The 72,089-nt window shown below is 41.9% G+C and overlaps 2 protein-coding genes across 2 annotated transcripts; both read right to left on the reverse strand.

Moving 5' to 3' along the window:
- Positions 1–5,602: 5,602 nt before the first annotated feature.
- Positions 5,603–36,584, reverse strand: HMGCS2 (3-hydroxy-3-methylglutaryl-CoA synthase 2; the record flags this gene model as incomplete). The annotated part of the gene is given in 12 exon segments (XM_079941788.1): positions 5,603–5,785; positions 5,789–5,835; positions 7,083–7,230; positions 7,863–7,901; positions 7,903–7,948; positions 8,996–9,169; positions 11,567–11,729; positions 13,089–13,103; positions 13,106–13,252; positions 17,574–17,619; positions 17,622–18,059; positions 36,498–36,584. Coding segments are annotated over 12 exon segments (1,407 nt in total). The 3' UTR covers positions 5,603–5,728.
- Positions 36,585–52,155: 15,571 nt separating this feature from the next.
- REG4 (regenerating family member 4) lies at positions 52,156–62,441 on the reverse strand (the record flags this gene model as incomplete). Its single annotated transcript, XM_079941922.1, is given in 6 exon segments — positions 52,156–52,286; positions 55,282–55,387; positions 57,260–57,397; positions 61,091–61,129; positions 61,133–61,188; positions 62,384–62,441. Coding segments are annotated over 6 exon segments (528 nt in total).
- Positions 62,442–72,089: the final 9,648 nt, after the last annotated feature.

The raw sequence follows: 72,089 nt of genomic DNA on the forward strand, positions 1-72,089 counted from the left end.
GCCTGAGGTTGTTTGATGAGTTCCCAAAGCCAGCTCAGTAGGGGCTGGGCAGTATATTACTTGATTTTTTTTTTTAAAGATGATTTTCACAAAACATGGCAGAATGGTATTCCTGCATCCTAAGGGTTTCACCTTTTGAGGGTTTTTTACTCCATCTGTAGGGGATGACCCATTCCTACCTTATGCCCAGCAGCATCTGTTTCGGAGACAAGGCAGGCTAAGAAGGCCCGGCACCGGGCAGCTCATTGACAGTGGCAGGAGCAAACCCGTCACTGTGGCCTCAGAGCTGCGACTGAACCGAAGGTCGGTAGAAGCTCCACCAGTAACCGCTCACTGTGCTGACCTCAGCTGTGAGCTCATAACATGTATTAGGGCCTTGCCGGAGCAGACCTGGAAGGGGATGGGCCTGAACTCGAACAGCAAGGTGGCTTTGAGCTGCTTTGACCTTGAGCACAGTGCTTAATTCCCCTAAGCCTTTGTTCCCTCATCAGTAAGAGGGATAAGGACGCCTCTCAGGATTGAATGGCTTAAAAAAGTGGTGTATGGGAAGTGCCCGAGGCACTTGGTCTCTTCATCCCTATGTCTTTCTTTAAGAGCAGACGACCAGGTCTCAGTCGCTTACATAGAATCCCTGCTCCAAACGGCCCTCCCTTTGCCCTTGTGGTAATGTTCTACCAGATCTGGACGTGGGGTGTCCTGACATCAGACAGCCCGTTCTCTCTTCCTGGAAAGAGATCAAGAAGCATCTGGTGGGGGTCGGGGGGGGGGGGGGCGGTGGGCGCTGGAGCCCATCGATAGCTAGAAAAATGGGCTGAGATTGGTAAGTTAAAAATTGAGCTCAATCTTCCGCCGCCCAGCCTCTTCTCAGAAGCCCCTAGAAAAACCATATTCTGTGCTCTGAGGTGGTCAAAACAATTCTAGAAACCCCAATTACTTGAGCATCCCCAGATATCTTCCTAGACGTGGGTAGGTTTTGAAGGCATGGGACACATTCACTGTATCAGCCTGTCCTGTGGCTGCCACGTAAACTCTCCTAAATTTAAAAAGGCAAGATTAAGTTTAAGATCCAGCTGGTGCTGTTTACTCCTTCGCATTTCTCTGTGGTTTGTGGCATCTCTGCACCGCCTAACTTTAGAGCGGAATTTCCTTCTTGTGTGTCTTGGCTGGGAAGCAGAAGTTTTGCTGAAAGCTCAGTGAGGGAGGCAGACGAATAGTGGGACAGGAGGGAACTGGCCTCTGAATGCTGGCTCCTGGGACTCTGAGATTCAGAAACGTACGTACGTACGTACATGTGTGTGTGTGTGCGTGTGCGTGTGTGTGTGTGTGTGTGTGTGTGTTTAGTATGTCCCCTGGAGACCAGAAGTTGCCTCGTGGTCAGTGGGCTGGACCACTCTCCACATCTGTGTCAATATACTGTGACATGTTGGTATTCTTGCTTGAGCTGCGTTAACAGGCCTCAATGCCTTTATCAAGTCATCACTCCGTCCTCTCCTGCTGTAGGTTGTCCTGGGTGATTTTTTGCCCACATAGGTAAGTTCTTTATCTGCATGATTGTAGCCTACCTTAGGGTGAAAATGGTGACCGGGCAACTGGAAAATCATTCCCTCATATGCTGACCTTAAACAGGGGGAGAGGGCTCTGTTCAGAGCCAGCAGGAGTCAGTTTTAATGAAGTAGATGCCGGAGGTACCAGAGGAAGTCCTAGGGCTTAGTATCAAGGTCAGTGAAGAGGGGGAGAGGAAGGGGCTGGAAACCTCTGTGCAGTGGTGACAATGACCAGTGCCCTCCTGGGTGCCCTGCAGCTGAACCAGGGCTCATATTCTGCCGGCGTGCACGGTATGGGCAGCGCCTTGATAGTCTCATTAAATATTTTTAATATCACCCCCACATAGTGTCCAAATGACTCGCAAGTGGCAGCAGGCCTGGCTGCGGCATTCAATGACACAGAAGGTCCTGGTTGCTCAGGCCACAAAGACCCCCCAGCAAACTATGTGGATAGAAGGCAAGGTCCGGAGTCTCCTGCCTCAAGAACTCAGGTGATTATTGTACTAAGTGAAGTAAGTCAGACAGAGAAAGACAAATATCATACGACATTTCTTTTATGCAGAATCTGCAAAACAAAAAAATGACACAAATGAACTTACTTACAAAACAGAAACAGACTCAGAGACTAAGAGAATGAACTTACGGTTACCAGGGGGGAAGGATGGGAGGGAGGGATAGATTGGGAGTTTGGGATTGACACGTATACACTGCTGTATTTAAAATAGGTAAACAACAGGGACCTACTGTATAGCCCAGGGAACTCTGCTCAATATTCTGTAATAACCTAAATGGGAAGAGATTTGAAAAAGAATAGGTACATGGATACGTATAACTGAATCACTTTGCTCTACACCTGAAAATAACACAACACTGTTAATCGACTCTGCTCCAATATAAAATAAAAATTAAAAAAAAAAAAGAACTCAGGTGAATAAGAGCTTTGCTCCCACGACTACAGACACTACTCCAGAGATCCTAGGAAAGGCATACATTGTCCTGCCGGGGCTGCCAACTAGACTGAGGGCCCCCAAACAGCTTGCTGAGGAGGAGTAGGCAATGGGGGTCAGCCAAGGGGGGCTGCTGGGTGGCAGCTACAGCTGGTGTAAGAGAACAAGAGTTCAGCGAGCACCTGGAGAGGGCCTGGGAAGGGAGTCAGCTGATGCAAGATTAGCGCTCTCGCAGGGCTTTATCTCGGATTTTCTGGTGCCTGTTGTGAGTCGAACAGCCCGGAGCAAGCAGTGAAGTGGGCAGGCCCAGCACCTCATCTCCCAGTGCCCAGTGTCCTGTTATCCCTAGGGCGGCCTGCCCACGCCTGCCCTCCTCCCCACTGACAGAAGCCATCCTCCCTCCTCCAAAGTGCCCCTTTCCTGCTGGGGTGGCAGAGGAAACTTTCTACAAGTACATAAGTTAATAACTGAAATAACTTCACGCCCCTGAACTATTGCTGTTTTACAAGAAGAGCAGTGCTCTAGCTCAAGAGGGAAAAACCATCCTCTAAGGGAAGAGTTTCCTGCTAGGGATTGAAACAATGTTTTTGGCTGCAGGAGCCCAAAACATAACCTATTCACTTCTGCCCTGTGCTCACTTGTGCCGGCAACACCAACAAGGCACGGGACCAAGGAGCTTTGATCCTCATATCCTGAAGTCATTTCTGGCCCCTGTCTGCTGGCTCTGTCAGGTGTCTGTAAGGTGTCTTACGATCAGGGAAGGAAGCTGGGGGTGGTGGCTGTGTTTCACCCTTTGTTCCCCCTGTACCTGTCAGAGAATGGAATTGGAAGGGAGAGAGGGAGGGTGTGAGGTGAGTGTTCGGCAAGTTCACTGCTGTGGGCGTACATGCGCGTGGGGAGAGTGGGACCTCAGAGCCAGGAGGGCCAGCAGGTTTCTCTGCATGACAGCTGCTGCACTGGTTGTGTTCTGGTTTCCAAGAAATATGGGGGTTATTCCCTCCTTCCCTACTTTTTAATTGTGTTCTATTAGTTTAGTACCAAACCTAAAATTTAGAAATTCACAGAAAACCCTACGAAACAAAGAAAGAACTAACAGCACAGAAATTTAATAATAACAATAACAACAAGGCTATAACAAATGAGAGGCAAGCTATCTGGATCTTGCGGGAGACAACGGATCTGCCCCATTTCCGGTCTGTGATTCAAGGCTGAGCCTTCCCTCCATCCCTCCATCTCCCTTTTCACAAAGGGCTCCTCTAGCACCACAAGCCCATGACAGTGACTACAGCAGGGAAAGGCATGAAGGACCCCCTAAGGATGGCCCCTCACTCTACAGGGCCAGTGCTTTTGGGGGCTGCTGTGTCCAATCCAATCTATTTACCAGCTAAGAGTGGGGGACATTTACACGATCGAGAGAGGGCAGAAATTCTATAGCGTACTTTTTCAAGGAACCTCTCCACAGATAAAGAAACAAAAGAAGGACATTCAATCATGAGTCTCACCCTGGGCATCCCCCCTTTCCCCATACCTGCTCCTTACCCGAGGCAGGCTCTCCTAAAGATACCTCGAGGTCTAGGGCGTTCCACTGCCCTTCCAGCAACAAACTGGACGCCTGAGGGCCCTGAGCCCAACGCCATGGGAGCCAAGGCTGGGAGGTGGGCAGGGTCCCCATGACACATCCTGTCTGTGATGGGAAAACAGGCTGGGCAGTGCAGAGGCAGAGCTCCGCAGAGCACTGCACTGACATACAATCTTTATTTCAGCTAACATCTCAGTGGTGTAGGTTCATTGCTCCTGTGAGACAAGGATAAGGCCCAGCTTTTCTTTTCTTGGTACAATGCTGCTTAAGCATGTGGACCAGGAGAGGGAGGGAACCTGATTTGAAAACTCTCCCTTGAAAAATCCCAATTCTCTCTCTCTCTTTCTCTGTCTCTTCTTTCTCCTCTCTCTCTCTCTCTCTCTCTCTCTGTCTGCTTCTGATGACTGAACTAGCTTGACACATTTAATGGCCCCCTCTTTGCCACTGACTTGCCCTTAACAACCATATTACAAACAGACAACAGATAAGCAAACAAACAGATGACTCCCTGGTAGCGCCAAAGTCCGATGAGTCTGCTTAAGGAGGCTGCCGTTCTCAACCATACCCTGAAGCCTGGCCGGTCGGCCCCCTTTCCAACCTCGCTTACCTCCTAACATCCCAGAGGCACACTTCAGTTGCCCCACAGGGCTGAGAATGCTGGCAGTGGTTAGGAGTGAACAGAGGACACCCCTTATCCTGCAGTTTTCCTGTTTTATCCGGGTATCTGGTTTACCCAGGACTTCTTCCTCATCTTTCCCTGTTCCCTACCCTGCCCTTGGCAAACTTTTTAGTCTTCCCCCTTCGTATACCAAAGTAGGGGGGGAAATTTAAAAACAGGAAAATAGAGATGAAGTATTCGGGCGCAGGGACTGATCTGTTGAGATTTATGGGTTGTAAAAGCAATTGCTTCTCACACTTCCATTCTGCTTATCTTCCCAATTAGGAAGATTAACTGAAGGCAGATATCTGGGTCCATGCACTACAAGATTCTAATTCTGAATCTTTGATTTTCCTTTAAAAAGTACCATAAAGAATTCTCCTATTTCTCTTCCCGATTCCATCCACTTCCATCAAACTCTTCTCTCCTTCTGCCCCTACCCACTTATTTCCCAAATCTCACTTCTTCTACCCAGAAGGAATCGCAACACGGGATGATTGCTCACAGACCCTTAGCCTAAGGTGCCCTCCAGCCAAGGCTTCTGCCTCTCACAGAATCCCCAGCACCCTGTTTCCTTATGAGTCTCTCCAACACACTGGCGTGTCCTTCTCTGATGCTCTTCATCTTTGTTACCAACTCGCCCCATTGGAGTAATGACTTCCATAGTTTCAGGTTTACAGCCTGCCTGCTTCTGTTGTGGATGCTAATTTTGTTTCTATCAGGCTTCTAGGGGAGCTTCCTATCATGAGTAGATCAGGTAAACAAGTTGACTCTTTTTTTCAGATTCAAGATTTAAGAACGTGCCCCTTCCCCCAGCTTTTGCCTTTCATGGGCAAAGAGCCCCAAGAGTTTTACTTGGTCCTCATGGTACAAACTCCCCACCTCTGATCATTTTGGAAGCTACGGACCCTCTCTGGCCTGTTCACACTCTCAGAACTGCATCTGTCACCCAGAGGAGAATCTTTAAGCCACCTACACTCTAAAATTTCACTCATCAACTTTAGACCGGACGCCGGGCATACTTTCGGTGATACAGCTCATCCACTCTCTCCAGGTATCAAGTGCCTAGGAAAAGGCTGTTTTTGTCACCAAGTGGTGAGAAATTCACTGTGGAATGAGAAGAGGCAATACTCACAAAGGGCTGCATGGGGTTGAGGAAGAGAAAATGGTAATAGGGACGCCTAGACCTTCACGTGGAGCTCTCCTGGCTGTGCTGCAAGGGGTGGCGAGTTCACCTAGTCTACACCCAGTAGGGCACTGGGCCATCAGAAGAACCAGAAGCAGCTCTCTTGGAGCTAGTACCTAAGACTTGTCTACTAGAAATTTTGCTATAGGAGTATGCCGTTTTTCTGCAGTAGACATGCCCTTCCTCCATTGAAATCTTCATCATGTCCTTCTGCCAATGGTACCTAGCTTGAGGTGTACCTCAGAGCATGCTGTTTTCTAATAGACACTTCCTTCCTAGGCCTAAGTTTTCCAACTCTGATTCATTGTAGTATTTCAAAGTTTTGTCCATTAACATTCATCTCAGAGGTCCTATTTTTATTTTATTTTGTCTTCTTTTTTGCTCTAACATGTCCCCTGTTCCAGATAAGATCAATGACTACTAGGTCTAGGTTTTCTGGAACATTCTCAATTCCATAAGTTCAGTCTCCTTTTCAGGGCAAGTCATGTGTCCCAAGTTTTGCTTGAAAAAATATGGTTACCCTGATTTTAAAATCACCATCTGGCTTCTCCAGTCCTAACTTTTGCTTTGGTGTACTTTTCCTTTGTTGCTTTTTGGGGGCACTATTTTGTTTTATGTTTGGTAAGGAAAGGGGGTCGCTGAAAGAAGACAGTAATATTTGCCGATAACTTATTTATCATTAATTCATTCATTAATCTCTTTGGCAATCCTGCAAAGTTCGTATGATTTTAGAAATGAGGCAACTGAGAAAACTTCAATAATTTTCTCAAAGATAAAGAGCTGATAAGTTATCACAGCTCAGCTTAGACTTTGATATCCGGCTCCAAAATCTGGGCTTTTTCAACTGTTGCGTAGATAGTGTTTTCAAAGACCATACATCTGGCTTCCAGGGGACTTCATTGTCCAGTATCCTGTTTTGGGTGGTTATCTATGCTCAGTGCTGGGAAACCACATGCTGCCTCCTACCTCTTCCCAACTCTGTCTTCTGCTTCCCCACCCAGTTCTTCCCCTTTCGAACCTAACAAACCTTCTCCCAATCATATCTGATAGAAGTCGTCACTCTCACCCACTATATTCTAGACTTCTGATGAATCCCTGGCTCTCAGCTCCTGGCATAGAATCTGAGAAAAATTGCCTTCTCCTCCTCTCTTTCTGCCTTTTTTCTTACCCTTGTGGTAGAACTGTTCTCTTTGGTCCATTATTTCTGTAAACTTCTCAGGAGACATATGCTTCCGGGAGGTGAGACATTTTGGCAGGTCTGATGTACTGGATACCAGCTTCTCCGGTGGGGGGTGGGGGGTGGGGGGGCGGCGAGACTGGGAAGCAAAAGTAAGACTCTTAAACTTACTTCATTGTCATCACTACTACCAATCGCAAGTCCAATGGAGAGCCAGGCTCTGTGGAAGCTCCCGCCCCAGGGGAAAGTGCTCTATGTATGGCTTAGAATGTCAAGAAATGATAAAGCTCAGCAAACTTAATGTTAGCAAAACATACAGGCAGACCCTCATTTAGTCAAGGTGTATCCCGTTTAGCGCCTAGGTGTATGCCCTTGATCACGTCCATCATAAAATAATGCACAAATGTTTCCTGGATATCTCAAATCCATCCATTTCTCTTTAACCAGTTGCAACCAAACCACCACCATCACCTCTTGTCTAGACTATTTGCTGAAACAATCTGACTGGTTTCCCCATATTCACCTTTGTTTCTCATCAGTCTAGCCTCTAAGTAGTAACCAGGGAAGTGCTTCGAATACATGAACTAGACAAACTTACTCTATTGCTTAAATCCCTTCAGGGTTTTCCTTTGTTCTTAATCACAACATAATTCTGTCAGGGTGGGAGCCTTGGTAGTGGTGAGGCAGAAAGTGGTTTCTTTTACCTGATGAAACTGGCCAGGAGTGCCTGATCAAAAGACTGGACTCACCTGGAGAAGCATCCTGGGGCACCCGAAATGAAAAGAAACTTTCCGCTAAGCCAGAGCCATTAAGAGAAGGCACCAGTCCTGGAGCCAGCCAAGTCCTGGGCAGAGTGACTGCGGTGAAAGAAATCAAAACCTAAAACCACACATCAACATTATGTTCCGCACTGCAAAGAAGCCACCAGTCTAGTCAACCTCTTGCAACTAGCAATGGGTTCTGGGCACTCTACACAAACAGGGGCTTCTGGAAGACCCTGGGGGTAGGCCCAGAAGGAGGAAAACTTACCAAGAGGAGAACAGCTAAAGTGTAAGATACAGAAGCCACAGTGAGCATAACTGAATCTCTGGGATGTAAAAGGAACTTCTCCCCACCCAGGAAGCCAAGATGAATTCAGTGAACTCTGAAGGCACCTCCAAGTGAAGGTCAGACCACTGGACTCATCTCAAGGCTCCCATGTTGACTGGCAATGCTTCAGCAGTTGTAACTTTTTTTATTCTACCCTCATTAGGAATAATTTGAGCAAGTCCAATGATATACATATATATTTTTCTCATGTTGTATGCATGTACTAGTACAAGTGTTTTCTTGTAAAATCCACAAAAGAGAATATCTATAAAAATAAAAACTAACACTTGGGCCCCTGCTGAGCATTACTGTTTTAATTGCTTCAGACATTTAACATTCATCAAAACTTTAGAAGGTAGGTATTGCTATTGTACAAATTTTATAGTTGGGAAAAAGAAGGCGCATAAAGGTTAAATATTTTTCCAAGGTCAAAGCTAATAAATGGTAAAGAGATTTGAACACAGGTTGTGGGCTCTAAAGCTAGAATCTCTTGACCAACATGCTTTACTGAGTACAGAGATTTTAAAGGATGAGATCAAAATATGCATAAAAGTTCTACTATTTTCCTGCTGCACCAGATAGGTCTTGCTCATCCCCTGGCATCATACGTGCACTTCACTTTGGAGACCACTGTTTAATACTGATGGTACATCTGCCTACCCATACACCTTTGAAACCTGTTTCTTTCATTTTCCTTCCTTTCTTCTTTCTTTCCTTTTTGAAAAACTTCTGAACCAGAAGAGGAACAAAACTTGGTTGAACCCTCAGACCAGAGGCCATGGGTGAGAGGAGGTGGGGTCACATGCCGTACTCACTGGAACAGAAGTGAGGCCAGGCATCCCTCGCCCAGGGATGAAGTGTACATATTCCCGTTGTGTGTGGAGAGGTAGAGGGACGCCTTGCGCTTCTTGTTGAACATGTCTAGAGAGGCCTTTTGAAATGCTTTTGCTACGTCCTTATCGGTGTAGGTGTCTTCCAGCTTTAGCTCCCTGTGAGGCAGCCAGAGGAATAGGCCAGGCGAGAAGCCACATGAGGGAAGGAATGCAGCACGGGGAAAAGTGTAACAGCTACTGGAGAGAAGACTTTGGGACACATGTCTTTTATAATAGAATATTTGGAAATACAGAAAACACAGAGGAAAACTGTCACTAATAGTCTTACCATTCAGAGAGAGCACTTAGGTCATAGTTTTCTTATGGAATCCATTCCTAATTTTATACAGTTTTTTGGAAAGTAAAATCATGCGATACATTCTGTTTAGCATGCTTCCTTAACTAATTTTCTCTATGACATTGTCAGCTTCTCTAACATTATTATTATTATTTTTTTTGCGGTACACGGGCCTCTCACTGTTGTGGCCTCTCCCGTTGCGGAGCACAGGCTCCGGACGCGCAGGCTCAGCAGCCATGGCTCACGGGCCCAGCTGCTCCGCGGCATGTGGGATGTGGGATCTTCCCGGACCGGGGCACGAACCCGTGTCCCCTGAAGCGGCAGGCAGACTCTCAACCACTGCGCCACCAGGGAAGCCCTCTAACATTATTTTTAAAGGCTGCCAAATGGACCATGATATGACGTACCCTACTTTAACCAATTGACCCGTTTCTGTCCTCATTAGCTAAAATACTACAGAGAATAGCTACATGTTTGTTTTTTTTTTAGGAAACATTTTTTTTCATTAAAAATTTTTATGCAATTTTAAAAGGTTACTTTCCATTTACAGTTATCACAAAATGTTGGCTATATTCCCCGTGATGTACAATACATCCTTGAGTCTATATTAGACCCAACAGCCTGTACCTCCTACACCCCTATGTTGCTCCTCCCCCTCTCCCCACTGGTACCCACTAGTTTGTTCTATCTATGAGTCTGCTTCTTTTTTGTTATATTCACTTGCATGTTGTATTTTAGATTCCACTTACAAGTGATATCATACAGCATTTGTCTTTCTCTGACTGACTCATTTCACTTAGCATAAGCCCATCCATGTTGTTGCAAATGGCAAAATTTTGTTCTTTTTTATGACTGAGTAGTATTCCATTGTATATGTGTACCACATCTTCTTTATCCATTCATCTGTTGATGGACACTTAGGTTGCTTCCACACCTTGGCAAATGTAAATAATGTTGCTCTGAACGTTGGGGTGCATGTATCTTTTCAAATTAGTGTTTTGGGGGTTTTCTGATGTATACCCAGGAGTAGAATTTCTGGGTCATATGGTAGTTCTATTTTTAGTTTTTTGAGGACTAGCTACATGTTCTTTTAAACATGTGGAATTACCGAGCCAAAGATGCACATCTATTAAGGCTTTTGCTTCATGTTTTCCTATTACTCCCCCAAATCTTTGTATCCGTTTACTATTGCTCATTTTCTCATAGACTCAATTCTGGGTATACAAAAATTTTAAACGCTATCTAAAGAAAACATTAACTTGTTTATATTTGTTACTAATGGGTATGCACATTTAAAAATATGATTATGTGCATTTCTTCCTTGAGGAAGTTTCTTGTCCATATACTTTGTTCAGTTTTCTACTTAGTGTGTTTTTCTTGTTATGGATGAGACTTTCATATATTAGAGATAGTAAGCTATTATCTTTGGTATATGTTAGAATTTTTTTCCATGGGGTAGGTCTTAGAAGCAGTGTTTGTGCTAATTTGGATGTTGGTGGCAGGGTTAGCAGTAGTAGTTAGAAACAGGGGCAGATGTTGGTAAAATACTCCAAAACTTGAACAGATACCAAGAAGAAAGGGAAAGATTCCCTTCCCAGTGAGAACTCTTTGTGTTCTTCTTTTCTGAATGTCTTGGAGTATCGCATCAATAAACAGCGTTCTCCCTGCTTTATCGACAGCAAAGGGGAGTGAGCTGGACTATCTCTATTTCATAGGTGCGGGGATTTGAGGCAACAAGCAAGACATTCATTAAGCCAATGGCTAGTGGGAATGAGACCAGACGCTCCCCAAGTTGCCATCCTGCATTGTGATTATTTGCTTCTAGGTGTTTCTTTCTCTACAGACTGTGAGATCCTCTAGGCAGGTATCATGGAGTCACATCCACTTTTATGTCTCCAGAGTTTAGTATGATGTCTGACACATAGTTGATGTTCATAACATGTTTATTGCCTGAATAATTTAGCCACACTCCCTTTCCCCTTTTTATTACTCTCCGAAGCTTCTTATAGTCACTTGATCTAGAGGTTCTGGCAGTGCCCCTGTGCTCCCTAAGATACAGGGTGAGGTCTCTGAGAAAACAATAACGCACTAACCCACGTGAGGACTTGGTGTCATTTCTACTGTGTTGGAGGATTGTTGTCTTTTCCTACAGGAGTGGCTGGTGGTCCAGACTCAAGGCATGAGGAAGCCTCCTCCTTCTTATGAAGAGGACTCACCTGAAGGCTTCCAGCTTCTTATAGAGGCCAGTCTGTGTGTTGCCACTGGCTAAGACAAAGTCATTGAACATCAGGTGAGCTAGGGATTTCTGGACCCTCTTGCAGAAGGGTGTATGAAAGATCACAAACTGTAAATCAGGAGTGAAATGTCGATCGATGCCAGCTGGAGGAAGAAGTGTGAAAGCAAGGATGTGGCATGATCCACTTAGACATACTCTCCAAGATCTAACTGTGCTGAGGTCTCCCAGAAAACTGGCTCCTACCTCCGGCAAACACACAGAGGTTTGTTCATTCATTTTACAAGCATTTTACTAAGCACTCTACTCATAAAGAAGGTAAAGAAACATTTTCTTCCTATCTGCCATTGCCAACCTCTATGACAAATAATTCCTCAAATCAACCTCGTACTGTATTATTTTCTCTATTCTCCAGGGGAGAAAACAGTCTCCAAAATATGAAGCTGAGTCATGTGTCCAAGGTCACGCAGCTTGAAAAGAGCTGCCTTTGGCTTTGGGTTCTGGTGTCTCTGGATCTACACTCCAGACTCTCTCATATTCCAAAGAGAAGAGCAATGCACCCCCTGCCCTTAGGAAAGTTTACAATTCGGTGCTGAGATCCAAAGCGGCATTGATCAAATTCCATATGAGATTAAGGACTAAAATTAGAATGTCATAAGAATTCAGAGGATGCCAGAGCAATTAGCCAATAACAATTTTACAGTGGATGGGCAGAGGCAGAGATGTCCAAGTCGACTCCTTTCCCATGGAGGCAGCCAGCATCCCACCCAGTGCAGCAGAGAGGGACAAGATGCTTCAGGACACCCCTAAAGCATCCATGCTCTGATGCTTCAGCACATGCCTTTTCCCACACTGAAACCTGCCTTTTTTAGATGCCCATCTGGGCATGGCTAAACAGGTAGGAACCCCCCCCCCCTTTATTTTTTAAGTATACGGGTTTCTCTTTATTTTTAAAAGAAGATTCGTTTCTTTTCTGATTATGGAATTGGTACATATTTTTTAGCAGAGAACTTCAGAAAGTAAGGTGAAAATAAAATCAACTTCCAACACTACCAGGCAAAGAAAAAAATCACTGATAACACTTAAGTATACTGAAAATATAGGTAAGAATTTTCAACATCAACCAGACTTTAAAAGGTGGCAAACTATAAACCAAGAGTCAAATCACTCCTGACTTCAACAGAAATGAATCCTGGCCTCCATAGGATGTGGTCACTCTGATTCACACAGTACCTCCCCAGGTGGCCGGCACCCACTGGCTTCAGCTTTGACCTTGGATTGTCTACTTTCTTTCATTTAACTCAAGTTAGAGGCAATTTCATGCTTGACTTCGGGTGACTTCCAAAGGGACTTTAGCTCAGGCCCAGGAAAGGGTGTCAGAAGAAGGGGACATGAAACAATTCTCTTGTGATCATTTGAAGAGGAGAAAAGGGTCCTTGTCTTAAGAGGTTAGGACGTACTCTTGGCCTCGTGTGAATAGGGTCCCCACCTTCTGAGCCCCATACCTTGCTCCCACTCATCTGGATCTTTTGATGGTATAACATGTAGCATCGGTCCAGGGCCCGTAAGTAGCGCTGGATGGACAGCTTCTTATCCAATTGTGGGCACTCTGAAGTCATATCTGCTTTGTAGAAGTCATATACATTCTCCATGTGGGTTGCTCTAAGCCCTGGCAAGGCACACAGAGGGATTCGGGGACTGTACAAGGCAGCCCACGTTGAGCAGAGAGGATAGGAGAGCCACATACAAGCAGCCCCCTGGTCTTTATCTTTCTCGTGCCCAAGCCTGAGCCCACCGAGCATCCCTCATGTGTTCAAAAGGAGTTGATTGAATTGCCACTTTTATATAAATGAGATTTATATTTCCATTTCCATACCTAGATGGGCTTAAAAAAAATCTGGAATAGACACCAAAAGTCTCAAAGGAAAGCTCTCACTTTATACTCAATTATCTCCTTTCATTTTCAGTTGTCAGTTTAGCTCTCAAAGGGTCCTTGTCAGCAGCATCAGTGCCAGCCATTCCACACATCATTATCCCAAAGTGTGATGGTGCAGGAGAGGCAAGCTTGCGGATCCCTCTCTTCCCCTCCTCCCTGCCCTCTGCTCCCCAGTCCAGTCTTTTGGAGACAGTCAATATCATCATCAGATCCACATTTCAGCCCTGCATAGTGGGTGGGCCAACTTGGAATTAGGAGCTAGGTATCTGGCTACGCCATGCACGGTCTCCCGGCGCCACATAGCCACTGTTTACTACAAACCTCTCTCGAGGGCTAGAGGGCCCTTGGGCCCAACCAGCATTGCCACAGCTCCAGCCCTGCCTGTGGGGTGAATATTGCCACTGGAGTACACTGCGATGTCTCCACAGACCACCAGGGCACAGTGACTTGTAATGAGAGGCAAGAAATAATTATTATCACTACCAAATCTCAAGTAGACTGAAAGCCTCCTGTACGCCAGGCACAATTTTAGGTACTGGTGATAGATCACTGAACCAAAATAAAAATTCTTGCCCCATGGAACTTGTTCTAGTGAAATTCATCATGACACATTTGAAATGCAATGTCAAAACTCAGTGTTCTGTGACTCTAGCTGTAAAATCCTCATTTATTCAGAATTCAGTTTCTGAATTCAATGAAACATTCATAAATGAGCACTTCTGGAGATAATTTAGATTTGTACTCATCACCTTACAGCACTTCATAGTACTACAGTGGAAATTTCTTTCAAATCATAGAAGGCCAAGGGATGGAGAGGGAAACTAATATTTGAAATCCTAGATAGACATGAGCTATCCTCAAACAATCCTTAAAATAATCCAGTGAGGCAGGAATTATCCACATTTACAAAGGAAGACACTGCCTTCTAGAGAATCCAAGTAATCTGTCTAAGGTCACCCACCTCATGAATACGGAATTATATATTCAGACCCGGTTCTGACTGGATCCTGAACCACGTGCTTTGAACAATCTGGTATTACCTTCCTTCTGAGAAGAGTTAGTGTCAAGTAACCACATTTAATGTAGGTGGTCCATAGTAACTACTTCTATAGTAGCCAGATGATTATTCAATAAATAATTGTTGTCTTGAATATTATTTGTTCCTCTCTCATCTGATAGTACTGCCCGCCCTCAAACTTGGGTTTGTGAGAGAAACATGGCGGCAATTTTAGGATTCTACCTAAACTGTGAGGAAGCCCCCAGGGTTTACGCCAGCACTGTGTTGAGAGCCATTATTTCTGTATAATTCAGTCCTCACAATAAGCCTATCTGTCAGATACAGTTATCTCCTCTTTATAGACAAAGGAATTGAGACCCAAAGAACCTGAGTCACTTACCTAAAGCCACGCAGCTAATAGATGGTAGGATAAAGATTCAGAGTCAAGGTTCCAACCCAAATTCATTGAAACCCAAGAACCTTCTCTTAAGATTATATAACAACTCAAACTCCAACCCCAACGAAACAGTATTGTTATTTTTTCTCTGCAATTTTATATACATAAATATACAAAAATATATAATAAACATATAATATATATAAACAAAATTTATATATGTATATAAAATTAGGAAACTATAGAATAGTATTTAGAAGCCATTAAGGAAAAAACCAGTCAATTAGACGGCCTAAAATTAAAACCTTCTATCAGAAACAAACTCAAAAGACAAACTAGAGAAGTATTTACAGTACATAAAGCCAACAAAGGATTATTTTCATTCATATATAAGCGCCTCATAAGAAACATAAGGTATGTAATAGAAAAATGGCTAATAAACATCATTAAAAATATCAAAGTTCTCTTATAATAGCAAAAGAAAATCGATGATACTATTATATTACTTATTAAACTGACAAAGATTAGAAAGTTTGATAATATATATTGTAGGAATGCACTTTAGTACAACATGTTGAAGAACAATTTGGCATATTCTATCAAACCTTTAGATCAAACTATTCTGCAATTCCACTTCTAGGAATCTATTCCTAGAACATATTATCATGAGCGTGCAAAGCTATTGTACAATGTTCATTAAAACAGTATTTATAATTGCAAAAACATACATCAATCTAAATATCCATCTATATGGGACTAAGGTTTGGCATATCTATCAATAGAATATTATGTGGCTTTTAAAAGAATGACTTTAGGTGACCTTTATGTGTATATCTATCTATCTGTCTATCTTATATCTATCTATCTATAGAATGACCTCTAAGACATCATAGAGATGAGGAATAATGTGTACAATGTTAAAAAATGAATAGATAAGGGTATGCTTTCAGGTATATAGAAAATTCCTGGAAGAATACATAGAAACTGTCAGTGTTAAATTATGGGAGTTGGTAATGGGGTGTCAAAGGGAAATTTTCTTTACTTTCTTTACTTTTCACCCTTTTGTTTGTGTGTGTGTGTGTGTATGTACTTAACTGTTGGTTTCAATTACCTTCATTTAAAACAAAAAAAGACAAGAAAAAATGAGGTCTCTCAGGCAATCTGAGCCAGTACCACTCTTTCCTTCCCTCATACCCTGCTGTCTCTCTGGAGTGGTCCAGACCTTCTTGGTGAGTCCCAGAACCACCTTCTCCCATCTGAGGGTCCCCAGGTGGATGGCCAGGTCAGAAGCAGAGATCACATCTATGCTGGCCTTGTCTTGTTTTGGCGTTTGCCATTAGACTCAAGCTTAAATATGCTTTTTGTTTTAGTATAGATTAACAATTCACATCCTAATAGCTTGTTTGAATTTTTCCCCCACAAGACACCACGTTAAAGAAGGATGCATTTGCAGCCCTCTCCTGTGGAATACCCAACCATTCAGCAGAATCTACTCATTTGAAATGACATGTTTGAAGCTGATAATACCCCCAAATATAGGCTCTGATTTTGGGTTAAAGGCTGGTGTGTGTCCCTTGCCCTTCACTTCTACTCTCTAACTAAATTCTGGGCTGGACATATTGGTGGTGACGGTAGTAGGGGTTGCTGGAGAGGTAATAATACAAATGCCAAGCAGGAGAAGCACTGCAAGTACAGGTTTGACGATGTAGAGACTAGAACATGCCAAATCAATGGAATCATTGTTGGCGAGGCTACGCAGGGCAGTTGAAAAAAAACACTGAATGGGTGTAAGGAATTGTACTGCCTTGTTGCATGAACAGAGACAAACCATTAAACTCTTCTTGGCCTCTTTTTAAAGTGAAAAATATTGGATTAGATAGTCTCTAGGGTCACCGCCAACATCAAGGCTTCATAATTAATTTTATAATTAATGTTTATTATGGTTTCTAAAGTTTAAATTCTGGTTTCCAACTTAGTAAATGTAGGGCCTTGTCTGCCCAGGTACTGTTTTTTCACATCTCCATTGATATCTTGTTTAATGCCTGTAAGGCAGGTAGGCAAAGAAAAACTCTGAGTCTCGCAGAGGTTAAGGGACTTGTCATCAATTATTGACAGACCTGGGTTTCTAACTCTCCTAGGAACCAGGCAAGGGAGAGAAAGTAGAAATACTCTGTGTCATAGTCTATCCTGTGATTCTTTGGGTCTATTTTTATCAGGGTGTTTTTCCCTAACACCTAAACTTGTTTAAATCTTTTAACATCACCAATCTCTTTCCCGCTCAGAGACTTGGGAGAAACCTTAGAGAAACAGGAAGAGTGAAATGAGAAATATATCAAATTTGATTTGGTGTCTTGCTTCTGCCATGCACTACGTGTAAGATATTAGATCCTCCATTTTCCCCCCATAAATCAGGTATGACACCCACTTCCTAGGCTGTTGTGAGGACCAAATGAATGACTCTGTGAACATGCTCCCTGATTAACTGTATAAAGCTATACACGTCTCAGTGGTTATTATCATTGTGGTTGTTGGATGATCGCAGCAGCTGTATGAAGAAGGTGTCCTTCCCTCCCTGAATGAAACCACCCAAGGAAAGGAGAAGCTGAGGATTCGGCCTCCAACCCAGCTCCCTTCTTACATAAGCCTCTGGCAGCACGTACCATCCCAGGAGCTGGACTCCACCCAGTTGGCAACACTGAATAGAGAGAGGCAGTGTCACCGTAGCAGGCACTGGTGGTATCTATGCCCTCAATGTCAGTGTTGCCTGAAACCTGGAAGAGCTCCACGAGCACTGTTTTGACACCCTTGGACTTGTTGATGATGGTCTCAGTGCCCACTTCCAGCCGGCCCACAGATTCCCATGGGAGCTGCGTGTGCTCCATCAACTGCTGCACCACTGTCAGGCACAGGGAGTTGATGCCCTCCTGGACTGAGCAGAAGCCCATCTGGGTGTGGCCCATGCCCGCTGTGTACTTCCCTGCCTCCACATTGTTAAACTTCTCCATGTCTGTTTGGTCCACATAATGGGCTGGGAAATAGACCTCCAGGGCAAGGATGCCCACATCCTTTGGCCAAGCATCTCTTTTGGCCAAGGGGATAGCAGGGGCTATAGAAAACGTGTAGTAGAGAAAACAATCAAAATTCCACTAATGGGCTCTAGCTAGTTTCCTCAAAAGACAGTACAGCAATCATTTCATTCATTTTTTAAAAAATGTATTTTAAAGACATCAGATGAATACAAATTTAGGATTGTATTTTCCTGTTGAATTTACCCTTTTATCCTTAGTAAATGTCCCTCTGGCATTTTTATAGCTAAATACATGTGGAACAAGCAACGTCTGTGGGAATACAGAAGACAGAGAGGGCAATTCCAAACTGGAGCAGAGAAAAAGTGGAGAAAGATTCAGTAAAGAGGGAAGAAAACTGTTTCTTTCCTGGACCCACCACCTCTCTTCAACCCTGACTCCTAATCCCTCTGGAGAAGATCTGGAGTTTCTCCTTCTAGCTACAAGTAAAGAACTCACCAAGCCCACCTTCTATTTGTTCCACATAAAAAGTACCTGAAAGCTGGTTACTTTAGAGGTATTCTCAATTTTCCAGATGGTGAAAGCAAGGCACACATTGGTGAAGCGATGTGCTCAGGGTAACTTCTCAGTTTCTCATCTGTTAGAAATATTCTGTCTTTTCACTCATGAGTACCACCAAATTCCTTTGACTTGCATCTGGCTACAGGATTCCTGATCTTGGAAGTGTGACAGGGTGGCTCTGCAGGCTTATGCATTTAGCTCCATGCCACAGGAATTGTAGCCCGGATGGAATGTATCCATCAGTCATCCTCAGGATTCTGGGCTTCTTGTAACCCCGGTTTTCCCATCACAGAGGTCACTTTAAAGGACTGCTGTGAGGCAAAAGTGGATCATGTTATCACAAGATAGTGAGGCAAAGTGATAAATGTTTATTCATATCTGACAAAAGAGAATTGAAGTTTAGTTCTCTGCCCTATTTGGTGACACTCAGATAATTAGAGTTTATACTCTCAAATGTTTGTGGAAGAACTTCCCAGTACCTAGAGCTAATGGCTACCCAGAGCTCAGTCCTGTGCTTGGCTGGGTTTTCTCTCATTCTCATTCTCCCTCTGTCGTCTCTAAGCTCACTCCATGCCTCTCTTCCCAGTTAGAAATCTCAAGTCATAAGGAAAGTTTCCAAGAATTAGTCACATTGTAACTTTTGTAAATGTCTTGGTAGGGGGTTATTACTTGGAAATGGATTCCAGAGCCTTGAAGAAAAGTTAACATGTAGAGGTTTCCAGAAACATCAGGCCACTGGAGTTAAGAGTATCCATCTAATCTTGTACTTTCTCTAAAAAATAATCACTTTATTTAATTTAGAACTGGTTTTGTTCTGGTGTTGCTTGGTTCAAGAACATGCATCAGACTTTTATTTCTTTACTCCATCTCGTCTCCTTCTCTTGTGTTTCAAAATTAGCTATTAGGGCTTCCCTGGTGGTACAGTGGTTAAGAATCCACCTGCCATTGCAAGGGACACGGGTTCGAGCCCTGGCCCGGGAAGATCCCACATGCCGTGGAGCAACTAAGCTGGTGCGCCACAACTACTGAGCCTGTGCTCTAGAGCCCACGAGCCACAACTACTGAGCCTGCGTGCCACAACTACTGAAGCCCACACACCTAGAGCCCGTGCTCTGCAACAAGAGAAACCACGACAATGAGAAACCCATGCACTGCAACAAAGAGTAGACCCTGCTCACCACAACTAGAGAGAGCCCGCACGCAGAAACGAAGACCCAACACAGCCAAAAAACAAACAACAACAAAAAAACAAAATTAGCTATTATATGCCAGGCACTGTGCTATGGAGGGCTGTGGGGGTGAAGGGGACGGGAGGAGAAAGGCGGAGATCAAGGTTCTTGGGGGCCTCCTCCACCAGTAGGAGGAATGAGATAAGCACATACATACTATATAACCCAACCAAGAATATGATAAAGGCCCCAAGAGGGAGATGGGCAAAACCCCACGGGAATTCAAAGGAAGCAGAGATTTCCTGTGTGTGGGAGAATCAGGACTGGCCTCATGAAAGGGGCTAAATTTGAGGTCAACATTGATGGATAAGTGGAGCTTCTTCTGATGAAGAATTGGAGGGTGGCTGCAGGGGCAGTGCCACAGCAGGGGGTGATTGAACAGGTAAGGGCACCTGGAGCAGAGAGTGAAGGGGAGAAGGAGGACAACAAATGAGAAAAGCAGGTGGGGACCATGAAGTGGAGGACAAAGGTCTTCCTTATTTTAAAGGCGGTTGAAGCACATGGGGTGGGAGCCGTCTTTATGGTGGATTTAGAGTGAATGCAAGTTGGATTAGAGGGGATAGACATACAGAGAAAAGGAGAGCCATAAAGAGGACTCTTAATACCCATTCAGGCCATGGAAAATGGGATTAGCTGTGAGTACACCAAAAGGGAGATGTGAATGATAATTCCAAGTGTTGGAACCAAGGACATCAGAAGGAGGGGGCAGGTTAGGGGGACTGAGGTTTATCTCTTGGAGGACAGCCAACGGTTGCTCATTGAGACAAGCAAATCCACTTCAATCCCTTCCTCACAAATGGAAAAACATGTTAAATTCTGAGCTGGGACGTTAGGCCTCTACTCAGGGGGTGGGGAAGAGTGTTGATGATGGTGGGGAGTCATGAAGAAAATAAGAAGGCTGAAGGCATCTCCTCCCACCCGATACATCCATGCACCCAGGTTCCCTGGGCACCAGGCAAGGGAAGACACTGGGCGAAAAGTGTTTTTCTAAATATTCTTGGAACACAGTGTAGACATGGGAAGGAAGGAAGAGCTAGTCCTAAAGTACACTGGATGGTTTAGGGGTGTCCGGGTGCTAGCGGTAGCTGTGTTACCATCAATGCTGGGAGACTGTGAGCCCTTGGGCTGGACTTGGGGAGTGTTTGCAAAAAAAAAAAGGAGTGTGTGTGTGCTTCTGTGCACGAGCACATGGTACACACACACGCACACACATACACTCTTATCTGTACATCTCATGTCCCCCTTTCATGAAATCAGAGAGCAGAGAAACATGCTTCTTATCCTCCGTCCATTTTGAATCTGACTGCAGTGACTTGAGGCAGCTGGTTTTACTGACACTGCAGGTGACACAGAGTCCTGAAGGTCTCAACAGGGGCTGGGGGGAGAGGTGCAAACGGTGGTGGAGAGAATGCCATGGGCCCTGGTACTGATATTTCCTTTGCTTCGTGCTGCTAGGGGTGTAAAACGTGTCTTGCTGACATCGGCAGGTGCCAGAGGTTTGGGATCCTGGAATTCTGTAAACAGACCTGGGCTGTCTCTTTAGAGTTGAGGTGACTGAGACCTTGAGAGGTTAACTTGCTTCTCTAAGGCTGTGCCCAAGCCTTGCCAACTTTTGACTGGGACTCTAGTGACTTCTGCCTCCGGAAACCCTGCCCCTGCTTATCGAGGCTCTGTGGCTTCTAAAACTGGGCAAAACTTCTGACTTAGAACATGGGCAAATCAAAGAAAAACATCATCTCTCCAACATGTACATACCTGCGCTGCTCCTGGGCATATATGGGAAAGGATGGCACTGATCCCTCCTTTCTTGGGCTCTTGTGGCAGCCTTGTTTATGTTCAGCCACCTCAGGAGGCTATGGTGTTCCTTATAATACATCCTAAGGTAATCCAACCTGGTCTTGGACCCTTGTCTGAGTTACTCTCACTTGGTTGTCGAGAAAGCTCTCTGTCGAGTTAGCTGTTATTAATGTATTGTGATGATAAGGAAAATCTCTCAAAACCAAAGGGAATGAATCTTTTCATAGTAGCCCTTTAAGTAGTTGGGAGTGGTACGGGCATACAGGCAAAGGGCTGGAATTACAGAGGATAAAGAGCCTGCTCCATTTCTTCTGTTTTTATTGTCGTACTTGTGTTTGTATAGCGCTATACAATTTCCAAGTGCAATGCAATAAGTGTTGCAATAAAAGTACAGGAGCCCTAAAGAGGTGATCGTCATTTGCAGCTCAAGGTCTCCTGAAGAGGAAAGGTCTGCTTTACTGATGAGGCTAGTGATATGTGGACAGGTGATCCAGCTTTCCCAAAGATCTACAGCTGGTTAATGGCAGGTTGGGCACTCAACCATGTCTTTCGACTCCAGATTCTGCTCTTTCCACTTTGGTCTTCTGCTTCACAATAACATGTTCCTGCCCTCTGATCTTCTAATGAATCTCTCCCTCCATCCCTCTCTCATTGCACCGATCTTCCTCTATCTTTTACAAGAGTCATGCATTCACTCATTAGTTCATTCAATTAACCCCTCTGTCTACTATGACTCTGTGCAGGGCACGGAGAACAGTCAGAGTGGTTCCTGATTTAGGGGAAACAGAGGCAACTTCATTTTCCTGAAGACAGAGAACTTCCAGCTGCCCCCAGAAGTCCAAGTCTCCCAGGTCTTCCATCATCTTTAGATTCTTGCCTCCATACATCTTGGTGCTTACTGCTCTAACCCAATCTCCCACCTTGCTCTGTCACCCCATGCCCTTCCACTGAGCCACTGGCAAAGCTCTGTCATCAGCTGAAAATTCCTTATTTCCAATCCTTTTTCTGAATACGCCTTTTGCTTCTTTCTCTGTCTCAGACTGCAACTCTCACATGGTGGTTGCGCTCTTTGCTTTCCATAATATGGGACCCCTGGCCAAAGGAACCCAATGTACTGCAGTGCTTGGAATAAGGCATATGTCCTCTTTGTTCTTCACTGATATCCCCAGAGTATTTTTCTTTTCCCTCCTCTCAAAAGCCCCATTCTCTGCAAGCACATGCCATCAGTCTGGACCACCCAGTGCCTTTCATTCTTGCAGTCAACATTCAGTCCTGCTCCACTACCCTTGTTCATGAGCATGGAAGCACAGGGATCACTGCCTTCCTTTCCACCCTCAATCCTCAGCATTCTTGGAGATGTGAATCTCCACATAGGTAATTCATCCACGCTGCCCTCTCACGTAAGTTCCCACTTCCATGATTTTTGTCCTCCACTTGACCTCAGCCTCCCATCCCACACGCATACTCTTTTTTTTTTTTAAGTATAGTTGATTTACAATGTTGTGTGAGTTTCAGGTGTACAGCAAAGTGATTCAGTTATATATATATATATATATATATATATATATATATATATATATATATATATATTATTTTTCAGTTTCTTTTCCCTTATAGGTTATTACAAAATATTGAGTATAGTTCCTGTGCTATACAGTAGGTCCTTGCTGGTTATATATTTTAAATATAGTAGTGTGTATGTATTAATCCCAAACTCCTAATTTATCCCCCCCTTCCCCTTCAGCAACTATAAATTGGTTTTCTACGTCTGTGGGTCTATTTCTGTTTTGTATATAAGTTCATTTGTATTATTATTATTATTTTTTTTGGATTCCACATATAAGCAATATCATATGATATTTGTCTTTCTCTGTTCTGGTTTAGTCACATAGTATGATAATCTCTAGTATGAGTTTCCATTCTCATACTCTTGACCTTCTCGCTATACAACCTCCAAAGTTTTAATTTCATGCAGCACAATTCTAATAACCTTTATCTTCCCTGCTTACTTTGTGTGTGTGTGTGTGTGTGTGTGTGTGTGTGTGTGTGTGTTTAATGTCTTTATTGGAGTATAATTGTTTTACATTGTTGTGTTAGTTGCTGCTGTATAACAAAGTGAATCAGCTATACGTATACATATATCCCCATATCCCCCCCCTCTTGCGTCTCCCTCCCATTCTCCCTATCCCAGGCAGTCACAAAGCACTGAGCTGATCTCCCTGTGCTATGCGGCTGCTTCCCACTAGCTATCTATAATACATTTGGTAATGGATATATGTCAATACCACTCTCTCACTTTGTCTCAGCTTACCCTTCCCCCTCCCAGTGTCCTCAAGTCCACTCTCTACATCTGCATCTTTTTTTTTCTTCTTCTTTTTTTTTTTTTGGCGGTACGTGGGCCTCTCACTGTTGTGGCCTCTCCCGTTGCGGAGCACAGGCTCCGGACGCGCAGGCTCAGCGGCCATGGCTCACGGGCCCAGCTGCTCTGCGGCATGTGGGATCTTCCCGGACCGGGGCATGAACCCGTGTCCCCTGCATTGGCAGGTGGACTCTCAATCACTGCGCCACCAGGGAAGCCCTAAACCCACTCTTGGTCTACCCTGTGCCTGTATCTGAGCAGCTAAACAAGGCTGAAGGAAAACACAGTATGGTATTAACTGGTTAGCTTTACATTTACAACCGCATATCTCAAATGGACCCTCAGCATAGTCTGGCAATTCTACTACATTTTCCTAGTTCATTTGCTCTCCCACTCCCAAATGACTAGTCACACTTCCTCTTCTGTCTTCAGCCCATCTCCTCTACTCATTCTCAACTGATTACTTCGACTCCTCTTTCACTGAGAAAATAGAAACCATCAGAAGAGAAGTACTCCATCTCTTATTAACAAATTCAGCAAATTGCCTGCCTTTATACCCCATACTCTACTTTCCTATAGTTCCTATCTAGAGGAAGAATCCCTGCTCTGTTTTAAATCTGATGTCACCACTTGTGCACTGATTGTACTGCCTCTGCTCTGTGTGAGGACTGTGGTCCTGCAATTGTCTCTTCTCTTCTTCCTGATTTTTCCCCTTTCTACTAGGTTGCTCTTATCAGCGTTCAATCCCATCTTTACCCTTTTGCCACATCTTCTTTATCTACTCATCTGTCGATGGACACTTAGGTTTCTTCCATGTCCTGGCTGTTGTAAATAGAGCAGCAATGAACATTGTGGTACATGACTCATTTTGAATTATAGTTTTCTCTGAGTTATTTGTAGTGAGGTGGATGGACCTAGAGTCTGTCATACAGAGTGAAGTAAGTCAGAAAGAGAAAAACAAATACCGTATGCTAACACATATATATGGAATCTAAAAAAATAAAATAAAATAAAATGGTCATGAAGAACCTAGGGTCAAGACAGGAATAAAGACACAGGCCTACTAGAGAATGGACTTGAGGACGTGGGGAGAGGGAAGGGTAAGCTGGGACAAAGTGAGAGAGTGGTAGTGTATATATGGACATATATACAGTACCAAATGTAAAATAGATAGCTAGTGGGAAGCAGCCGCATAGCACAGGGAGATCAGCTCGGTGTTTTGTGACTAGCTAGAAGGGTGGGACAGGGAGGGTGGGAGGGAGGGAGACACAAGAGGGAAGAGATATGAGGATATATGTATATGTATAACTGATTCACTTTGTTATAAAGCAGAAACTAACACACCATTGTAAAGCAATTATACGCCAATAAAAATGTTTAAAAAATGCCCTTTTGACCCTATATGTCCTACCGAGTGTGCCATCGCCTCTCTGCTCCCCTCTATACTGAAAGCCACTAAAGTATTTTCTGTTCTCAGTGTTTCACATCTTTTCTTCTCACTCTGTCTTTAATTGCCCCATTTTGGCTTTTGTCTCCTGCATTCCATTGAAATTCCTTTTGTCAAGGTCATCAGTAACTTCCTTTTTGCCAAACCCAACATTTGGTTCTGAACCTTCCGCTTACTCGACCTCTCAGGAGCACACGGCTCATATTCTCACTCCCTCTTTCTTGAGACACATTTTTCATTTGGCTTACAGGACCTGACAACGGCAGGATTTTCCTCCAAATCACTGGCCACTCCTCACAACTGCTCCTCCTCCCTATGACCTCTAAAATTTGGAGCTCCAGGTCATCCCAAACACTCAATTCACTGAGAAAATAGATGGAACTGAATAGGAACATTAGGCTCTTAGACCAAAACACCCAATAGTCACACAGAATTATGGATACTAATAGATGATTTTGATAAACTTGAAGGCCAAAACCAGCCAATCCGGTAAAAACTTTATTAAGTATAGATAACAGATTAAGCACTGTGCTAAGCATTGGGAAAACATGGGATGGTTCAGCTTCATTTCTTTCTCTCTTTTAAGTTGGCATGTACTAAGAAACTACTGTGTGCCAGGTACTGTGCTAAGCACTTTTTGCACATTATCTCATTTAATTCTCATAACTGAGATGGCTACTATTATTACACCCATTTTACAGATGAGGAAACTGAGGTTTAGAAAAACTGTATAATCATCTGTGGTTTGAGAACTTGCAAGTGACTTAAATGGGCTTTGAATCTAGGCTGTCTGGATCTATGCATGATCTGCACCAATCTTCAACCATTTTTGACCTGAAAAAATGTCAATGCCATGTGGTTAAATCTAATATTAAGTTGTTTCTTTGGAATAAGGGAACCTTGTAGGTTGAGGAAGTACCAGGAATATGTTATTTGAAGTACAAATTGGGGGAAATAATAGCATAACAACATCAGGTGATAGTTTTTCATAGTGGACAGAATTTAGTTGACTTAGTCAAGTAATTATAGTCAAGCACAATAAAGTAATTGGTTTTTCTATGAATTGTCCAAAGTGTTGAAGGAAATATAGTAAAGAAGACACCCCTCAAACACTTACATAAACTCACATTTTGATACTTTCTAAATGAGGACAGACATTTTTATTCTTGCTTTGAGATTTTGGGGTCCTTCAACTCCTGGACTGCAGCTCTTTAGCTGAACTGTTGATGAAAGATAGAGTGTTGATTAATCAAAAATGTGTCAGGATGTATATGTATAGCTGATTCACTTTGTTATAAAGCAGAAACTAACACACCGTTGTGAAGCAATTATGCTCCAATAAAGATGTTAAAAAAAATGCGTCAGGTGCTAGATAAACATTAGGAATCAGAAAAATTGATTATTATGGTTTAAAAAGTTTAGACATCTAGGGTGAATCTTGCAAAAATAATGTTTGTTTTTTAAGCAATTCTGTCAAAAAAGCTGATTTAGGAGAGCAAAATTATAATAAACAACGTTCCCAGGCACCTAGATTTACCATTTTTAGCTACATCTGCCTCTTCTACCTCAGAGACTCACAGTCCTCATTTCAACAAATGCCCTGAAGATGCATTTAGCCAAGGTTTCTATGACTGATCAATTGAAGTAGATCCCCACTCATGCAGATTTATACTTTAGATCTCAATGTAAAGGAAAGGAGTTTTCAGATTTCTAGGCATCGGGAAGTGTGTAGGAAAGTTATTTCTACAGAATGTGTAGACCTAGGGACAAGTCTTTACGTCTGGGGAGACGAACCCTGTTTATTTAATAATAATACTAATTCAATACAAGCATATCTGGTACTTCATCAGTTTTGAAATGCTTTCACACGCAATCTGTACTCACAACAGTTCTAAGTTGATTTGGACATTGAAGCTTCCAGAGGTGAAGTGACCTGGCTTGTGGGTGTGTGACTAGTTCATGGCAATGGCTGGGAGTAGATATCTCTGCTATATCTCCAGATCGAGGACTCTCATCACATCTACGTGTGGATTCTGCTATGGGAGGGGAGGAGTCAGAGCTACTTATGATTTTGTTACTGGTTAACCAATCTCTCCTTTGCCAGGTCTTGCCTTTTGTGATTATCTGGGCTAACATGCAGACCTTTGATTCTAAAGCTTCCAGGGTTTTGTGAGGGAGGACTACTGAGGCCCGCAGGAAGTGTGCATAGATTCCTATCTAATTAGCTGAGAGGTCCTGAGAAAAGTAGGGGAAAGGGCCTGGAGTCTGATGAGATTTCTCAGAAGAGAAACATTGAGCACTGGTGTTCATTGTTTTGTTTGAGTTACATCATTCCAGGAGTTACCTTGCATTTGTTATATAATCTAGGGAGCAAACCCAGCAAGATGATGTCCAGTCTCAAGAGGGAAAGATTCAATATTTGCACAGGGAAGACAGTGTAATGATGGTGGAGTTGCCCGTGAGTCTCAAAGAGAAAACCTTGGCATCATCTGATCACCTGTCACTGCTTCTCTAGCATTTATTGTCCAGCCTTCTTCTTCTCAGACATTTAAACTGTTTGGAGAAAAAAAAAAAAAACTAACTTCCCACAGTCATTTTAGGTCAATAACAAATAATATGTCACAAAATAACCAATTTGCGTAAGTAATCTCCTTTTCTTTTTTTGAGCTTTCAGAATTTCGTTGTTAGATAATTATCATGTATTTGTCTTATTATCATAATTTATATTTGCATAGCATTTTAACAAGTCCAATTTTTTTCTGCTTGGCAACATGGCAAACTGTCATAGGTTGTTGAATTCCTCTTCTTAAATCAAAAAACACTAGAAAAATGACTAAAGCATAAATTTGAAGAACAATTCAGAAAAAAAAAAGCTATGAGAAATCCCTGAGGAGTCTGAAGGATGCCCTGGACCAAGGGATGTGGGATAGACGCAGAGATGAGGTTGGATGAGGGCTGAAGCCTGCAAGGGAAGGATGGTTGCAGGGGGTAGTGGGAGGAGAGACACTGCAAAAGCCCTACCCCGGTGCGTTGTTCACGAAAAGAGTTGCAGATTGACCAATCATACACTGACAATTATTCTAACAAACCTCCATTCTCAAACCCCAAACTGGTGGCCCAGCAATATTTTCTCCAGGTGCTGTTGTTTTCCCAGCAGTTTAATTGTGCAGTCTTGGCCAGGAGAGTCTCCTGGTGAAGCGGCAGCAAACAGGATGGTCATCAGTGGTTCTGCAATGTCTGGGGCTTATCCCCACCACTCATTTGAAATGTGCCTTGAGGAACACAGACTGGGGCCAGATCTTCAGTGCTTCCACAACACACAGCACTAGAGAGTATCCATTACCCCCAGGGGACATGAACTCATATGCCAAAATAAGGATACATTGCGGTCTATAAAAGGAAGACAGCGCACTGAACAGAATTTTTGAAGCAGACAGATCAAGAATTTAAAATAATCATCCTATGTGTCCTTAAGAAGGGAAAGGAATATTTTGTACTACAGGGCACTAATAAGAATCACAACAAAGAATTACATATATAACTAATTCTATATAATGCTGGAATAAAGACTATGTAGATGAGAAATACTACAGGATGGGAACATAGCTTAAAAAAATTAGTGAGTAGGAATATTCAATTGGGGAACTCTCAAGAAAGGCCAACAAGAAAGAACAAAATGAGAAAATATTGTTTTAAAAATCTAAGAGATTGGAAGAATAAATGTAGAAGTATCAATATTTGAATAATGGGAATCCCCAAAGGAGAAACATTGGAAGAAATAATAAAGATACATTTTCCATAGTTAAAGAAAGATGACACATCTCAATCTGGAAAAAACCTTATCAGGGAACAAGCAAGAGAGTTAAGGAGAAAGTGGATCTAGAGCACATACAGAAAAAGAGGAAATTCTAAAAATTTCTAGTAAGAAAGATCACCTGAAAAGGAACAAAAGTCAAGTGGCATTGCACTTCTCAATAATAACACTGGACTCACTAAGACAATGAAGTAATATTTTTAAAGAATTAAGGAAATGGACTTCCCTTGTGGCGCAGTGGTTAAGAATCCACCTGCCAATGCAGGGGACATGGGTTCGATCCCCGGTCCGGGAAGATTCCACTTGCCACGGAGCAACTAAGCCCGTGCACCACAACTACTACATAAAAATTGAAAATGAATGGTTAGAATAAAGTATACTATACAAATATGAATCAAGAGAAAGCTGAGGTAGCAATATTAATATCTGCTAAATTGGGAGAGGATAGATTATTTAATGGTTAATGTACTCTGTGGAGAAAAATAAAACTGAACTCTTCAGAGAGTTGGAGGTAATTTGGGTGTCCATCACTGCAGGCAGAATGGGTAAAATGTGGTTGGAAGTACAACCCAGAGTGCTATGAAATGGTTAGAAACAGCACGTTAAACACACAAATAGCAACGTGGATGTGTCTTAAAGGTAATGCTAATGTAATGTAAAGTAATATTTACTCAAGTTTACTCACAAAACAAAAATACCTATTTTATAAAAACAGATACAAATAGAAGTGGTTGTCAAGGTGGGGTTGAGAGGGAGCTGAGAGTGGGAGAATAAATACTGGTAAAACCACAAATTCCATATCCATGGCTACATGATCTTACAGTACAGAGGTATTAACATAGACTTTGGAACCAGGCAGATCTGGATTTGAATCTTAACTTTTCCGTATCCTACTTGAATAACCTGAAATTGTCGTTTAAAATGTCTTAGAATCAGTTTCCTATTAGTTTCTTCAGTTGCTAGGGGTGGAGAATAATAGTTCTGCATCATTGGGTTGTGGTGATGGTTAACTGGGATAATGCATGCAAGGCGCTGAACACAGTAAGAGTTTAATAAATGAATATTATTATTACCCTTATGTGTCGGGAAAGGATGAGAAAATGAACCACTATCTACAGGCTGAAAAGGATCTGTAGATATCACTGGGCCTTATCTGAAGCTTCCTCTCCCTGCCCACTACCACATTTCTTCCTGCCAAAGAACCTGTGCATCTTATTTGATGCCTGCTAGCTAGACCTGGGAAAATGAAGGGAAATTCTCTTGTGTGAATGTTGTTAACCTTTCAAGAGACGAGAGGAAGAATCATTGGAAGGAACTTGGCAAAGAAGTTTAAAGAAGGAACTTGGCAGCCTGCAACTTTGCTGGGTCTAAAAATCTAGGAAATCAAACTACAATCATTATACCTGCAGGTCATTTTTTATTGTAACTTGAGATAAAGGATTTTCTCTGTATAACAATTGGGTTAGTCTGGCTTTTGGCTGACCTGTAAGCCCAGGATGAGAGGGCAGAATATATTTCCTCTTGTGCCCATTGGAAACTTCTCCCCCTTCATTTTGAAATCAGTTCATGTTTGTTTATGAGGATATAGGATCTAGACAAAAAGTCCAGTACTAAAGCCATTCAATGGAGTAAACAGGCACAGAAAAATGAAATGCTTTGCTCAAGTGGTGGTGCCAAGGACTTAGGACTCCTTCTCTGGTGAAAACTCTGATGCCTGAAAATTGTTGTTAAATATCTGGTATTCTTAGTCAAAACATCTGGACAGCAAATGTGATTTTTTTTCCCACAAAGGAAGTTTCCTTGATTGTTCTCTTCTTAATATGAAGACAAAACTCATTTCTGAAAAATTCTGGTAAGCAAACAGAAAACATACCATGATTCCATCACAAGCATGGTTATCGCCTTCATGTGTATCTTTATGGATGGTTTCTGAACAGATATATTAAAGGTGAAAAAGATATAACATCAATAGAGAAAACTCTAAGCACCTCCAACTGGTAGTGGGTGAGCGAATTCACTTCAAATATCCCCCCATCCCCACACTGGTTTTCTTTTATTCTAATTTAAAAGTCACTTTCCCCCTTCACTTTCTATTTATACACTATTATGTTGTATGGTGTACTCCCCAAAGAAATGTTCTTCTCATATCTTACTTCCCATACCTCTCATCTGTGCAAGGTCACCCATTCTCCAGAGCCTGACTCACCCCCACTAGACACTTCCCAGACCATTCACCACAGCTAATGTTGGTCTCTCTCCACTTCTAGAATTGACTAATTTAGGCAGAACCATAGCCCTCAGTGGCCCCTAGTCCCAGCAGATCCATTCCAGACTCCACGTGACAGCTTTTCAAACAGCACCATCTTGCTCATGCCTCTTGTGGGGATGCTGGCACAGTATGGAATGGGAGAATGATTAGAAACTCTCTCACTTCTTACCTCATGAGAAGCTTTCATTCATCCTTTATTGGGTCAACAGCTACAAATCGAATGCTGTTATGTAGAAATCAACACATAAAGAGCTATTCGCTAATGTGAAGTAAGATCTGCTCATTTCTTGAGGCCATCATTTGTGATGGAAGGAAGAAAGAAAACAGAAAAAGGAAAAGAAGAAAGGAAGGAAAGAAGGAAGGAAGGGAGGGAGGGAAGGAAGGAAAGGAAAACAGAAAGTATAAAATCCTAGATTTTATAATGTGCTATTTATAGTGTGCTATTTACTCACTATGAGACCTCAGTCAATATATTTAACATCTCAACCTTTAATCTCCTCATTTGTAAAATTGGAAGAATAACTTAAAGTATTTTACAGCTTGTGAGGATTAAATGAGATCATTTGTAAGTAATTAATACTTGGAAAGTACTCAATCAATAAATGTTGCTCAATAAATGTTAGTAATTGTGACGGCTGATTTTATGTGTCCACTTGACTGACCCACAGGATGCTGGATAAACATTATTCTGAGTGTTTTTGTGAGGGTATTTTTAAGTGAGTTTAACATTTACATCAATAAACTGAATAAAGCAGATGGTTCTCCCTGATGTGGATGAAACTCATTCCATCAGTTGAAGGTCTGAATAGAACAAAAAGGCCAACCCACCCCTGAATAAGAGGGAATTCCTCCTGCCTGACTACCTTCCAGCCAGGACGTTGTTTTTCTCCCTACCTTCAGGGTTAAAATGAAACATCAGCTCTTCCTGGGTCTTAAGCCTGCTACTCCTCGGACTAGATTGGAACTACACCATCAGCTCTACTGGGTCTCCAGCTTGCTGACTGCAGATCTTGTCAGTCTCCATAGTCATATGAGCCAATTTCTTATAGTAAATCTCTCTCTCTCTGTTTCTCTCCATATATATATATATATATACACATATATGTATATCCTGTTGGTTCTGTTTTTCTGGAGAACTCTGACTAATAGAGTAAGTAATATTATTATTTGAAAGTTATATCTCACATACCTTTCCACAATGTTCAAGGTAAATTTACTCCTTTCTCCAGTCCAGTTCTGTGGAAAATTATGTTATTTGCCAAATGAGGAACTGACATTAAGTCTGAGAAGATATTTCCTGACCTTGAGTCCTGGAATCTTCTTTTCTGGAGGAGGCAGTTCCAGAAAAGTAGCTGTCCATGAGGAGAGTAAAGATTTCAAACTTAGTTTTTTTTGTTTGTTTGTTTTTGTTTTTTTTGGCTGCGTTGGGTCTTTATTGCTGCGCGCAGACTTTCTCTAGTGGCAGCAAGCAGGGATTACTCTTCGTTGTGGTGTGTGGGCTTCTCATTGTGGTGGCTTCTCTTGTTGTGGAGCATGGGCTCTAGAGTGTACGGGCTTCAGTGGTTGTGGCACGCGGGCTCAGTAGTTGTGGCTCACGGGCTCTAGAGAGCAGGCTTCAGTAGCTGTGGCACACGGGCTTAGTTACTCCACGGCATGTGGGATCTTCCCGGACCAGGGATGGAACCCGTGTCCCTGCACTGGCAGACGGATTCTTAACCACTGCACCACAAGGGAAGTCGCTGTTTTGTTTTATTGTGTTACTTTAGTATCTGATGAGTTAAATGGTGACCAGGAAGCTGGTGGAAATTCAGAGTCTGTGTGAAGCAGGTAAAAGGTCATCAAGCTCAAAGGGGGAAGCTTGGCTTGGTAGCTAAGAAGGATCTTCTATGAAAGCTTTTGCTGAGACTGATCAACAGCCCTCCAGCTCTTGCCCCAGGAGGCCTTTGGGGGGTTCATGGGAGGCCAGTGACAGATCTGGGTCCAATTCACTGTTTCACAAAAGAGTTTTCAGTGATTTGAGCCCAGACAATTTCAAAGCTGGAACGAATCTTGGAAGTCATCCAACTTGTAGATTCTGGGAATACAGTGGTGGCATTGTCTTTGAATTTCTGAATCCTCACATCAAAACAGGTAGAGGAAAACCAAAATCTCATACACATTTGCAATAAAACTAAGTGATAGCGAATCCCTGTGACCCCCAAAATACAAGTGGATGAGGATAAACCAACAGTCATAAAACCTGCTGTGGCACCTGTGAGGAAGAAAACAGTGGGCAGCAGTGGTGTGTCTGAGGACCTGGAGAACCAGAGAACCTCTAAACAGCCAATGAGAAACTGCCAGAGAGCCGACAGACTAATTCAGGGGCATTAGCTCAAAATGGGAGTAGTTTTGTCCACCCCAGTGCCAGTGAGTACAAGCTCCAATTCCCAACTCCCCAGTAAGATCTCAAGAGCCAGAGTGGCATAGCCAGTGGTGTGCTGGTAATTGTTTAACAGTCCAATTTGTGGTGCTTGCTGATTTCCATGGTATAAATACTCCTGCCATGGCCAACTGCAAGCTACTAACATGAGTACAAAGTTGGGAAGAGATACGCACAGTTGATTCTTACAAAGTGGGAGCCGGATGTGAACTCTAGTAAGAACAAGAGCTCTTTTCCAGGATTGGAGGGACACTGAATAGAAACTGCTGGGAGTGGAATTAAAACTGAGTAGGACAACAACAGCTACAAAGGAAAGAGAAGGTCGAGGTAAACACGGGGGAGTGGAACAGAGCCAGGAAATCTCAGACCGCTAGCTGCCGTATTTCTGAACACTGCACAAAAACAAAAGAGAGAGCTCAGTAAAGTTAGAAAATCTACCCCGAACCACACTACCTTTTAAAAGCTCAGGAAACTAATGTCACTTAAAAATGAGCAATAAAAACATATCAAGGTAAAATCTAATGCAAAGTTATTATAAGAAGTCATTTAACTCTGTGGTTCCCAAACCTGCTGGACATGAGAATCACTGGGGGGGAAATAAAACAAAAACAAAATCAGAAAACATTCTTTCTGAGCCATTTGTTCTGGATAGGAGGCCATACTACTGGCTACATACAATAAGTTAAACTGGCCTAACCAGTATGTTGACAATGCAGTGGTCCCTTGATATCCTCAAGGGACTGATTCCAGGAACCCCATGAATACCTAAATCTGCAGATGCTTGAGTCCCTTACATAAAATGACATAGTGTTTGTATATAACTTATGCAATCCCCTTATATACTTTAAATCATCTCTAGATTATTGTAATACCCAATAAAATGTAAATGCTATGTCAATAGCTATAAATAAAATGTAAACACTATGTATAAATTTGCCAGAGCCTGGGAAGTTCAAGTTTTGCTTTTTGGAACTTTCTGGATTTTTTTTTTCTGAATATTTTTGGTCCAAGCTTGGTTGAATTTGTGGATGTGGAGCCTGTGGATATAGAGGACCATTGGTAGTTGTCTCCAACAGCCTCCTTCCACTGAGCCGACAACTACCTACACCCTTGTACCCTTCTCCCAGTTGCCCAGAGATTTTCATCTGGAGGGCTGTCATGTGCAAAACTGCCTCATTCTAACCCAAAACTATCCATTCTATATTCTATCCCTTCATGAAGGAATGATAAATGAGAACTGATAAATCTATGACAACTAATGTTTCAGTAATTAATTTTAGCTTACTAGAGATTCCCTCCCCAATACTTTCATACAATAGCTGTAGTATTGCATCTCTTTTCACTGTAGACCCTCAAGGAATCACTAATGTGAAAATTTCCAAAACAATTTAGGTAGGCATATGGGGGAGAGATTTTAGGTCACAAGAGCTTCAACAGTTCAGGTTCTTTGGTGGCAAACAAAAGAATCCTAAGCACACTAGAAAGAAGGAATATTTATAGCCTTGGGAAGGAGAGGAACTGGGGACCTTCTGGGAATCACAGAAGCATGAATTCACAAACCTTCTGTTAGGGTGTACATTAGGTAACTCAATTCCAAACACATTTCAATTCTCAACATTCAAATTCCAGAGAAAGAAACTTTAAACTGTTTTTATTGGGTCACATACCCATTCCCTTGATACGTAAGTGGAGTTTTATAATCCACAGCTCCAAACTATATGGAATTTCTCAAGAAGGAAAGAAAGAAGAAAAAATACAACAGATTTCCACTAGAGACCTCTCTCTAGATCTGCCTGGTTCTAGTCGGCCTGACTAGGTGACTTGAATGTACTTTTGTTGAATGAATTCTAAATGAGTAATTCAAGATATCAAAAAAAAAAAAAAGTCCACCTGATGTGCCTGGTTCTCCTGTGGCTTCTCTTCTACCCCACACTGTCCCTAACACTGCACCTGGCATTTCTTTGCATTCACTTTAAAGAATCCCCTTATATCACACATCATTGATTAAAGATTTTGTGCTGAGACAGAGAAGAAGGTTGCATTGTACCCCACAAAAACATGAACTAAACCATTTCAAGAAACTACCCAAGTGCCCATGATCAGTAGAATGGACACATAAAACGTGGCATATTTGCAGAATGCGCTACTACACAGCATGAGAATGAGCGATATACAACTATGCGTGACATGAACGGCCTCACATACGCAATGCTGAGTGAAAGAAGCCAGACAAAAATGAGTACAGATTGTACAATTCCGCTTAAACTATGAAACAGGCAAAGCTGGTCATATTGTTCAAGGTCAGGCTGGCGGTTACCTTTTGGGGGAGGGGTCATGACTGGAACAGAGTGTGGTGCTCCAAGGACAAAGAACAAGATAGACTCAAAGGGCCAACATTGCTGGAACCAAGAGTTACAGGACTCCTGTCACTCTGTCACACTGCGACCATTGCAATGTCCCAGAGCTCTCCTAGCGCATGCTCCGCTGTTCTCCAGCTCAGCATACTGAAAGTATACATACTCTTCCCAGTCAGCAGATGACTCGCAGGTTCCCTGGCTTTAAAAACAGACCAGAAACCTTTGCTGAGGGTCGACTCTCCCTATCAAGAAGTTGGCCTGCTGCTCCGGCAGCGACCCTTCCCTCTAATAAATTGTCTTCTTTACATTCCGCATTGTGTCTGGAAATTCTTTTCCAACCCGCGTTCGGACCACGACGCAGAGTGCAAGGGCAGCTTCTAGGGTGCTGGTCATGCTTTGTTTCTTGGTCTGGGTGTTGGTTTCATAGGTGTGTTCTGTTTGTGAAAAGTCATTGAAGTGTGCACTTTTGATAAGCAGACTTTTTTGTGTATATTATATACTTCAAAAATAAGTTAAAGAAATCTTATTAGATATTCTTGTTCTTCCCGAAGGCCCTCCTTGCCTGCCTGGCCAACCAGGGGTCCTCTCTGTCTCCCCTCTCAGCTGTGTCCCTGCTCTTCTTTTTTTTTTTTTTTTTTTTTTTTGCGGTACGCGGGCCTCTCACTGTTGTGGCCTCTCCCGTTGCGGAGCACAGGCTCCGGACACGCAGGTTCAGCGGCCATGACTCACGGGCCCAGCCGCTCCGCGGCATGTGGGATCTTCCCCACCTGGAGCACGAACCTGTGTCCCCTGCATCGGAATGGTCCTGCCTGAATTTCTGGCCTTCAATAGTTCTTCCAGAAGTTCTTGTGAATAGTGAATAAAATGTTCTCATCCCATTGTATTTTCACCTGAGAAAATATTTGCAAATGAGACAGGCTGGGACCTGGGACCCTTTGTTGGGACCTGGAACCCCTTGCTGCAGTGCTGCAATGCTTGCATCTGGACACACCTCTCCTCAAGCAACGAGTTACAAAGAAACTGTATGGGACTAAAAATAACCGCGTGCATGCCGCAGTTGAGGCAAATTCTGCACCCAAAAGATACAAAGAGACCAAAAAACCCAACTGCCACTTTTTAAGAGCCTGGAGCAAAAACAGGGAGTTGGGAGCAAACGCAGGGTACTGCACATGCCCCCTGCATACAACACCACCTAAGCAGTGGGCAAAACACCTCAGCCACCTCTCCGGCCCAACCCCTGGACACACCCCTACCCTCACCCCATATAAGGAGCAAGATTGCCCTCCCTCAGGGAGCGAGCAAGCAAGGAACCTGTTGTTTGTTCTCCGCTCCCCCTGCTGCAGCAGGGGCCCCAATTTAAAGACTTGCCTGAATTTCTAGTCTGGCCTCTAGTCAATTTCAATTGACTGGGGAAGGCCAAGAACCCTGGTCAGTAACACAAATATTTACAATTTTGGATTCACAAATTCTGCCCCCAAGGGATAGATAAGAAGAGATCTGGTATTCCACTAACTTACTAGTTCAGACATATTCCTTCATCTTCCTCTCCTCTCTGTTTGCTTTTTCTTAGGGTAATTAGATGCTAAGTACCAGGGTGGAAGTCTAGTGATCACACTTGTGACGTCAGGGATTGTAAAGTTGCAGTCTGGCTCTGCCTGTATCCTCTCAGGCTTCACCATTTTCAGTGCCTGCTGTTGGTGTATAAATACCTCAATTCCCTTGCCCCAATGTGTGATAAGTTTGAGGCAAGTGTAGCAGGTGGGCTTCCAGAGTTCCTTAGAGGGATTAAGGTTCAAATTGCCCATAGTTTGTAATTTATTCACACACCCGTTATTAGCTGCCTCCCTTCCCTATCTCAGTTCCTCACTCCCCAGCAGGTTTCCTAGGATCTTCTCCCAATTCCATGTGAACCCTTGTCTCAGTGTCTGAGTCTGGGGCAACACAGACCAAGGTGGACATGCCCATGTGCACATGTACACAAACATACACAACAATGAGCATTAGTGTATGGCAGACACACCCTAAGGTGACCGCTAATGAGTCACACCCCTTGTGTAATCCCTTCCCCTTGAATGTAAATGGAACCTGGGACTTACTTCTACCAACCAAATAGGATGAATAGTGATGGAATAGTCACTCCAGGGCTTATATTACATTATAAGAGAGAGATTCTCTAGTCAGTTTCAAAGAAGCAGACCACCATGTTTGAGGTGTCTGTGGGGGTCAGAAGACAGAGAGCTGTGGTGGCCCCTATGATCTGGGTGTTGCCTCTGGACAAGCAAGAGGACTCAGCTAAGCTATGTGGAAGCCCTTGACCCATGGATATTCTGAGATAACAAATGTGTTGTTTTAAGCCACTAAGTTTGTGATAAATTGTTAAGCAGTAGAAAATGACTGCATTCTCTGTGGAAATTATTGACCTGAGGTTGGGACGTGTTTCTCCCATTCCTTAGGACCTTGTTGGCAGGAATTCAACCTCAAGTGCCTCCGGGTCCAACTTTGCTCTTTGATTTGTTATCTAAGAACAGTCAGGATTGACACTTTTTCTTGTTCCTCCTGAGTTTTCACTAAAAGTGACTATTTGGTTGGTCCATGAATTCTCCGGTAAATGCACATTTCTTCAATAATGCCTCTCTCTGAATTCCTTCTGGAGAACTTGATCCAGAAGAGTCTGATCTTTCCAAGGTCAGGACCAGGTCCAGGCTCGCAGGACCTTGTTCCATGGCTCATTTCAAAAGTCTGCTGGGTTGTAACAGGATACGTAAAGTTCTTTTCTTCTTCCTGTGTATGTCAGCAACTTGACTTATGAATTAGGGCAATCCTCTAAACTGCTATAAGGCTGAGGCTCTCCCTTCTGTTCTCTGAGAAGTTATGAGAAATTTTACAATATTATTGGGCAGCTGTCTATATTTTCAAGTATTGTTTGACGGGCTTCCAAGAATTTCCCTACAGCTTTGGAGCAGAGCCAGCTTAGCCTCCTCTGTTCTTGCTTTCTGATATCCGCTTTATCTAACATTTCAGTACTATTTCCACTCAACATTTAAATATTTCTTCCCTGGAGATGGGGTGCAAGTGGGAGTTATGGGGAAGATTCTTTCAGCATTGCACATTATTTTATTGAAGTATAGTTGATTTACAATGTTGTGTTAATTTCTGTTGTATAACAAAGTGATTCAGTTGTGTGTGTATATATATATATATATATATATATATATATATATATATATATATATATTCTTTTTCATTATAGTTTATCACATAATATTGAATGTAGTTCCCTGTGCTACACAGTAAGACCTTGCTGTTTATCCATTCTCTATATAATAGTTCGCATCTGTTAATCCACAAATCCCAACCCAACCGCGCCACCCCCACCCCGCACCCCCCTGTCTATCCTCTATGTCTGTAGCATCTCACATTTCAGTCCGGCCAAACGGAGCTTCCCACTGACTGCTCCACATGTCAGCCCTCATCTCTGTTGCTTGGCCCCAGTGTGGGCAATAGGCATGTTTTTGTAACCCAAGCTCTACTGTGTTCACTTGTGTCCTAAGAAGAGGATTAGCTTTTTGAGACATTGAGACAAAGGCAGAATCTTAAAAAAATCACATTAAAGGTATTTCCCTGCTCTGTTATCACACTGGAAGTCAGAAAAATTTAATCCTAATAAAGCTGTATTTACTCTCTCTTCTCCTGTGAAAAATTTTGCAAGCCACTTTATATTTGCTCCCATTAAAAAAAATTCTTCAAGTAGAATCCTTTCAAACTCAGTCTATTTCAAAAATCAGCAGAGGTTCTGAACATCCAGGCCACCGGTGTCCATGGATCCTTCACAGGAGCAGACAGCTCTCTCAGATACTGGTCTACTGCTACAGCTCTTGGTCTCCCTACCGTTCTGATTGTTAGAGAGTGGTCAGGTATGTTCAGTTGATGTATTTGACTACTGCTACAGGAAAAGCACTTTTGGTCCAGGTGTTGGCCCATGATTGGGCTCTCAGCTCACCACTGCCTCTTATGTCCCCCTCTTATGCTCAGCCAGTGTTCCCCAAAGAACAACCACTGTGTTGGGAGAGCTGCTTCCAGGAGTTTATAGAGTCAGTCACAGGCTGGGCCATCCCCTCATTCTCCAGAGCACAGCGTGTCTCCCTCGTTCTAGAACTGCTCATGCAGAAGATCCACCTCTTCCCCTGTGACAACTTTGCTCACCATGAATCTCAGGAACTTTAATCAAGTGCCAAAACTTTTTGTTAGATTCTTATCCCAGGACAATGACTGCCTTAGGCGATATAGTTATAATATTACTGAGAGTAGCAATTCAAGTGTGTTATTTCTTTAGACGATTTGCTACAGGAGTATAGGACACATGTGACTGTGCTCCCAATTTAATACCTTCCTTGAACAAACAATTTCATTAAATCTACTCAATGATCCTAAAAAAAGTCTTTTTTTTTTTTCTATGTTACAGATAGAAAAACAACCTCAGAGAGGTTGAATGAGCTGTTCAAGGTCACACAGCTATTAATTGACATACCTGGGATTAGAACTCAAGTGCGTTTGACAACAAAATAAATGTTTTGTTCTTGTCTTCTGACAAGAAGGAAGAGAACTCCTGGGCTGATGGGGGAATATAAAGACTTGCTTTACGAACCTAAACACTGAAAGGTGTTTCTTAAGCTAGAGTCATGTACCCCTGGTACCTTATAGGACTAATTTAGGGAGTTTGCTCATTCTCTGAAAAAACTTCTAAAAGTGTATTTTCATTTTGCTGATAATCTGGGGAAAAAGATAATTTTCTGTATAATATGCTTAATTACTTTCTGAGTAATGCCTTGAGATTTGCATGCTGCATTTGCATTTATGGTAAAAGTCATTGGCACCAAGTAGTACTTCGTTAATTATGAGTGAATGGGAGAGAACACAGGCTGACTTTCTATGTAACATGGTGTGGAGTTGAGGCTGAGTGTTGCAGGGCTGTCAAAGAATGAAGGCCTTGTTCTAGTTTGGAAGGAGAAAAGTTACAGTGATATTTGAGTCACAGAGTAACTGTGGAATGCCAAAAGAATCTGAACCGTAGCAAAACATACCAGGCTCCTTTTGTAAGCCTTGTGATTGTTTGGTTGAAACTGGAGGATGCAGTGGCTCTGGAAATTGGATTCTGTCCCTTCTCCAGGGTTTGCTGTGTTTTTTTGTTATTGTTTTTGCTTTTTTTTTTTTTTTTTTTGACTGCTGTAGGCTATCTCTGTGCTAAAGACCAGCCTGAGGTGTAAACTTAAGGTTTTCTCAGGTGTCTTCTGAGACTTTGCCTTTCCCTGGGCATGCACAGTCACTTTCTATGAATAATTTTCCCCACATACATGGCTGCTTTTGAATGTCCTAGTCTTTGATGTCTGGCTCCCAAGAGGGGAAAAAGAGAAAAATGAAGGGGAATGGGGGAAAGGGTTCCTGCTCTTTAAATCTTTGGGAAGTCACTGCAGCTGAAAGGGGAGGTGTTGCAAAAATGGAGTGAGGTACGAGGATAATAGCCTCTGTGTTTGCACCTTTGTGGTGAGAAGCAGCGGTCCGCAATCAGAGCACAGGTCACCAATATTTGAGGGATGGGGTGAATTATTCCTTATTGGGAATTTGGATTTATGGTCTGACTATTTAATGATCTCTGTAAATAAATTAACAGTTTAAAGAGATTTTTGTTTCTGTTGGGTATCCCAGGTCATTTCTTCACAGAGAATCTAGTTTATTGGCCTTTTCCATCAGGAGTTTGGTTTTATGGTCTGTTCATTTGATGATCTCTATAAATGGATTAATAGTTGATAGATCTTATTTCACTGGGTGAGAGGTGACAGAGAATCTGGTTTGTTTGTCTTTTCTGTTTGTCTGTTGACTCTCTGGAGCTCAAAGTAATTAAGAATTTTGCAGAAGAGAACAGGAAATGGACCCGTGAGTTTTGTAATTATGTGTTTATTCTGACTCATAGCTGAAATTCCAGAATTGAAGTTGTAAACTCCCTTTGTTTCAGGCTGGATGTCTATGTATCTGATTCAAGAGATCTTTACGTCTAGTTGTGTGAGGGTGTAATATTATCCTACTTGCCGGTTGGTGTTAACAAATTAGATTATAAATTATCTTAAGTTAAAGGATCTCTATTCTGATTAGCTAATGAGATAAATAAGCACTTACATAAATTGAATATTTCTGAAATTCCAAGAAAATAAGGAAATTGAACTTTTAATGTTTTCAATGTTTTAGACTTAAAAAGTATCCTTACACAGAATAACTCAGAAATGTTTTAAGAATTCAAGTTCACACAATTTAGGTAAATATTTGGCAAGTGAAGCTAGTTTAATAATTTTAGTTACTAAAAATAGCTAAGTCTTCACTGATTTATCACAGATGAGTATAAATGTAGATTTTATTCTGTGGTAGGTACATTGTTCCCAGACTTAGGCAGATTTACTGATCAAATAAGCTGTCATTATTTCTACTTAATACTTACAGTTATGAAAAATGTAAAAATATGAAAAATGTGTTTCACCAAATTGACTCATTATTCTGATAAAATTTTATTTTAACAATTATGTTTTGTAGTACGTCAACTTGAGGATAATTTCCAAAATGTTTAGGTAAGTTAAAACCTTAGACTAGGATTAAGTTGAATTAATAAATGAAATTTCATTGGATAACTGCAAAATTTCTAAGTAAGACAGAGCACTGAAACATTAATTACTAAGCATTATTTTAACTTTCTATGTTTTTGCTTCTTCTTATATGCCGCAGAGAAACTATATAGAGACTTTAATAGACTATCTTTGGGTCTATTAAAGAATGTGTTCATTTTTGCCATTTGAGAAGTTGTATAAAGTATGGCTATAGAAAGTTGTATTGTATTTATGAGCTCTGCAGGACAGCGAAGATGCTGGTGTGTAACCCCAGTTGTCTACCCCAAGTTTTTTCTGTGAAATAGAAATTACTTCAGTTAAAAGTTATGATTAGTATATGTGACTGAAACTATTTAGGAACAATAATTTCAGGGAAATACAACTCTGCACATATTAGTTTGCTAAGGAAAAGATTAGTTTTGTCCTAAGAAGCAATATTGTAACAAATTCAATAAAGAGTTTAAAAAATGGTCCCCATCAAAAAAAATCTTTAAAAAAATGACCAGCAGTGTTTTACACTGTCCTGTTTAAGCCTTAGCCTCTCATAGGAATCGTCCCCGATGCTGTTGAGACTTGGGTCCCATATTCTGCCTCATGTGTCACTCTGACTTCTGTTTGTTGAAAGTAACTCTGCCAGACATGCCCGCATATGACGTCTTGATCCCTGTTTGTGACTGTATCACGGGAAGCTGTGCTGACCAGTCCTGCTGTCTCTGCTGTTTGTGACCACACACGCAGCTCTATGCCAGCAGTAGCATCGCTGGGAATAGATCCCAGCCACCCTGAGCAAACAATGCTGTACCTTCAGTGCGGTGCTGTTCTTGGCTCAGCGGTCAGCCTCTGCAGACCTGACTGTAGACTATGTTCCTAAGGCTGGGCCAGAGAAAGAAGTATTGGATGTGTTTAATCTGCAGCATCGTGTTTGAAAGCATGGACTTTGGAGTCAGACACTCCTGTGTTTGAATCCTGGCTCTACCACTTATTATCAAGGGCAGCTAGCTTGCCATCTCAGAGACTATTTCTGTAAGGTGGTATGTTTTTGTTTTGAGGATTCAATGAGCTATAGGTAAATAGCCAGGAAAGGATCTTTGAGTCATTTTGTTAGTATGTTATAAGAAACCTCCACATGTTTTTTCCGAAGTGGCAGCGCCATTTTGCATTCCCACAACAATCTCTGAGGGTTAGGGTTGCTGTGCCTCCTCACCAACACTTGGTATTAAGTCTTTTACATTGTAGCCATTCTAGTAGATGTGTAGTGGTATCACGTTTGGTTTTGTCATTGCTGTTGTTTTGGATATTTTGTGTGTGTGTGTTGTACGCGGGCCTCTCACTGTTGTGGCCTCTCCCGTTGCGGAGCACAGGCTCAGCGGCCATGGCTCATGGGTCCAGCCACTCTGCGGCATGTGGGATCTTCCCGGACCGGGGCACGAACCCGTGTCCCCTGCATCGGCAGGCGGACTCTCAACCACTGCGCCACCAGGGAAGCCCTGTTTTGGATTTTTTAAAACAGCTTTCCTGAGATATAATTCACATACTTTGTAGTTCATACATTTAAAGTATACAATTCAGTGGTCTGAGCATATTACATCACTACATTTTTTGGCAAAATACATATAGCATAAAATTGGCCATTTTAATAATTCAAAAATGTACAATTCAGTGGCATTATTATATCTACTGTGTTGTACAATTATCACCACTGTTTCCAAAACTTTTTCATTACCCCAAACAGAGCCTATGTAACCATTAGGCAATAAATCCCTGTTCCCTTGACTCCCTAGGCTCTGGTAACCTCTAACCTACTTTCTATCTTTAAGAAATTCCTTATTCTGATATTTCATGTAAGTGGAATCATATAATATTTGTCCTTTTGTGGCTGACTTACTTTGCTTAGTTTTCAAGTTTCATCCATGTTGTAGCATGTACCAAAACTTCATCACTTTTTATGGCTGAATAATATTCCACTATATGTATATAAAATATTTTTTTACCCATTCATCTGTTGATGGACACTTTGGTTGTTTCCACATTTTGGCTATAGTGAATAATGCTGCAATAAACGTCAGTGTACGAGCATCTGTTCAAGTCTCTGTTTTTTGTTCTTTTGGGTTTATACCTAGGAGCAGAATATTTGGGTCATTTGATAATTCTATGCTTAGCTTTTTGAGGAATTGCCAAATTGTTTTCCATAGCAGTTGCACCATTTTACATTCTAACCAGTAATGTACAATTTTCCACATCCTCACCAACACTTTTTTGTGTTTTTTTAGATCATAGCCAGTCTAGTAGGTGTGAGGTAGTATCTTGTTGTGGTTTGATTTGCACTTATTTAATGATTAATTGTATTGAATATATTCTCATGTACTTACTGACCATTGTGTATCACTTTGGGGAAATGTCTATTTGAGTCCTTTGCCCATTTTTTCAGTTGGGTTGTTTGTCTTTTTGTTGCTGAGTTGTAGGAGTTCTTTTGTATATTCTGGAAATTAAACCCTTATCATATATACGATGTGTAAATATCGTCTCATATTATGTAGGATTTTTTTTCACTTTCTTGAAATGTTTGATGCACAAAAGTTCTTAATTTTGATGAAGTCTAATTAATCATTTTTTTCTTTTGTTGCTTGTGCTTTTGATGTCGTATCTAAGAATCCACTGTCAAATCCAAGGACATGAGGATTTATGCCATATTTTCTTCTAAGAGTTTTATGAATTCGCTTTTATATTTAGGTCATTCACACATTTTGAGTTCATTTTTGTTTGGTGTGAGGTAGGGGTCCAACTGAATTCTTTTCCATGTGGAAATCCACTTGTCCCAACATCATCTATTGAAGATACTGTCTTTTCTCTATTGAATGGTCTTGGCACTCTTGTTAAAATTAATTGACCATAGATGTATGGGTTTATCTCTGGATTCTCAATTCTATTCTACTGGTTTGAATGTTTATCTCTATGCCAATGCCATACTGTTTTGATTACTGTAGCTTTGCAGAAGTTTTGAAATTGGAGAGTGTGAATACTCTAACTTTGCTCTTCTTTTTCAAGATTGTTTTGGCTATTCAGGACCCCTTGCAATTTCATGTGAATTTGAGCGTTGGCTTTTCTATTTCTGCAAAAAACACTGTTTGAATTTTGATAGGAATTACATTGAATCTATACATCACTTTGGGTAGTATTGACATCTTAACAATATTAAATCTTCATATCCATGAACACGGGATGCCTTTCCATTCATTTAGATCTTTTTTTCACTTCTTTCAGCAATAGTTTTTAGTTCTCAGTGTACATATTCTTCAACTCCTTAGTGAAATGTATTCCCAAGTATTTTATTCTTTTAGCTGTTATTTAAGATGGAATTGCTTTCTTAATCTCCCTTTTGGATTGTTCATTTGAATTGTGTATGAAAACACATGTGATTTTTGCATGTTGATTTGGTACCGTGAAGCTTTTCTGAATTTGCTTATTCGCTCTAATAACTTTCTAATAGCTTTCCATATATAGAATCATGAACAGAGATAGTTTTACTTCTTCCTTTCCAATTTGGATCCTTTATATTTCTTTTTCTTGTCTAACTCATCCAGATAGAACTTCTTACAACGTTGAATATTGCGAAAGCAGGAATTCTTGTCTCATGCCTGATTTTCGAGGAAAGTGTTTAGTCCTTCACCATTGAGTATGATGTTAGCTGTGGGTTTTTCAAAAAAGCCTTTTATCGTGTTTCAGAAGTTTCTTTTTCATCCTAGTTCCTGAGATTTTTTTATTATGAAAGGGCAATGGACTTTGTCAAATGTTTTTCCTTCATCAATTGAGATCACCATTTGGGTTTTTTCCTTCATTCTGTCAGAGTGATGTATTACATTGATTTTCTTGTGTTGAATCACATTTATATTCCTGGGATAATCACATTTGGTTTTAATTTGCAGAGCTCTAATGACTAGTAATGTTGAATATCTATGTGTTTTCAGCCATCTGTATATCTTCTTTGGTGAAGGATCTGTTCACATCTTTTGCTCATTTAAAAATGCTGAGTTGTTTGTCTTATTGATTTGCAAGTCTTTTCTCAGATATATGTTAAACAAATATTTTATTCCAGTCTGTGGCATTTTTTTATCTTTTTAATAGTATTTTTTAAGGACAAAATTTGAACATTTGAAGTTCAATTTATAATTTTTTTCTTTTATTGTTCTTGTTTTTTGTGTCCTAAGACATCTTACCCAAGATCACAGAGATTTTCACCTTTATTCAATCTTAAAATAAATGGCTTCTGGCTTAGTCTTCATGTTCTCAGATTACTCTCCTCTGTTTTTATTCATGCAGTGACTACAGACTTCACATATAGTAAGTCTGATGGAAACGTGTATTGCATTTAAAAATTAAGACTTGGTATGTGCCTTCTTCACTATCCTGTGTCTGTACAGTCATCCCTCAGTATCCATGGGTATTGGTTCCAGGATCCCCACCCCTACCCCCAGATACCAAAATCTGTGGATGCTCAAGTCCTTTATATAAAATGATGTATTATTTGCATATAACCTATGCACATCCTCCCCGTATACTTTAAATCCTCTCTAGATTATTTATAACACCTAATACAATGTAAATGCTATGTAAATAGTTGGTGGTGCACGGCAAATTTGAGTTTTGCTTTTTGGAAATTTCTGGATTTTTTTTCAAATATTTTTAATCCGTGGTTGTTTGAATCTATGGTTGTGGAACCCGCAGATACTGAAGGCCAACTGTACTGCCTCCTATGTGATCATGCACATGCCAGGCAGACCCATAACACAGAGTTTTCTGGGACCCAAGGTTTCTCCCGGATGGCTGTCCTCCCGTGTTCCAGCAGAGGATGTTAGTTTCTGTCATGGTAGTCAAGCAGCTAATTATGATAGCTCACGTGACTTTCATAGAGGACAACTATATTTTTTAATGCTTATGCCAGGCCCCATCCTAAACTCTTTACACATTTTAACTAGTTTGATCCTCAAACCTCACAGAAAGTAAATGACGGCTCAGAGACTCCGGGCTCCATCTCATACAGCCAGTTTGAGGCAGTCAGTGAGATCCAGAGAGGCTTAATTCCAAAGCCTTTGCTCTTCCCACTATGAAAACTACCATAGGCTGTGGCTGGAGTCTTATATAAGTGAGCACATTTTGGGAAACAACATAGACCTGATTTTTCTTCTTCTTACATCAGATGCATGTCCAGATGCATTGAAGTTCAGACATCTGATTCTGAGGTCCTGCCGTGGGGTCTAAGGACAGAGTTTTCCACAGGGTGGCCCTTAGCCCCCAGGTAGAGAACCACCTTTCCCGCGCTCAGCCCACATGTGTCAGCAGGGTCACATAGATGAGGGCAGTGTAGCTTGTGCACTGCACAAAGGTATATGGCTAAGGGGGCAAGTGGGGGTTAGAATCCAGCCTGCTTTGGTCCTGTGGGTCCATGGGGCAGTGTCTTCCCAGAGGGGCATCATCCTTTTATAATCCCTACAAAGGCACCATATCTGCTAGCAGTGGCCCTGTCCTTTAGGTGAAGCTGACTAAACCCCTGGGCTCTAGAGAAGTTACATGTAATATAACTTAGCTAAGTTAATCATCACATTCTATCCTCCTGACCATAGTGATTGGTTGAGGAATGAGCACATAACTCATGCAGGAGACTCTTGGCCAGTGAGGCTTGATTTGGAGGCTTTTGTTTGAGGGCTGTGGTTCTCGCCTGATAAGGTGAGGACTAGAGCTGCTGCAGCCATCTTGCAACCAGGTGGGTCTTGATAATGAAGTTAATTCCCAGAAAAGGTCAAAAAATATCAAGAGAGAGAAAACCTTATCCTGGTGACATTGTTGAACCTTTGGTCAAGTTATGCCTGAAGCCCAAATCTACTTATGGACTGTGGAATAACATAAACCAATAAATTCTCTTTTTTGCTTGAGACAGTCTGGCTGTCAGTTGTGACCAGGAGCACACTAACTATTCCATACACACCTGCACACATGCCTGCTCCCTATACCACGTCCTGGCTTTATATTTTCATCACAGCCTCTGTCGCTATCTCATAGTACTTTATTTACGTATTTAGTTAATTGTTTTCCTACACCCACTCCTCACCCCTGCTGAAGTGTATGCTCTAAATGGCAAGGAATTTTATCTTCTTTGTTCACTGATGGATTCCCAGTTCCTGAAATGAGTTCTTAGCACATAGCATACATTCAATAATATTCTGTTGAAAGATATACCCCTACTCAGTGAATTATTAAGGATTACTAAAATTCCAGATGCATAAATGAAAATCAGCACAGTTCTAGAGCTGACCAAGGACCATATCAGCCTTCTGATAAGACAATGGGAAGGTAATAAAGCTTGCCCTGTGCACGTGTACATGCAGATTGTTGGCATTTCAGCAAGTTCAGGGAGGGGGCTTGGTTATTGTTACATCACCAAGATTGTTTTCAGTTGATGAGGCTTTTCGATTGGAACTCTTTCTAAGTACATTTAAAATACTTTTAATATATTTATAGAATGACTGTTAGGTTTTACTTTTTGTTTCGTGTTGGTGTATCTGCTGTTTTTTAATTTTTGGATTTTTATTTTGTTCATCTCTACTTCTTTACTATCATGATGTATTATTTTTCCTTTGGAAAGTGTAACTGAATTAGGGGAGATAGGTGAGCCATGGTGTCTTTTATCTCTCATATGTGTCACAGTCAGAAAAAGACTGAGAACCTCTACCTTTTTGGGGGATTGTCATCCACATTCATTTACATCCTTTCACTTCTTACAGGTAATACCACAGAATCTGTCACTTAATCTAATAAGGTTTACATGGCTCCTGTCAGTCTGGTAATCCCCATTTATTTACCATCTCCATCATAGAATCTGATACTTTTGTTTGATTCTCTGACAGTGATTTGCCCCAGAGCCCTCCTGGGAGTTGGTGGCTGCTTTTTGCAAACCTAACTGTATGCTTGTAAGAATGACCCTTTTCCATCTGCCTGTCACCTTATCTGAACTCTCACTGTTAAGAGATTTATCCTTCAGGTTAACAAGCTATTTAACACTTCGGGGGAGCAATACATTATTTCTGATGTTTTTCTTTGACAACCAAAATGGTGACAAGGTTGTGATGTGAGGAAGGAAGAAGAAAGGAAGGACAGAAGAAGGGGGAGGTGGGTAGGGCCAATGCTCTGTTTCATTTCCCCTCTCTTCTTTCAGCCGGTGCTCGGTAGCTAGTCTTAGGCTGCCTAGGCGATAGGGGATCATCTTTAGGTTGGGGTATAAGATTTTGTGTTTACTAGTCAGCAGTGCCATGTGGGTGAAGTGAGTGGCCACCTGCATAGCCTGGTCTGCACGGCCAAGGCACGTGTCCTCTCCTCTCTGGCGACGTTTCCTGCTAAGAAACGGGCATGGGATCACACCAAAGCCATGTTTTCTGTAATTGTCAAGTCCATATTGTTTTGTCTTACATTGCCAAGTAGATTCCTGACCTAGGGAGGAAAAAAATGACCTCCTCGGTATTCTCATAAAGAATCACAAACCTCTGAAAGCAAAGAGACTCGAGCAAGACCACGTGAGCTGTCAGCAGCAGGAGAGGGAAGAGCACCCAAGGCCAGGCCAGCTCCACTGCACCTGCTGTGCCTGTCCTCTCCCCTCAGGAGCTGCAGAGCTTACAATGAAATAAACTGCCACCCACTCAAGCCTGCTTCGAGGTTGGCCAGGCACGTCTCCTCCATCTCTCCTTTATCACACCAGGGCTGCAGCCGGGGAGGAGCTCTTCTGAGGTTGGGGGGAGGGGGGGAGGCAGAGACTGGAAGGAAGGAAATGGAGAAACACTTGGGTGTGTTTTCTGAGTCGTATTTCACCTTTTCACTCTCATCGCTACTGAAGTGCAACGGAGCAGCCTTCTATGCACACAGCCACCTGTTAAAAGGTGGCCCTGGAATTTACGGTCCACATCACCCTAGTGGAGACTCTGCTGGTAAATGTTCCCCATGGCAAATGGAACAATAAACAGGTGGCTGAGGAGAATGAGGGCAATAGAGAGAGGGCAGAGGGATGCAGAAGCAGAAGAGGGCTAGAGACTCTTTCCTGAGTTTCTTTCTCCCGGATGGCCAAAGACCTGGCTCTTTCATCGGTGGGAGATGCATACCCCTCGTCTGCTGAGGGCAGCTAGAGGTGGGGAAGAGAGTACCATGGAAAGGGGTTATGGGGTGAACATTTAGAGCTAGAAGACACTGTCATACCAATGTTGACGTCCCTGTCCCTGAACTTAAAAATGTCAGTGCAGTAAGGCCCTCATCAGTCTTAGCTGCTCTGTATACTCTCCGAGACAGCGATCAGATCGCCAGCATGGCAGAGAAGGAAGAGGAAAGGGGCTTGAGCAAGGGCTGGCAGGATCTTGATTCTTTCTCTATGGTCGGTACTTGCATAGGAAGTGTTGGAAAGTCAAAAAATCTATAAGAAAATAAACAGACCTTTAAATCTGTCTGATTGTGTATTGAGCTTATCAGTGACCTCGGGGTGTTTTGCTTGGACCCATGGATAAGGTACATACTTTTACTGGTCAGCTTGGCTAGGATGTGGTGCCCAGTTGTTTGGTCAAACGCCGGTCTACGTTTTGCTGTGAAGGTATTTTTCTTTTTAGATGTGATGAGCATTTAAATCAGCAGACTTTGTGTAAAGCGGATTACCCTCCATAATGTAGTAACCATCCAATCAGTGAAGGCCTTAAGAGAAAAGACTGAGGTCCACGGAAAAGAGGGAGGAATTCTGCCTTCAGGCTACCCTCAGCCTCAAGACTGCAGCATCAACTCACAGGAACGTCCAGCCTGCTGACCTGCTCTGTGCACCTCAGATTTGCCAGCCCCACCATCACATGAACCAATTCCTTCAGATAAATCAATCTTTCTCTCTCTCTCCCTTCTATTTCTTCCATTTCTCCGGAGAGTCCTGACTAAAACAGGTACTAATGGAAAGAAAGAAAGAAAAATAATTTAAATGTCACACAATTGCAGACACTCTACACCAGCACTGCTTTTGAGGGAAGGCAGGGCTTGACATAAACCAACTGAAAACAAGAGGCTCTTTCATGTTTGAAACAGGATGCTGTAAGGAACAGACGGTGATCTTTCCTGACGTCCACAGCGGAGGAGCTACAAAGATCCCACCTGAAGTTCAAAGAATTGGAAGCTGCTGAAGCCAGCCATGTCCCATCTGGCCACTGATATATAAAGAAGGACTGAGAGGAAGGACTTTTGAAGGACTGAAGTATTTTTGAAGAGAGGTCCAATTATTTCCCTTCCAGAAACCAAGCTCCACAGAATCACTTGTCATTCTGGGGCGTCTGCCATAGAATGATGAGTTGTTCCCCAGCTGGATGTCTGCCTGGCTCTGACTTGCAGATCTGGCCCTGACACCAGTACCAGTGTGTGTCAGGTCGCTGGGATGAGAGCCCTGAGAGAGAGGGCATGGGGGCACAGCCAGACAAGGCGGGGTGAGGCACGCCCCCTCATGTGCCTGGTTCTCAAGAGGTCTAGAGGATGGGTCCCGCTCATTATTGCAGCCATGGGCCCCACAGCGGGGCCACAGAGTGCAAATGAGATGGAGATACAAGCATTCTGGGCACTGTCATGGTGCGGGGCAAAGAGAACATGGCATGAGCATCACACAACCGAGGGTTAGCAAGCTCCCCTGTGGGCACTAATTTAGGGAGCTGTCTCTTTTCACTCTCTTCTTCCATTCCTCAACACCAGAGGGGCAAGTGCAGGGATGCACTCTCCCCTCCAGGCCACGAGAGCCACGAGCCAAGTGTGCACCGTGATAAGCACTTGACATATATTACGATGATTAGTGGTAGTATTTTTTCCCCTTTACAGAGTGGCATCTGAGGCACAGAGAATTAAAAAATCTGGTCAAGGTCACACAGCTGAGAGCAGGAGCTGGACTCCTAAACCCAGGCATTCAGAATGCAGAGCCCAGGGTTGTTTTTGTTTTGTTTTGTTTTCTTTTCTTTTCTTTTGCGGTACGCGGGCCTCTCACTGTTGTGGCCTCTCCCGTTGCAGAGCACAGGCTCCGGATGCGCAGGCTCAGCGGCCATGGCTCACGGGCCCAGCCGCTCCATGGTATGTGGGATCTTCCCGGACCGGGGCACGAACCCGTGTCCCCTGCATCGGCAGGCGGACTCTCAACCACTGCGCCACCAGCGAAGCCCCAAGCCCAGGGTTTTGACCTAAACTATATTGAATATGAAATTTATTTTTCAGTTATAGAACCCTAGTTATCATTATTTAATATCTCAAGGTGGACCAGTAGATAAGTCAGGAGGCACCATGAAATACAATTTTCCAGAGGGTCAGAGTCTTTCTAAATAGATAGAAAAAAGGAACAAGGCCAGTCACACAGACAGGCACACACACAGGATGTGAGTGTGAGGCCTAAAAAAACCTTGTGAATCTTAGAAAAACAATTTAGCCACTGAGTTGGTGAGGCTAAATCTGTTATACAAATACAAAGTGACATTGAGGAGGCTGGGGGAATGTCCTTTTGCATTCTGCCTTCACCAGTTTCTAATCCTTGCTTCATTCCTTGTACTTTTCTGCCATGAGAGCCTGTATTCTGAGAGTGGAGAGCTGCGCTGGGCGAAAGGGAAGGGTAGCATCCAATGGCCTGGCATTCTCAGGTGGACGTCTGGCTTCTGAGCCCCACACAGGAAACTTCGTTGTTGGGAAATTTGCTGATGTAAACACGGACTGACAGGGGAAAGATGTTCGTCTGAGAACTTTGTCCAAGTGAAATCTTAGGATCATGGGAGGGACTTTGGGAGGCATCTGGTCCATTGCTTCCCTGAAGCTCGGTCGGGCATCCAGCCCTAGAGATTCTCATGTTGTCGGTCTGAAGCAATCCCTGGAATTCATATTTGTAAAATGTTCCTCAGTTGACTCTCATGTGCTGTGAGTCTCTTTTAACACTTTTAATGCTGCAACTACAACAACAACTACAATGTCCACTCTTGCTTGGTTCACTCTAGTGATGGGTTTCTCACTACTTCCTGGGGTAGCCCATTATGTTTTTGGACAGGGCTGATTGTTCAAAATATTTTTCCTTAGTTTGGATAGAAATCCACATTTTGGTAGCTTCTACCTATGGGTCTTGGTGTGTTCCTTCCATCTGAGATGAATTATTCCTTTAACAGCAGCAGCTGTAGTCTCTGAAAGACTGTGGAAAGTCCTTCTTTGGTCTGTGATATGACCCACTTACCTCTGAGGGTTTACCCAGAGCTCTGCCTCAGAGGTTGTCTCCACATGGCCATCATTCATCCTTTGCTGTCAGAAAGTTTTCTCACTCTTTTGTGCGTATAAGCTTTATTCCTCAGACAACAGTAAACCCTGTTCCACGTCCCTTTCCACCTGAGCCCCAGTATCTGAGTCCTCAGTCCGGGCTGTGTCCCTGACCCACCCCCTGGCTAGTGGGGGAGTCTTAGTGACACTGTGATGACTTTTTAAACCCACTGGGATGTTCTCTTTCATATCAAGTGTGCTTTTGATCTTTGACATTCTGTTTTCTTTTCATATCACTTATTAGCTGTGGTTCTCAAATAGGAGTGATTTTGTCCCCCTAGGGGACATTTAGCAAAGTCTGAAGACACTTTTTGTTGTAACAACCTGTGTCTGTGTGGATGCTACTGGCATCTGCTGGTTAGTGACTAGGGTATGCTCAACCTACAATGCAGAGGACAGGCCCCAAGACAAAGCATTGTCCACCCCCAAATGTCATTTGTACCAAGGCTGAAAACCCTAGCTTATTAGCATTAAAAAAGCAAAGACTTAAAAAAAAAAAAAAAACAAAAGCAAAGAATGAAGGCAGGCAAGAGAAATGAGGCTGCAGAGATTGTGTGCAGCCTGCAGCTGAGGTTCCAGGCACTGCATCCTCAGAGAAACAAATGAGGAAATAACCCAGGCAAAGGCGAGGTTTCCAGGGCTCATGCGGAACCCTAACTATAAAGAAGCCAGAAAGGAGTCACATATATTTGCTCCCTGTAGCCTGGTTTTCCCCAAATGTGACATATTTCCCCCTCATGCAATGTAATAGAATTTTAAGATAAACATATTTAAGAAGAAAAGTGAATGTAATTACTTTGCTGCACAGGAGTAATTAACACAGCATTGTAAATCAACTATGCTTCAATTTAAAAATGAGTTATTAAAAATCAAAAGAAAAGAAAGAAAAAAGTGAGTGGATTTAAAGAATATATTGATAACTGAACCGCTGGTAAGTTGATATGGCAAAGATTGTAAAATGGTCGGTAAATAATGTCTGCGACAAGGCCGTTGCCTTGTAGGAAAAAAGAGTTGCTGGTGTGAAATGGAGCAAAGAGGCGTCAATGTGCATCTTTGCTCTTAATGGGAAAGGGAAGGAGCTGCGATTTGGCAAGAGATGCAATAGAACTTACTGTTCATGGCGTTCATCGCAGCATAGTACTTTTTCCCACCCACGGACTTGCCAGACAGAGCTCTGTAAATATACGTGGCCCCATCGAGCCACGTCCACTGTTGCCCCTGCAAATGACAGGAGACGGGAGACATGTACACATCAGCCTGCCCACCTGCTCACAGCCCAGACCCATGTAAAACATGGTTCTCATTGTAAAAACTGGGAAAGCACAGAAATGTGTAAAGACGGGAAAATAAGAAAGTCACTCCGTTTAATCTCTAGGAGGAAAACATTACTAATCTTTTACTATATTTACTTTTGGTGCAATCATTTTTGTCTATCACGATAGTTTTATATACTGAAAAATGTGGTGGCCTTTAAAATATATATTCAATTGTGTAGCATCTTGCATTCCAAACATTTTTTAATGGTAAGAATGCACCATAATTTACCTTACTAATTCTCTTATTGATTGATGTTTACCTTGTTTCCAATTTACAATTATTGCTAAGAATACTGCTATGAACCACTTTATTTGCAAAGCTGTTTCTGTACTTAAAATTATTCTTTAAAGCTAGCATCCCAGAAGTAGAATTAATGGCCAAAGGGCATGAATATTTTGAGGTTATTGATATTTATTGCCAAACTGCTTTCCAAAAACAGTTCAGTTGTAGGAATTTACATCCTCATTTACTGGGAAATTTCTCCTTATCCTTAAAAATATTATTCATTAAGACAAAGCAAAAGTCTAATAATCTGATGTCAAATTATATTGTTATTCTAATTTGCCTTTCTTTGATAACTAGAGACATCGCACAATTTGTTAGACTGTTTATTAGCCTCAGTCATGAAGGTAAAAAAATTAAATTACAAAAAAAATCTGGTAGAAATTGATGTAACTATTTATCCTATCTCTGAATGAGAGAGCTCTGATTGATAGCAATGTGAATATATAAAAATGTAAAATTCATTGTATAAAATATATGTAACATCTATGGCAAAGTTTATCAAGAAACAGAAAGTCGAGCTTCCCTGGTGGCGCAGTGGTTGAGAGTCCGCCTGCCAATGCAGCGGACACGGGTTTGTGCCCCGGTCCGGGAAGTCCGGAGCCTGTGCTCCGCAACGGGAGAGGCCACAATGGTGAGAGGCCCACGTACAGCAAAAAAAAAAAAAAAAAAAGAAAGAAACAGAAAGTCTGGGGTTTTTCTCCTTGTATTCTTTGTGGTTTTTTGGGTTAACATAGAAGCCCCACAAAGAATCTGTAAACTGCAGATCCCACATAGAGACCTCAGCAACCTCACATGTCATTTCTTACTATGAGGTATTGAGGTGGGTAAAATGAGGGACCAGTGAAGAAAGTTTAGGATAACATAAAAAACATGATAGCATCTAGCAAAAGGCTTAGCTGAAAGTTTCCAACTTTAACTCAAAATCTAATGGGGGTTTAACTAAGCTTGGTCTCATAACGGGTCTGTGTGTGTGTGTGTGTGTGTGTGTGTGTGTGTGTTTATTTGTATATACCCATACATACTTACACAAACTTTTTTTTTTGGCAGTACGCGGGCCTCTCGCTGTTGCGGCCTCTCCCGTTGTGGAGCACAGGCTCTGGACGCACAGGCTCAGCAGCCGTGGCTCACGGGCCCAGCCGCCCCGTGGCATGTGGGATCTTCCCGGACCGGGGCACGAACCTGCATCCCCTGCAACGGCAGGCAGACTCTCAACCACTGCGCCACCAGGGAAGCCACACAAACTTCTTTGTAAAGGCTCTGAAGAGCTGGTAATTTTGTGTTCAAAGATGTGGGAGAACTTTAATTAGATAGGTCTGTAAGTGGAGGAAATTGTTTCCTCCCTAACCTTGAAGCTTTGGCCTCTATCAATCGGAGGCAGGTGACTGAAGAAAACCTGTTGTGTGTCAGTAGGCCTGGGGCTGTTTCCCAGAGAGGGGCTATCTATCTGGCTTTCCCAAGGGGCCATTTGTGGGCCAAGTCTGAGGTTACCTTCTGCAGGTCATGCAGGCAGATCCATATGGGCTTGTTTCTTTGACAGCCACCTATGTACGTTGCTATGGTGTTGGCTTCCTTTAAATTCAGGATAGATGCCAGGTGGGCTCCGTTTCCATATGACTGACACTCGAGCTGAGGGCAAGGAGGAGATGTGAAGTTTAAAAGCACAGCCCACAACCTAAATATCCATCGACAGAGGAATGGATAAAGAAGATGTGGTATGTATATACAATGGAATATTACTCAGCCGTAAAAAAAATGAAATAGTGCCATTTGCAGCAATATAGGTGGACCTAGAGATTATCATACTAACTGAAGTCAGACAAAGACAAATATCATATGATACCTCTTGTATGTGGAATCTAAAAAATGATACAAATGAACTTATTTACAAAACAGAGATAGACTCACAAAGTTAGAAAACATACTTATGGTTACCAAAGGGGAAAGGGTGGGGGAGGGATAAATTAGGAGGTTGGGATTAATATATACACACTACTATATGTAAAATAGGTAACCAACAAGGACCTACTGCATAGCACAGGGAGCTCAATATCTTGTAATAACTTATGAGAAAAAATAATCTAAAAAAGAATATATATATATGTATATATATGTAAAACTGAATCACTTTGCTGTACACCTGAAACTAACACAACATTGTAAATCAACTGTATTTCAATAAAAATTAGAAAAAAAAGAAAAGCACGGCCCTCACTTCAGAACCCTAGAGCACCAGGCAGCATGGGCACACACAGCCCCTACCTCCCCTTGGGATCTAAGCCCCACAGAAGACTTCCTGTCACCTTGGGAGAAAACACAACTGTCACAGGTGTCAGGCCTCAGAGGGGGAGGCAGCTCGAGGCAAGGGCACGAGCTTTAGGGTCAGTGGAAGTGCCTGGGGTCCTGGTCTTGCCTGTTTTTAGTGTATGTGACCTTGACAAGTCACTTCACCTCTCTTCCTTATCTGTAAATAGAGGAGATAATTAGGGCTACACAAGGGAGTTGTTAGGAGGATAGAATTATTATAATTTTATATTATAATACTGCACTTCAACAAACCTAAGAAACCACTGACTGTAAAATGTGCTGTTCTCTAACAAGACACTTACTGCCCAAATAAAGAAATCATTTTATATATGCACTTATAGCTAGACAGAGCTATATACTTTATGCTCTTTGGGGGTTGTGTTACAGGATCTGCCTACATAATAACACAAATTAATTTAATAAAAACATGGTTTTGGCTGTGGTTGCTACTCTCATGTTTGCCTTTGAACTTGCTCAGGATTAGATGTGGTGACTGCTTAATGATAATTTACCAACCAGTTGATAATACCAGAATGTTTTTTATACCCGTAATTTCTTTTTTTAATTTTAATTTCAATTTTATTTTTTAACGTCTTTATTGGAGTATAATTGCTTTACAGTGTTGTGTTAGTTTCTGCTGTATAACAAAGTGAATCAGCTATACATGTACATATATCACCATATCTCCTCCCTCTTGAGTTTCCCTCCCACCCTCCCTATCCCAGGCCTCTAGGTGGTCACAAAGCACCGAGCTGATCTCCCTGTGCTATGTGGCTGCTTCCCACTAGCTATCTATTTTACATTTGGTAGTGTATATATATCAATGCCACTCTCTCACTTTGTCCCAGCTTACCCTTCCCCTTCTCTGTGTCCTCAAGTCCACTCTCTACGTCTGCGTCTTTCTTCCTGTCCTGCCCCTAGGTTCTTCAGAACCATTTTTTTTTAAGATTCCATATATATGTGTTAGCATATGGTATTTGTTTTTCTCCTTCTGACTTACTTCACTCTGTATGGCAGACTCTAGGTCCATCCATATACCTGTAAAATCATTTGACTTTTAAATTTGTGATGCATGGAAGCTGGATTACCAGTCAATGTGTAGTGAGTGCACCAGTTACAAAAGATTCCTGGGACAGAAGAGGCAACAGGCTCCGTCTGTTTAAATGATGTTTCCCTTTCCTGTCAGTTCACACAGCTAGAACTCAGAACGCTGCCTCTTCTGTCCAAGATCAGGTCTTCCTGTCGTTTTAACTGCCACCTCCATCACCTCCAGGAGTCTTGTGAACTAAGATGCCAGCTAGGAACCAAGGAGCACAGCAGTCATGGTGTCAATTTCTCCGGTCCTTCCTGGCACCTTCTCTGCACTCTGGTTCAGGAGTGGTTAACTGTGCTAAGTAAGGCTTGGTATCAATCATGTGGATCGTTTTTGCCTTGAAAACCTGAATTGAGCATCCACCATGTGCCACAGGCTTTTTGCAAGTTCTTTTCATGAATCCTCCCAACAACCCCATGGGATAAAAGTGTTATCCCCATTTTACAGAAGAAAACTGGTAAAGCGAGGTAGAGCTGCAACTAATGTGTGGCAGAGCGTGATTTAAACTCAGGTCTATATTATTCCAAAGCCCTCCAGATGTCTTCTTCTTTGTTTTGGTAGGATTAGTGTTGGACTCTCCAGGGACAGGCAGTACAAACATCTGTCCAGGATTTCTCCAAGTTGCTTCCCAAGAACTGAGGAGAAGTCCACTGCTGTCCATGAGCTTTTTCTTCTTTCAGTGGACAGAATCTGGGAGGCCCTTTCTGTGTTTGGCTCTTTTTTTATTTTTTGCTATCATTCACATCTGCTTAGGAAAGCATTGCATTGGGGCCAACTTCCCTGGGTTTGCTCTGCTGGTTATTCTCGGTGTAATCTTGGGAAAGTCGCTTATGCTCATACTGCATTGCAATTTTTTGTTTAAATGTCACAATCTTGCATCAGTTCTGCACTTTTTTAATATTATTTTATTTATTTAGTTATTTTTGGCTGTGTTGGGTCTTCGTTTCTGTGCGAGGGCTTTCTCCAGTTGCGGCGAGCGGGGGCCACTCCTCATCACGGTGCGCGGGCCTCTCACTGTCGCGGCCTCTCTTGTTATGGAGCACAAGCTCCAGGTGCGCAGGCTCAGTAGTTGTGGCTCACGGGCCTAGTTGCTCCGTGGCACGTGGGATCTTCCCAGACCAGGGCTCGAACCTGTGTCCCCTGCATTGGCAGGCAGATTCTCAACCACTGTGCCACCAGGGAAGCCCAGTTCTGCACTTTTTAAGGCCAGAAAAGATCTTTGCGTCCTCAGTAGCTATCACATGATAGGTGCTTCCTCATTCTGAGTTATTGATTTACAGGGATTCTGAGGCCATTCTGGGCCCAGATCATACCTCATTTCCCCACATAACTTCCCAGTCAGTCACTTCAGTTTAACAACCACAATTCAGAGACACAGCAGCACGACTCCCAACACTCTGAGGTAACTCAGTCTGACTGGCTATGTGGGTATCTCTTAGAAAAGCCTCAGTGAAATAGAACCAATACATTCGTTGGGTTATGGAGACAGTGAGGCCTTGCATTTGTCTGGAATGCTTCGCTCTCCGTCAGGTGGCTCTGAGGCTGTCTACACACGGCTCTCTTGCTGGTAAATCTTGTATGGCAATTCAGTTGTTCTTTCTGTAAGTTCCTCATCTCATCGTCTTTGGATTTATGTCTTTCTGTCTTTCTCCCTGACAGTGAACTCCTTGAGGGCAGGCTGTTCCTTGCTCATCCTCATGTCTTTGCAGCCCATCCAGGGTCTGGGCCTATAGCACATGCTCCATCAATGCTTACACGATTAAAGGAGTTGAGCACATAACCCTCTACTCTCCATTGCACCAGCCAGGTTACTTCTCAGGATGCCAAGGGAGGACCCTTGGCTCTGAGTTGAATGATACCTGGAGCTTTGGGTGGCCCCTTGCTTTAGAGAAGCCTCTCCAAGCAAGGGCCAGATTTCTTACCTCAGCATCAGACCAGTTCTTCAGCTTCTGGAAGTATCCCTAGCAACAGGACTTGTAGTAAAACCATCCAGTAGCACAGCTAGGTCTCAGGATGATGGCTGCACACAAACAAAAGGCAATTACAAGTCATGGTGGCAAAAGGAAGCAATTCCCACGCTTGAGCCAGTTTAAGACCTGGCTCCCCTTGAATGGAGGGAAGGCTAAGTGCCCTGGAGGAAGGATCCCTCCCTGCTGCCGAATCTTTATACTGTTAATCTCTCTCGTAGCCTTCTCCAAAGGGGACTGTGGGCTTTTACCAGAGTAACTGTGCATTGGGGGAAAGGAGGTAATCAGCTCTTTGAGGATTACTGGACACTGGCTCTGAACTGACACTAATTCCAGGAGACCCCAAACATCACTGTGGTCTGCCAGTCAGAGTAGGGGTTTATGGAGGTCGGGTGATCAATGGTGTTTTAGCTCAGGACTACTTCACAGTGGACCCAGTGGGTCCCCAAGCCCATCCTGCAGTAATCTCCCTGGTTATGGAATACATAATTGGAACAGACATCCTCAGCAACTAGCAGAATTCCCACACTGGTAGCACGATCAAACAGCTATAATTCAAGACCTCACAAGAGTGGATGAGGGGCATAAATTGGTAGTTTTAGGTATTACAAGGAGGGAGTGGTGTTTTGGCTAGGGGGATGCAGGACAGGTTAGATGGCAACTTGTCTGGAACTTGAGAATAGGGGGGCTGAAAGTCAGTAGCAAGGGGAGGGCAACATTTTAGGCGAAGGGGGCGGATGAGCAGAGGAATGGTGGCAGCAAGAGCAAGCACTTACGTTTGCCTTAACTGTAGGGCATCTGGCAACCAAGCACTGTAGAAGAGAAGGAGACATTCAGGGCCCAGAAGCCAGGGAAGCTATGATCAAGAAAGGCACACGCTCCTCTGGCTAGTGGGCTGGTGAACGGGCCACATCACTGAAACTGAGGTTTCTGAAGAAGCGGAGATGTCTGGAAACACAGAGGACCCAGATGATGAAGGGGATGCCAAGCTAGGAAATTTGGACTTTGTGCCTGTGTGACTGCACTCCAATGCTCTTGGTGGGTACAGGGGTCTTTCCACCCCCAGTGCATGTTCACAGACATTTTTGTGGTCACATAGCATTTCCTCTCTCCCTACTGAGATGACACTGTTGTCACTTGCTTGCCCCACTCTTCTGTTCTACTTCATTTCTTGCCTATAAATCTCCAGGGGCTTCCTGTTGCTTTCAGATAAGCTCTCCACTCAGTTTGACATTTAAAAGTGCTCACAACCTGGTCTTGTGGCCCTATTGAGACACAGCTTCCGGTGCAGAAGCCCCAGCTCCATCTTGGAACACGACGCTCATTATTGACATAGATCCTTTGCTTGTGCTATGCTTTGTATCTGTGAATGGTGGACATTGACTCACCCAGCTGAGGTACAGCAGGCAAGGTTTCAAGGTGAAAACAGCTCTTTTGTCCCTTTCCTGTTTGCCCATTTCTGTTCCCCTTTAACCTTAAAAGAACTTAATTAGAGGAAAGAGCTCACTAGGCAATGTAACCTAACTCCTGACTTATGCTCTCTTGCATGCACACCGTGTCTTGTCTAACTTGCTGATTCTTTTCCTAGATGAAAAGAAGTAAGAAGTAAGAATGAAGCAGTTAAAAAATGACAAGCTCTCTATTCTCAACAGTTCCCTTAGCAATCCTGCAGTCTGACCACATAGGCAAGGTAACATCTGAAGAGTCAGCCAGTCTGCAAGCAATGGGGAATGATACAGAATCCAACTTCCTCTGTCGATGATTCATTGAGATTCTTCCTCCTTTTTCTCCTTTCAAAACTGTCATGGCTGAGCAGAATCTTCAGAGTTGGTCTCTGGACACAAGTCCACCTTCTCCCTAGATTACTGGCTTTTCTGATTAAAGCACCTTTCCTTTCTACTGACACTTGCCTCTCGAATTATTGGTTCTTGTGCAAGAAGCAACCGAACCTGGGTTTGGTAACAAAGCGGTACATCAAATGTACTAGGAACAAACAACATAGACACTCATGTGCTTAAATACCTCATCTTCTACCACCTTTAGAAATACAAACATCATTTGATGTTAAATAAAAAGAACGCCTTTATGCTGAGACAGGCTGGGATCTGGGACCCTTTGCTCCGGTGCTGCAATGCTTGCACCTGGACACACCTCTCCTCAAGCAACAAAATACAAAAATGCTGTATGGGACTAAACATAACTGCATGCATGCTCAGCTGGTGCAAATTCTGGACAAAAGATACAAAGAGACCAAAAAACCCAACTGCCACTTTTGAAGAGCATGGAGCAAAAGCAGGGGGTCAGGAGCAAAAGCAGGGTACTGCACATGCCCCCTGTACACAACACCACCTAAGGAGTGAGCAAAACACCTAAGCCACCCCTCTAGCCCAACCCCTGGACACACCCCTACCCTCACCGCATATAAGGAACAAGCTCGCCTCCACTCAGGGAACGAGCAAGCAAGGGGACCTGTTGTTTGTTCTCCGCTACCCCCTGCTGCAGCAGGGTCCCTAATAAAGCCTTGCCTGAATTTCTTGTCTGGCCTCTGATGAATTTCTATTGATTAAGGAAGCCAAGAACCCTGGTCAGTAACAATGCCACTGTTGGTACTTCTGCTACCACTGTCACCAGCTTCCATGTACAAAGTGCTTTCTTGCTGTCAGGCACTATGATAAGCAGTTTATTCATACTACATATTTATCTTTTTTTTAAAACATCTTTATTGGAGTATAATTGCTTTACAATGCTGTGTTTCTGCTCTATAACAAAGTGAATCAGCTATACATATACATATATCATTATATGTCCTCCCTCTTGCGTCTCCCTCCCACCCTCCCTATCCCACCCCTCTAGGTGCTCACAAAGCACCGAACTGATCTCCCTGTGCTATGCGGCTGCTTCCCATTAGCTATCTGTTTTACATTTGGTAGTGTATATATGTCCATGCCACTCTCTCACTTTATCACAGCATACCCTTCCCCCTCCCTGTGTCCTCAAGTCCACTCTCTACGTCTGTGTCTTTATTCCTGTCCTGCCCCTAGGTTCTTCAGAACCATTTTTTTTAAGATTCCATATATATGTGTTAGCATACAATATTTGTTTTTCTCCTTCTGACTTACTTCACTCTGTATGACAGACCCTAGGTCCATCCACCTCACTACAAATAACTCAATTTCATTTCTTTTTATGGCTGAGTAATATTCTATTGTATATATGTGCCACATCTTCTTTATCCATTCATCTGTCAATGGACACTCAGGTTGCTTCCATGTCCTGGCTATTATAAATAGAGCTGCAATGAATATTGTGGTACATGACTCTTTTTGAATTATGGTTTTCTCAGGGTATATGCCCAGTAGTGGGATTGCTGGGTCATATGATAGTTCTATTTTTAGTTTTTTAAGGAACCTCCATACTGTTCTCCATAGTGGCTGTATCAATTTACATTCCCACCAACAGTGCAAGAGGGTTCCCTTTTCTCCACACCCTCTCCAGAATTTATTGTTTGTAGATTTCTTGGTGATGGCCATTCTGACTGATGTGAGGTGATACCTCATTGCAGTTTTGATTTGCATTTCTCTAATGATTAGTGATGTTGAGCATCCTTTCATGTGTTTGTTGGCCATCTGTATGTCTCCTTTGGAGAAATATCTATTTAGGTCTTCTGCCTATTTTTGGATTGGGTTGTTTGGTTTTTTGATATTGAGCTGCATGAGCTGCTTGTATATTTTGGAGATTAATCCTTTGTCAGTTGCTCCATTTGCAAGTATTTTCTCCCATTCTGAGGGTTGTCTTTTTGTCTTGTTTATGGTTTCCTTTGCTGTGTAAAAGCTTTTAAGTTTCATTAGGTCCCATTTGTTTATTTTTGTTTTTATTTCCATTTCTCTAGGAGGTGAGTCATAAAGGATCTTGCTGTGATTTATGTCATAGAGTGTTCTGCCTATGTTTTCCTCTAAGAATTTTATAGTGTCTGGCCTTACATTTAGGTCTTTAATCCATTTTGAGTTTATTTTTGTGTATGGTGTTAGGGAGTGTTCTAATTTCATTCTTCTACATGTAGCTGCCCAGTTTTCCCAGCATCACTTAGTGAAGAGCACATACCTATATTTAAATTCTGTTTTCTGCCTGATTCATAATAAATCTTTTAGCTACTTCAGGTCTGGGATCATGCCTACCTCATCTCTATAACCTTATGCTGAGGAGGTTTTAGTGCTAATCTGACCAGTGACCTAAGAAAGAGTAGTTGCTTCCAAACCTGCTCCTTTTCTTCTTAGATGTTTTCTTCTAGAGAAAAAACAAGCTCACTCATGTCTTTCTTTTTCCCAGACAAAAGCTTCACTTAACTTTTTTTTGTTGCTTGTTTTTTTGTTGTTTTTTTTTGACATTTACCACTTTCTCAGGGAGAAATGTTTTACTTCTTCTCTTGGAAAAATTCATGCTCTAAACCCACTTGAAAACATCTTATTGTCATCTATGTGATGATTCTACTTTGCTTCCTAAGAAACTCCTTCAAGTGGAAGCATGTACACTGATATATCTCTATAGACAGATGGTACATTGCTGAAAAGAGAAAGTGGTTAAAAATGTTTAGATCAAAGTGAATTTTCTGATGGAAAGTAGAAATATGACCTCTTGACATATGTCCACAAATATTCAGTAAGCACACATCAATTCATGACACACTAGTACAAATGCCCCATAAGATTTTCTGCAATGATTGATATGTCCTAAAGTGTGCTATCAATGCAGCAGCCACTAACCACATATGGCCATTGAGCACTTGGAATATGGCTAGTGAAAATGAAGAGTTGAATTTTAAATTTTATTTAATTTTGTCAATTAAATTTAAATTTAAACAGCTACATGTGGTTAGTAGCTACCACACTGGACAGGAAAGATCAAGAGGATTGGAGTGGATTTCTTACAGAAGCAGATTAATATGAAACAAAAGGGAATTTGTTCTTATTTTTGAGGGAGCTTAGAAACAGAGTGCAACTTTGTAGAAGTAAGTCCTGAGAACTTGAAGGAAATGTGAGACGTTTTGGAGGAAAGCTATAGAACTTGGAATTGAGTCAAATTTAATTAGATCACCAAGCTGACACCTAGGTTACACTTCAGTTAGAAATCTTCATCATATCTGCAGGATGTTTTCTGACTCCAATTTCCCTGATTGAACCTTGGATGGCAATGATCTTTTGCCTTCTTCTTCAAATGACCAATGAACTCCATTTTGAGTTGAATAGTAGAGCTTTTCACTGCTTCATCATTTGAGGTCAAGCAAAAATTGTCTCCAGCTTTAGGATGACAGGAACTCACCTACTACCCATTTTAACTAATAAGGAGTTTCATACTTTACCCTTGGTGCCTACTGGAAGTTTATTGAAAAAGTCAGTTACTTTGTGAGAGGGCAGACAGCAGAAGCAAGAAGAACTACAATCTTGCAGCCTGGGGAACAAAAACCACATTCACAGAAAGATAGACAAGATGAAAAGGCAGAGGGCTATGTACCAGATGAAGGAACAAGATAAAACCCCAGAAAAAACAACTAAATGAAGCAGAGATAGGCAACCTTCCAGAAAAAGAATTCAGAATAATGTTGGTGAGGATGATCCAGGACCTCAGAAAAAGAATGGAGGCAAAGACCGAGAATATGCAAGAAATGTTTAACAAAGACCTAGAAGAATTAAAGAACAAACACCTAGAAGAATTAAAGAACAAACAAACAGAGATGAACAATACAATAACTGAAATGACAAATACACTAGAAGGAATCAATAGCAGAATAACTGAGGCATAAGAATGGAGACACAGATATAGAGAACAAATGTATGGACACCAAGGGGAGAAAGTGGTAGGGGTGGGGTGGTGGTGGTGTGATGAATTGGGAGATTGGGATTGACATATATACACTAATATATATAAAATGGATACCTAATAAGAACCTGCTGTATAAAAAAATAAATAAAATTCTAAAATTAAAAAAAAAAGAAGAATGAATAAGTGACCTGGAAGACAGAATGGTAGAATTCACTGCCATGGGACAGAATAAAGAACAAAGAATGGAAAGAAATGAAGACAGCCTAAGAGACCTCTGGGACAACATTAAACACAACAACATTCACATTATAGGGGTTCCAGAAGGAGAAGAGAGAGAGGAGGGACCTGAGAAAATATTTGAAGAGATTATAGTCAAAAACTTCCCTAACATGGGAAAGGAAATAGCCACCCAAGTTCAGGAAGCACAGAGAGTCCCAGGCAGGATGAACCCAAGGAGAAACATGCCAAGACACGTAGTAATCAAACAGGCAAAAACTACAGACAAAGAAAAAGTATTGAAAGCAATAGGGGAAAAACGATAAATACCATACAAGGGAACCCCCATAAGGTTAGCAGCTGATTTCTCAGTGGAAACTCTACAAGCCAGAAGAGAATGGCACAATATATTTAAAGTGATGAAAGGGAAGAACCTACAACCAAGATTACTCTACCCAGCAAGGATCTCATTCAGATTAATGGAGAAATCAAAAGCTTTACAGACAAGCAAAAGCTAAGAGAATTCAGCACCACCACACCAGCTCTACAACACAAGAGAAGAAAAGAACCTACAAAAACATACCCCTAACAATTAAGAAAATGGTAATAGGAACATACATATCACTAATTACCTTAAACATGAATGGATTAAATGCTCCAACCAAAAGACGCAGGCTTACTGAATGGATACAAAAACAAGACCCATATATATGCTGTCTACAAGAGACCCACTTCAGACCTAGGGACACATACAGACCGAAAGTGAGGGGATGGAAAGAGATATTCTATGCAAATGGAAATCAAAAGAAAGCTGGAATAGCAATACTCATACAAGAGAAAATAAACTTTAAAATAAAGAACATTACAAGAGACAAGGAAGGACACTACATAATGACCAAGGGATCAATCCTAGAAGAATATATAACAATTATAAATATATATACACCCAACATTGGAGCACCGCAATACATAAGGCAACTGCTAACAGCTCTAAAAGAGGAAATTGACAGTAACACAATAATAGTGGGGGACTTTAACACCTCACTTACACCAATGGACAGATCATCCAAACAGAAAATTAATAAGGAAACACAAGCTTTAAATGACACAATAGACCAGCTAAATTTGGTTGACATTCATAGGACATTCCATCCAAAAACAGCAGATTACACTTTCTTCTCAAGTGCACACGGAACATTCTCCAGGATAGATCACATCTTGGGTCACAAATCAAGCCTCAGTAAATTTAAGAAAATTGAAATCATATCAAGCATCTTTTCTGACCACAACACTATGAGATTAGAAATGAATTACAGGGGAAAAAATGTAAAAACACAAACACATGGAGGCTAAACACTACGTTATTAAATAACCAAGAGATCACTGAAGGAATCAAAGAGGAAATCAAAAAATACCTAGAGAAATAATTACAACAAAAACACGATGATACAAAACCTATGGGATGCAGCAAAAGCAGTTCTAATAGGGAAGTTTATAGCAATACAAGCCTGCCTCAAGAAACAAGAAAAATCTCAAATAAACAATCTAACTTTACACCTAAAGGAACCAGAGAAAGAAGAACAAACAAAACCCAAAGTTAGTAGAAGGAAAGAAATTATAAAGATCAGACTGTAATAAGTGAAATAGAAACAAAGAAAACAATAGCAAAGGTCAATAAAACTAAAAGCTGGTTCGTTGAGAAGGTAAACAAAATTGATAAACCATTAGCCAGACTCATCAAGAAAAAGAGGGAGAGGACTCAAATCAATAAAATTAGAAATGAATTTCTAATGAATTAGAAATTCATTTAGGAGCATGAATTCATGTAGGAGAAGTTACAACAGACACCGCAGAAATACAAAGCATCCTAAGAGACTACTACAAGCAACTCTATGCCAATAAAATGGACAACCTGGAAGAAATGGACAAATTCTTAGAAAGGTATAACCTTCCAAGACTGAACCAGGAAGAAACAAAATATGAACAGACAAATCACAAATAATGAAATTGAAACTGTGATTAAAATTCTTCCAACAAACAAAAGTCCAGGACCAGAAGGCTTCACAGGTAAATTCTATCAAACATTTAGAGAAGAGATAACACCCATCCTTCTCAAACTCTTCCAAAAAATTTCAGAGGAAGGAAAACTCCCAAACTCATTCTATGAGGCCATCATCACCCTGATACCAAACCCAGACTAAGATACTACAAAAAAACAAAATTACAGACCAATATCACTGATGAATATATATGCAAAAATCCTCAACAAAATACTACAAAACAGAATCCAACAACACACTAAAAGGATCATACACCATAATCAAGTGAGATTTATCCCAGGGATGCAAGGATTCTTCAATATATGCAAATCAATCAATGTGATACCCCATGTTAACAAAATTGAATAAAAACCATATGATCATCTCAATAGATGCAGAAAAAGCTTCTGACAAAATTCAACACCCATTTACCATAAAAACTCTCCAGAAAGTGGGCATAGAGGGAAACTACCTCAACGTAATAAAGGCCATATATGACAAACCCACAGCAAACATCATTCTCAATGGTGAAAAACTGAAAGCATTTCCTCTAAGATCAGGAACAAGACAAGGATGTCCACTCTTGTCACTATTATTCAGCATAGTTTTGAAATTCCTAGCCATGGCAATCAGAGAAGAAAAAGAAATAATGGAATACAAAATGGAAAAGTAGAAGTAAAACTGTCACTGTTTGCAGATGACATGATACTATACATAGAGAATCCTAAGGATGCCACCAGAAAACTACTAGAGCTAATCAATGAATTTGGTAAAGTAGCAGGATATAAAATTAATGCACAGAAATCTCCTGCATTCCTATACACTAATGATGAAAAATCCAAAAGAGAAATTAAGGAAACACTCCCACTTACCAACAAAAAGAATAAAATACCTAGGAATAAACCTACCTAGGGAGACAAGAGACCTGTATTCAGAAAACTATAAGACACTGATGAAAGAAATTAAAGGTGATACAAACAGATGGAGAGATTTACATGTTCTTGGATTGGAAGAATCAATATTTTGAAAATGACTATACTACCCAAAGCAATCTACAGATTCAGTGGAATCCCTATTAAATTACCAATGGCATTTTTTGTGGAACTATAACAAAAAATCTTAAAATTTGTATGGAGACACAAAAGACCCCGAATAGCCAAAGCAATCTTGAGAAAGAGAAATGGAGTTGGAGGAATCAGGCTCCCTGACTTCAGACTATACTACAAAGCTACAGTAATAAAGACAGTATGGTACTGGCACAAAAACAGAAATATAGATCAATGGAACAGGATAGAAAGTCCAGAGATAAACCCACGCACATATGGTCACCTTGTCTTTGACAAAGGAGGCAAGAATATACAATGGAGAAAAGACAGCCTGTTCAATAAGTGGTGTTGGGAAAACTGGACAGCTGCATGTAAAAGAATGAAATTAGAACACCCCCTAACACCATACACAAAAATAAAGTCAAAATGGATTAGAGACCTAAATGTAAGACTGGACACTGTAAAACTCTTAGAGGAAAACATAGGAAGAACACACTTTGACATAAATCACAGCAAGATTTTTTTTGATCTACCTCCTAGAAAATGGAAATAAAAACAAAAATAAACAAATGGGACCTAATGAAACTTAAAAGCTTTGCACAGCAAGGGAAACCATAAACAAGACAAAAAGACAACCCTCAGAATGGGAGAAAATATTTGCAAACAAATCAGCGGACAAAAGATTAATCTCCAAAATATATAAACAGCTCATGCTGTTCAATATTTTAAAAACAAACAACCCGATCCAAAAATGGTCAGAAGACCTAAATAGACATTTCACCAAAGTAGACATGCAGATGGCCAATAAGCACATGAAAAGGTGCTCAACATCACTAATCATTAGAGAAATGCAAATCAAAACTACAATGAGCTATCACATCACACCAGTTAGAATGGGCATCATTAGAAAATCTACAAACAACAAATGCTAGAGAGGGTGTGCAGAAAAGGGAACCCTCTTGCACTGTTGGTGGGAATGTAAATTGATACAGCCACTATGGAGAACAGTATGGAGGTTCCTTAAAAAACTAAATGTAGAATTACCATATGACCAGCAATCCCACTACTGGGCATATACCCAGAGAAAACCATAATTCAAAAATACACATACACCCTAATGTTCATTGCAGCATTATTTACAATAGCCAGGTCATGGAAGCAACCTAAATGCCCATCGACAGATGAACGAATAAAGAAGATGTGGTACATATATATAAGGGAATATTACTCAGCCATAAAAAGGAACGAAATTGGGTCATTTGTATAGACGTGAATGGATCTATAGACTGTCATACAGAGTAAAGTAAGCCAGAAAGAGAAAAACAAGTATCGTGTATTAACGCATATATGTGGAACCTACAAAAATGGTACAGATGAACCAGTTTGCAGGGCAGAAATAGAGACACAGATGTAGAGAACAAACGTATGGACACCAAGGGGGGAAAGTGGCAGGGGAGGTGGTGGTGTGATGATTTGGGAGATTGGGACTGACATATACATATATACATACATATATATGTATATTTTATATATGTATAAAATTGATAACTAATAAGAACCTGATGTGTAAAAATAAAATAAAATTCGGAAATTCAAAAAAAAAAGTCAATTACTTTTTCACAGCTAAACATTTTAGTACTGTTAGACTGGCATGGAAAAAGAATCTCAATCAGGCAGGGGCAGGGGAGTGGGGAGTACCTAACGGAATAATCAGAGAAAGAGATTTTTTAAAAAGGTGCTTTAAGAGAATGTGAAAATAAAGTCTGGTAGAGGGATGTGGAAAAATCTGGAGTGATTATATAATGAGGAGAGTCTTGAAATGTTTTCCAGTCCTAA

This window comes from Stenella coeruleoalba (genome assembly GCF_951394435.1).
Source record: "Stenella coeruleoalba genome assembly, chromosome: 1".
Lineage (NCBI taxonomy): Eukaryota > Metazoa > Chordata > Mammalia > Artiodactyla > Delphinidae > Stenella > Stenella coeruleoalba.